The sequence below is a fragment of the Lissotriton vulgaris genome, chromosome 4_1 (assembly GCF_964263255.1).
Source record: "Lissotriton vulgaris chromosome 4_1, aLisVul1.2, whole genome shotgun sequence".
Taxonomy (NCBI): domain Eukaryota; kingdom Metazoa; phylum Chordata; class Amphibia; order Caudata; family Salamandridae; genus Lissotriton; species Lissotriton vulgaris.
The window spans coordinates 1,451,421,269-1,451,493,357 of NC_141691.1; positions in this window are offsets into that span (position 1 = coordinate 1,451,421,269).

Genomic DNA, 72,089 nt, shown 5'->3' on the forward strand with positions numbered 1-72,089 from the left:
ATAATACATGAAACAAAACCTGTCTAACAATCTATTGTGCATTTATCTAATGTAATACACAGAGAAGAGATACAGTAAACAAATTGCCATTATCTGCATGTGGATGAATATTTGAGTACAGGTTGGTGTTAGAGAAAGTTACAGAAGCATCTTGAGTCTCCCAGATGATTTCCAGGACAAGAGATTTTAGATCAGATTAAATCTAGCTCAACAAACATTGCCCTTCAGTACCCTTCTGGACCTGTGGAGACTGCCAGGATGAAGGAGTGCTGTGCTGCTGAAAAGTCTGCCACTCGGCTGGACTGCTGCTCTGAAGGACTGCTGCCCTGCTATGCTGACCTGCTGCCTGATACTCTCTTTCCTGGGAGAGGCGCAGTGTCCAGGGTGCCTGACTCTGGACCACGGGTTTCACCGTTTGATTCCTGGCGCCTGTGGCAGGTTAGCCCAGCACCATGTGACTCTGGGCAATGGCTCACTTAATCTTCCCGACCGCCCCCAGCACCGGGACACCTCCCCGGAGCTAGCTGTGCGCTTTACAAATGCTGGTATTTCATTTATTTTCAGTAGAACTGGACCTGCACCTGTTGAACCCAGGACTTCATAGGGACTCTAAAGGCTAGTTGGCCGACCTCCTGGGTAGAGCCTCAGGGGCAAAAGGCCCTACTGAGGAGGAACCTTGAACCAAGCACCTGGACTCTGCTATCTGTGAGTCCTACCCTCCCAAGTAGTGCCATCCCAGGCCTGGACCCATGGAAGTGGCCCTGAAAGTGCTCTGCCAGCCCATCTGTAGATCCAGAAGAACTGAAAGGTCACCTCTGCTAAGCTGTGCAATCCCTAGCACAACTGATGCATCGCCTCTGCTGCAAGGGTTCTCCCAGTGCAAGGACTCCACGTAGCCTTGAAGACCGCATCAGAACTGCCACTGTGCGAAGCTTCACTGACTCATGACCACATATTACAAATCTCTCATCAACAACAGCCTCGATGACGATGCAGATTCCCACATCACAGCCCTTCAGAACCAACACATCGCCTCGACTGCACAACGCATTCTCAATGCTAGACTTTGTATCACAATCCCTTGTCAATGGGATCTTCGACGATGATGCAGGACCTCACATCGTCGCTTTGCAGCTCCTCAGAACCGATGCATTGCCTCGGATGTGCGATGTATCCAGGATTGCCATCTTTTGTCATCATATAAGAACCACTTTTATGCTCCAACAAAAAAACTTTTAAGTAAAAGGCAATGGGCCAACATATCATTTCCAAAATGTGATGAATTTAATTGACAGTCCATTCAAGCAGTAGCAATGCAGTAAGTATACAGGAAAGAAAATGGGCAAGCTGGCTGGCCCAAAGCCCGCACTCTCTATACTTCTTTTTCTTACTTTATTTTTGTTTTGCTGTTTGAACAATTGATGCATGAACAACTGCAGCATACACCTGTTCGTTTCCAAGAGAGGGCAGCCAAAAACAAGGTTTGGAAACCCACAGTCCCGAATGTTTGTGAATCAGCACAGATTATCCACTATATACCCACCCTGAAATGCAATTCCTAGCCGATGGGAGCAGGTCAGAGATTGTATATGTGACTCCTCGCACAGCACCTGCTGCCCCTGGCATGACATAATGTCTGAAGAAATCAAGAAACCTTTCTAGGGGTCCCACTGATACTTGGTCCTTTTAAACGAACAAAGAAGAAATTGGCACAGAAGCTGAAATATAAAAGTTACATGTTTATTAACCTCAAATGAGTCAGACTATGTCAGAAACCTTAGCAACTGAATGAGGCAGTCTCAGGAGTACAGAAAACTGGGGCCTTATATATGCTTAGGGTTACATAGTCAGTATAAGAACAAGGGGCAGTCCTGGCTCATGCAAGCATGCAAAATGACTAATATGGACATGCAAGATCTGCTTGCTCAACAAAGTGGGAGGAGCTAACAGTGGCTGTTTTTGGCAAGCACATCCTGATATTTACATACTAGGAACAGTTGCAAGGACAGCTACAAGCTCAACTGAGCATAAGCGGAGGTGGAAGATGCTGAATATAGTTCGTTTCTAGGCAGCTTACAAGAGCAGTCAACACTGAGGGAGGACAGAGCCCATGGTGAGCACGTGGCAGCACATGTGAAACTAAAATGGCTGCCAGAAATACAAAATGGCTTTTAGCTTAAGCTAACAAATCCGTCCAATATTTAACAGATGATCCTTTTAGCATGAGCTAAAGACATTCCTATGATCCAGTAGGAACATAGAAAATATTTGCATAATACATTTCATAAATTTATCAATATCCTAATTCATTGCTAGGTGGGCATTTTCCATTCTAAACACTTATAAGCAGGAATAAAAAGGGAACGGAGAATCAGGTCATAATTAACATACAGATTGCAGGAGAGAATAATGACCACTATTACAAACTGAATTATCATCTTTGAAGTCCTAAGCAAAAGCAAATCCTAAAATCATGTAGTAAACATTTTCAGGGCTCCTAAGCATTGCAGTGACCATCCATTTTAAAATAGCTCACAGGACATCTCTAATAAAAACATTTTCCAATTTCCTTTTATGAGGGCTAGAATATCAATCATATCTGGGACCAGGAGGACCACACAGGGCCATAGGAATTAGAACGAAGAGCTGCAAAGGGCTGCTCCTCCTCAAACATGGGATGACTAAAGGGGTACATGATTGACAAGAAAAATAAGAAGTCCTTGGGGAAATTGAAGCTGCTATACAACCAACCACAGGGGAGTCTTCTTCCTGTGCCCGTTTGAGCCTCACAGGCAGGCTCTTGTTGTTTCCATGGTGGAGCTGCACAACTCACAACTCAAGAATCACAGCCCAGTTTCAAGGAAAAAGTCTCCTCTTTCAGGATTGGGCAGTCACCCACCAGGCAAATGCTCTTAGCGATCCTGTCCAGTGTCTCAGGCAGTGCACCAGTTTTCTTCACTTCTATCTAGCAGGCATCAGAGACACAGAACCTGTACCCTAATCTCAAGTCCTTCCCTAACTCCTGTATTGCTCTGCTGGCGCACTGCTCATTCGTTGGGGCAAAACATTGTATCCAGTGTGCTCAGGCACATCTTGACCAACAAACAAAGGAGAAAACTTCTATCCACTTTAGGACCAGGATTCAGAGGCCTGATGCTAGGATCTCTGAAGCAACCCTTGTTTCAAAAGGGGTCACCTCAAGCAAAGCCTCCTCGCCATTCTGGTCGATCTGTGACTATCAGCTGGGCATCAAATACAATTTCTCCTTTCTTATTTGTGACCCCGTCTTTCGCCCAAGACAGTGGCAGGGATACACATTTGATCACAGGGCTTCCACCTTCACTGAGGTCATATATGCCAGCAATGCCTGTGCTGGTTACCTTCACTTTGGTTCAAGCTGGACTGATGCTGACGCTGACTCCCCAGGCTGAATCTGATGTCCGGGCCCCTCTGGCAATGGTTGTAAGGCAGCAAATATCTATTGGTGGACAGAACAAAAGGTCTTTAGACAAGGCACAGAAACAGTCTATCAACAGAGAGGATAGTGTTAGAATACCTCCTGGTCTTGGGACACCCCATATATTAGCAAGGAACCCAAGAACCACTTTCATCTTATCTATGAGAGAGTAAAGAAAACAACAGCCTGGACCTATTGGCAAGTATAAAAGGCACTCTTTGGTGAACTAACAAGATTAATACATCACCCGATCCCAAGCAGCCAAGGAAGTCTGTATTCATTTTCTAAATTGTGAGGAAAAGAGAAAAACAACACAGACAAACTCTGAAACCATACATTGGTATATTACTGTGTGCTAATCTGAAATCCATCAAAAAAAGGAAATGTTCTACACTTTTGCTCATAAACTTTACATTACTTGTACAGGACTGCCGACACTTCTAAAATGATTCTTCTTAATAAAAGGCACCTACATTGTATGTTTTAGGACCATGCTCTCATGTTATAGGAGGTATACACCTGTTACAACGCAACTTTTACAACTACCTACCATTACAACGCCACTTTTACAACGCATACCATTACAACGCATTGCGCTGGGGGGCGCTCTAGGATAGGGAATAAGTATAATTTACTATCCAACACCTTCCCTAGTGTCCACGGGGACTGGAGTTGGAATAGTAAATTATACTTACCACTATCCAGCACCTCTAAGCGCTATGCGTTGTAATGGTATGCGTTGTAATGGTCGCGTTGTAATGGTAGGTAGTTGTAATGGTATGCGTTGTAACGTCATATATCCGTTATAGGAACAGCAGGAAAATCTAAAACTGCTAATTTAACAGGGTTTCTTATCTATAAAACAACATTTTCTTCAAAACATTTTTTTGCTAAGGATCACATGGGCATCTTCCCTATATTCTACTTTTCATGATCCAAACTATGTAACATCAGCTCTAATAAGGACTGTCAGTTTATTTCAACGGACTAGCTAATAAGAAACTAGCAATGCCCTTGCAAAACTATGTAGCATGGAATAATATTCAATAATGGTGTTATCACATAAGAATTTTAGAACAAAAACTACCCACATATAGCTCCCCTTAAAGGTCAAAAAAGGGAACAACAATCTAAACTACTGATCCTGTCATAAGTTCATCAAACAAGATGGGTAGTAACATAACATATATATTTTATTTACTTTATTAATGCTAACAATGTTTAAAACAGTATTACTGAATAGCCAATTAAGTGTATCATTGCTTTTTCACAGACAATTTAGACAGGCTAAAAAAAATTGAGAAAAGGAGAGAGCATTATACATATTACCTAGCCTTAATTTGTAGAGGAGTTAGCCTCCTTCCTCCATATTGACAGTAGGAAACCTGAAACAGGTTTCACTTCTGTCAACACCTATTTGTCGCAACTGGCCATAAACAAAGTTATAGGAGGTACATAGCACTTTTGATGAGGTAAAGAATATGAATACCCAAACCCCAATCCTTTTAGCAAATGTACAAATGTAACATGAGGGCAAATGAATTCAAACTAAATACCATTAGGTCAGCCCTAGTGAGCACCAAACTAATGGAAAGGGGAGACCACTCGGTCACCCCGAACGTATGGATGGGGGCCCCGATCCCCCGGGAAACCGTTGCGGGCGGGGGGCGTGTCCCAGCCAGTATGCCCATAGCGGCGTTGTCAGGGCACGCCCCCGCTGCATAAAAGGGTTGTCCTAAACACCCGCCCGGAAGTCCGTGCACCAATGGGCGGGATGGGGTCGCGGCCCCGCCTTCCCGCTGCTGGATAAAAGGCGCGGGAGTCCAGGAAAGCGTCCTCTTGTTCCTGCGCTCTGAAGGCTGCACCACTCGCCGCTCGTGAGCCCTCAAGGGAACAAGCTGCAGTTTTTGAACGAGTAATCGTTGTTTTTTCTGTTTCAGTGGTCAAGGCGTAGCTGGAGTCCAAGTCGCTGCTGGAAAACAGGCAGAGATAAAGCAGAACGCAGATATGCCTGGCAACAAGAGTGGAAAGAGCTCCGAGATGGAACGAATGCTGCGCACACTGGTGAACCAAGTGTCGGTGATGGACAGAAAATTCGGTAAAGTAGACCAGCTAGGTCGCGGCTTAGCGGCCCTCCGGAAACAGGTGGAGGCCCAAGCAGGGCCCTCAGGATCGTGGGGCCTGCTTTGCCAAACATTACCCCGGGTGGGAATGGGGGGAAAAAGAGGAAGGGGAAAGCGGGTCCTAGCGAGGCCCCAGTCCCGATGGAGGTCCCAGTAGCACCAGCGTCCAGCCCGGTACCCACACCGGATGGGGGATTGCCAATCCCTGTAGTTATTACACCGCTGGATAACGACCAAATGCCTCCCGAACTAGCGCTTCAGTTGGCGGCTGTTTTACCCTGGTTGAAAAAGGGAGCAGGGGGATCCGCGGCTGTGGAAGACCCGGCCGAGGAAGCTAGGCAGATTGTTGAGCAGCTCAGGCAGTCACGGGGTGCTGGGACAGCGAACGTGCCTTCTATTTCTCCACAGGTGGCGAATCAGGTCGCGGTTGAGAATCGGAATAAGTCGACGGACACGGCTGGTGGTGTGGCAGAAGCCGGTAAGAGATCGCTCCCAATGATGGGGGAGGGCGCGGTACCCTCAAGGCGGGAAAGCTTGGCGCAACATATTCCTTTAGCAACTAAGGAAATGGTGTGGGCGAATAAATATGTATACATGTTTTCATTGTTGACTGATAATCGAGAGTTGGAATATGCCAAGACTCAGAAAGATTTATGGCACCCCAATGTATGGCGGGCAAAAATGGCAGAATTCAGGGTGGAAGAGTCTATGATGAACTGGATCAGGGCTTTTTCTATTTTTTTAGCAATAATCGCTGAGCGAACACCAGAGCTGTTGAGTGACCTGGCTTGCTACCAGAGCAGGATCACGGGCTTCCATGAGAAGTATGGAGGAGAAGAATGGAAAGGGTATGACATGGCTTTTAGAAAAGCGAAAGAGTTTAATGAAACACTGACTTGGGATTGTTTGGATACTGTATCTTGGCATGCACAGTTCTTGATGGGATTGGCGGGTGGGTCAGGGTCGAGCACAAACGGCTCCAGGGCCTATCAACATAAACATCCTCAGCCCATTCGACCAACCTACGTGGGGGGAGTCTCAGCCTAGATCGGGCGGGAACGGAAATAAGCGAGGAGTCTGTTGGGGCTTCAATAAGGGAACGTGTAACAGGCCGCAAGGAACGTGTAGGTTCAGGCATGCGTGCTCTGGTTGTGGTAACACCTCCCACTCCGAAACTAGCTGCCGATCCAGAGCCAATGGTACCGGAGGAAAAGGGGGTACCAAACAGGATTGATACGGGGCCGGGGAGGTACAAACAATCGCCCCTTGGATATTCTGGCTTTAACCCCTTGGCTGAACAAATACCCTGATCATGTGTCCGCTGGGATCCTGCGAGATGGCTTCTCGTATGGCTTCAGGATCCCGGTGGGTGATTTTCAGGGGCCCCCCTCATGTAAGAACCAACTATCCGTTCAGCACAACCCGGCGGTGGCCGCCACAAAGATCGCCAAAGAGGTTGGCTTGGGCCGGGTGGCAGGACCTTTTAGTGACCCACCAACGGCCGACTTTGTGTGTTCCCCATTAGGGGTAGTGTCAAAAAAGGAGCCGGGGGAATACAGGCTCATCCATAATTTTTCGGCACCAAGAGGGGCTTCTGTTAATGAGGCGATCGATCCAGACATTTGCAGTGTAAGGTATGCATCTTTCGATGACGCAGTGGTAATGTTGAATCGCTTAGGCCCTGGTGCATGGTTAGCAAAATCAGATATTGAATCGGCATTTAGGTTACTTCCGGTGCATCCCCGAGATCAGCACTTGCTGGGTTTTACATTTCAGGGGAAATACTACATGGACATGTGTATGCCGATGGGTTGTTCAATTTCGTGTGCCTATTTTGAAATGTTTAGCTCATTTCTGGAGTGGGTATTTTCGAAGGCCACAGGGCACCAACATGTGTTGCATTATCTTGATGATTTTCTGTTTCTCGGCCCAGCGGGCTCTCGGGACTGTGCACGGGCATTGCAGGATTTCTGCGTGCTCATGCGGGGTTTCGGGGTACAGTTGGCGCCAGGTAAGACGGTGGGGCCACAGTGGCGGCTGGTGACATTTGAAAGAGGTAGGGCGTACAAGTCACAGGCAGCTCAATGTGGCGAGCGAGCTTGACCCTATGAAGGGTGGTTCACTCCCCCAGAAAATGTTGAAATGAGAGCGGGCAAATGGTGCATTTTCAAGCACATTTCAGAAAGCGGCCGGATTCGATAGAAGCCACCCGGAACTGACTGCTGAAGGGAGCTGCTGTGCAGGGGGTGCTCTGAGAACAGAAGCTGGTGTGCAGCAGTACCTTCCCTGCCACCCGTGTGCCAGAAAGGCCAGTTAAAGCCACTACAGCCACTACAGCGCTTAGAAATTGCCGAATTGCCAAACAAGGGAGTCCCGAAAAAGTTATCTTACACCACTAATGCTCACACATTGGATCTAAACTGCACTCCAAAAGGTCTCCCTTTTCACATAGTAAATATGAAAGAAGGGAAAGAATCTAATTTGAATAATTTAGCCGAGGCTCTTGTGCCCAAAAAAAAGAAAAAAACCAAGGACTCCGAAAGAAAAACGGGGGGAAAGGAGAGCTTTCGCAATTAAAAAATAGATCTTATTTTTGTCAGAGAAGCACCATTCTCGAGTGGAGTAAAGAACAAAACCTTATGCGAAATCTTGAAAGGACAACTGTGGTTCTTTGAAAGCCACGCGGATAGCTGGCTAGCCGATAATCTCACCAAAATATGTTGATAGAAATATTGCATCCTGCACACACGGATTCTCACAGTAAACAGTGTTGAGTCATGTGCACAGAAAAGCGCTGCAAGATTGTTGATTATTTCTATCTTTCCATCACTGGAATTAACTAATGCTCTGGTCTCCTCGGCCCAAATGAACATATTTCAGCAGTCAGTGTTTGCGCGCGCGCTGTACAGGAGCTTCCCACAAACAGACATGCATGCTTAGGAGGCAGGGGGTACACAAGTTGTTTCCTTGAAGTATAAGCATGGGACCGACCTGTAAGGTTGTCATGGTAATGCAGCAGTGAAAGCGCCGAAACCCTCCCCGGGCATGATTTGTAAAGAAGTATTGGCTGTTTGTCACCTCAAGTCTGCGCAGTGTCTCTTCAGGAATCCTGTGGACAAACTTCACAGATTCAATTTCTACCTTCCCGCCAGCCTGCAGCCTTTGCCCCACCCCTTGCCAACTCGTCACAGGGTGGGACCAACCCCCCCATGACGAGTTGGAAATGGGTGGGGTAGTCTGCTCTCCACAGCCTGATTGACGTGAAGCCCCAGGCACTACAGGGCTTTAGCCTGAAGCGCCCGGGGCTAACTTTACCCCCACGTCATCAGGGGGTGGAGACGGATCCTTTGGTCTATGTGTTTGCCGAGCTGATGACCTCACAGGCCTCAGGTCGGTGAGCTTGTCAGCCCGGCAAAGAGTTTTCCCAGTGTCACTCAGCAGCAGTGACTCAGGCTGGCATTGTGCACTGCTAATGGCCCCAACGCAGAAAACAAGGATGAATAGTATTTACCAAATTTAGGTGAGCGCAGCCTCAGCCTGCATTTTTAAAAACATAAATTAGCAACCTTTGTTTTTATTGTGGACATGGTGATCGGTGATGTGAACAAATGTAAAGGGGGCGGAGCCCCGACGCCCTGTACGAGAAACCGCCACTGTGGGGCCGACTACCTCCCTGGAGTTTCTGGGTATCGAACTAGACTCCGTGGAGGGTTGCTTCCGCTTGCCGGCCGACAAGATCGCCAAATTCAGGGCCTCCTTGTTGCAGTGTCTTCAGAACGAGAAAGTGACACTGCACCAATTACAGCAAACAGTAGGTCAGCTTAACTTTGCGTTAAGGGTTATGCCGATGGCTCACCCTTTCTCACGATCCATTGCCCAGGCCATGGTTGGCCTCAAGGAAGGGCACCATCGCACGAGACTGTCGGCAGAGGTTCGCCAGGACATGCTTATTTGGCTGGCATTCCTGGCGGATTTCAACGGCCGAGTAGTCTGGAGCAAAGCCCCGGCCTCGTCAGCAGAACTCGGCTTATGGACCGACTCTGCGGGCAGCGTGGGGTTTGGCGCGATACTTGGAAACCGTTGGTCGGCCCAAAGATGGCCAGCATGGTGGGAAACGAGTAGTTTGACGAGCAACATTGGCTTTCTAGAGCTATTCCCCATCTGGGTGGCCCTGTCGGCATGGCCGAAGGAGTTCAGAGACCGCTCTGTGGTATTTTGGTCCGATAACATGACAGTGGTTGAGTGCATTAATCAGCAGGCAGCACGCTGCAAATGGATATTGCGATTGTTGAAAGAAATTGTGTTGAAATGCTTGAGATTGAACGTACAATTCAGGGCAAAACATGTGCCGGGTGTACTGAATAATGCAGCTGATGCGCTCTCTCGTTTCAAAATGCAGGCTTTCAGGGATTGTTTACCCTCAGCGGATCTAGTAGCAGCGCCATTTCCCGAAGCATTATGGCAAATCGGCGCCCCGGACTACAAAACCTCGTGGCAGCCAGTTTAGCGCCCAGGACAAGGAAAGCTTATGAAGGGGCGTTCCGCTCGTACTGCCCCTTTTTGGGCCCGGCATGGGAGCATAGATGGGGTCTGGAGGGGTCCTTTACCCAATTTTTAGTGGCACTTCATGAGGAGGGCCGGTCGGCGGCAACCGCCAGTCGGTATAAGGCCGCCACATCATTTATGGCTCAGCTACATGGCATCAGGGACCCGACGGCCTCCTTCATAGTCAGGAAGGCGCTGCGTGGATGGCAGCGCTTAGAGGGGCGCAAAAAGGATACCAGGCACCCAATAGGATTTGACAGATTGACCTCCTTGTTGGCTAAACTGGAGGAGACATGCTCCTCACCTAGCGAGGTTGTATTATTCCGGGCAGCGTTCGCGTTGGCTTTCTATGGGGCCCTGCGGGTGAGCGAATTAGTGGCTGCCAACAAAAGAGATACGGGGGGGGTCTGCGCAGGGATCACACGCAAGTGAGGGGGGATTCTCTGCTGATCACGATAGCCAGGTCAAAGACGGATCAGGAGGCCCAGGGGAATAGCATTGTTCAAGTTCAAGTTCAAATGATCTTTATTCGGATTTTTAGTGCATCCATAAAAGTACATATAAAATGAAAAGACATTAAAAACAGAATAAAAACATGTATGAAAGATTAAAAACTGATTTTCCAGTTTGGTTTAAGCAGCATATATAACGTAAAGTGCAATGTACATAGTGTAAAGTGCAAAATACATAGTAGAGGGAAAAACATTAATCTGTTAATGTGCTTATATACAGAATTCAATTCATATACTCGTGAAGTGATTGTTTATATCAAAACACCTATACAATTAAATCTGTAATAAATTTGTAACAGAGTGATAAAGTGCACAGGATACATAAGATAACATAGAACTATTGTCCATTATCCATGTTCCATACTAGCCCTCGATCTCCCACAAACTTTTATGAAGCAGCTTACAGTGTATATAACTTCATCTATGTGCAACATTTGCAAAAATTTTAATGCAAGATTAAAGCCTCTGAGATTGTATTTGCGGAGAATCGGCCTTAAATATTGACAGGTATACAATTTGTAATGGCCACAGAAGAAGAGAAACTCTGTTTTCCGCCCTGAGAACAGGGACATTCCAACTCTTCTAGTTTTTTGTTATAGCCAAGGGGGAAGCTGAGCAAATTAACTATACTTCCATCCCGAAACCTGAATAAAAGGCTCCGATTCCATCTTCCTAAAGGGATTGTCAGATATCTTAAAAGATTATTCAAATTATCACTGCCTGGGACACTAATACGCATATATCTAGTAACAACAGGTTTGATAGATTCAGATCTCATCCGATCCTCTTTATATGAGTCAAGCAATGCCCGTTTAATGACATTCTTATGAGCGGGTACAATAGAATTGGGGGAACTAAATAAAGAGCCTTGGCCCACGCTCTGCAGACTATGCTTGACTGCATTTAACCAGGGTATGTGGTGGGATCTATCACTTAACAAACAGTCAGATATTATGCTGCGCGTTAAGGATGCTGCAGGATTTAACCATATTTTAACCCAGAAAAGCGCAGGCCTAGACCTGATAAAATCAACAATGTATGGCAGCCTGAGTTCATTGTGACAAATAAATGTAGGGGCACAAGGAACTCCCCCCAACACCCTCCTGCAAAATCTATTTTCCTCCAACTGGAGAGCCGTGCTGTTACAGTAACCCCACACTTCGGCTCCATATGTCCCAGTTGGCTGGCATTGAGTACGATAGATGTTGAGCAGGGGGGTAACCACATCAGCCACATCAGCCAGTTTGGGTTGTCGGAGAGATAAAATTGAATTGATTGACTTGCCAATTTTATTTCTCGCATAGGCGGCATGTGGCTGCCATGAGCCTGAGTTGGAGAATAACAACCCTAAGTAGGGGAAAGTGCTGGCGCATTTTAAAGTGTTGTTACCAGATTTAATTGATGTAATATTATACTTTTTTGGTCCACAGTTCATGATAAAAGATTTTTTTAAATTGGTATTTAAACCAAGGTCGGACATAAAAGTAACAAACCCAGAGATTAAAATACGTAAAGCATTTGGGGTACGCCCCATTAATACTGCGTCGTCCGCATATAGTAGGGTAGTAATGGGGGAACCATTTATAATTGGGACATCCTTAGTGATCTTGCTCAAAGTGCTACTTAACCCATTGATATATAAGATAAAAAGCAGTGGGGCGAGTACGCAGCCCTGTCTAACTCCTCTTCTAATATGAACATCATTAGATAAATCACCATCATTATTAATTCGTACTCTCGCTTTTAAATCCCTATGTAAATAGGAAAGAAAATACACCAATGAGTCATCCAAACCATAATCAAGCAAAAGTGACCACAACCTAGAACGATTAACAAAATCAAATGCGGAACTCAGATCCATAAAACCTAAGTAAAGAGTGGATTTTTTAACAGTGATGTATTTGGCCATGATCAAATTTAAATTCAAACATTGTTCGACAGTGCCTACTTGGCTTCTGAATCCCAGTTGGCTACAATGAAGAACATTGTTGTCCTCGGCCAAATTCCTTATCCGTTTAAAGATTACCCTTCCAAGAACCTTTAACGTATTATCGATCAGTGAGATCGGGCGGTAACAGGCGGGGTCCGACCTGTCACCTTTTTTGAATATCGGTACGATGACACTGTTCGACCAGGATTTGGGAATTGAGCTGTCACTCAGGTTGTTAAACAAGTTGCATAATAGAGGGGCCCAAAAATTAATTTCTGATTTAATCTGGTCAATTGAAAGACCGTACGGGCCAGGAGCTTTATTGCTAGCGCTCTCAGTTATAGCATCCTCGACCTCCAATAGTGAAAAGGTCAGGGGTTCAGCGCTATTAAATAAAGAAACAGTATCTGGGGGAGTTGTTGATATAGCATAAATTTGGGAGAAATGCTCTACCCACGCCTCACCCGTTATATTACTGTTAATTGGACTGAAACCTGTTGTGTCCTTTAGTGTGGTGGTGCGCGAGAGAGATTCCCAGTGATTAATCACTAAGGCTTCAGATCTAGTTCGTAGGGCAATTTTATATTTTGCTCTTAGTTCTCTCACTAGTGGAGCATCCCTTGGGTTGGTATTTAAGGCAGCCCTCAGGTCCCTATTTGCCTTAGAGCAAGAGGAGTCAAACCAACGGGGACCATGAGATATGTTCTGCCTAGCTGGTTTGGAGGATTCTATTTTAATGGCCCCACATAGATTGCCAAAGGCATCAACCACATCACTACCAGGACTTGTATATGACAGGCAAGTCTCTACTGTCTCAGGATGTTTTGTAATTACTCTGGCTAGGATGTCTTTATTGTCCACTCCTTTCCATACTAGTCTTAATCTATCAGTAGATAATGCCAGATTTTTTGGCCCAAGCTCTAACTTTGCTGCAGCCTTCATGGTCTGTGGATTGTGTAAATATATTCTAAGTGGATAGTGGTCACTGTAGGCGGAACAGATGACTTCTGCTTTTAAAATTATATCAATTAAAGTTGGGCATGTAAACATATAATCTATCGTAGAAGCACAGCCCTGACCTATGAAGGTAGGAGTTGTAATATTATTTGCACTAGTACCTGCAATTTCCATTACATTTACTAGATCTCGGGAGGCTAGATGGTTTTTCAACTCCTCACCATTTTTACATAGTGGGCTGTTGCGATACATGTGTGCGTTAAACTCCCCTCCAATGCAAATGCCATCAAAGGGCCCATACTTTTGCCCTTCCATAATTTCATCAATAAAAGTAAACAATAACATAAAATTACAATTAGGACGGGTAACAAAATCATTATTATAAAAATTAATAATGCATAATTTCATTCTGTTAGTGTACGTCATAGCCATAAAACATTTACCCAGTGTAGGGATCAATTTAGTTTGCACCCCGGATTTTATTTTGGTCCAAATAGATAGACCCCCACTGGGCCGTCCCATATGAGAGGGGGAAGCATTTAGATTATAACAACAAAAGCCCTCCATTGATGGTGACGTTATACACCAAGTTTCTTGTAGCATCAATATATCGCAGTTATTATCAACCCAATTTAGCCATTCTTTAATTTTCAATTTGGATTTTAATCCTGCTATATTCCAGCTAACAAGAGATAATCCGGAGTCCAGAGGCAATTGACTATGTGTCGGGGGTTTTTGAATCAAAACAGTCCGAGGCAAAGGTTGTGAAACGATCTGGGGATCGGAGATTGGTGTCAAAGATGATTCAACAGAGTTAGTCAGAGATGGTCAAATCTTGCATGTCCAGATCCGACAAGGGTGCAAATCTGTTGAACACCTTAAATGGGAATGGGGGAGGTTGGAATTGCATAGGCGGAGGCCGGAAATGCATAGATGGTGGTTGGAAATGCATTAATGATGGTTGGAATTGCATAAAGGGAGGACGAGGTTGTATTGCCATTTGTCTGTAGAAATAACTCAAAGGTAACATAGTTGCAACTGTGGAAATGGTAGAGCAGTTGCTGTTTCTGTTAAGGAGGTTTCTTACAGTCCCTGGGTTTTTGAAATTAAGAACTATGCAATCGCCTTCCTTATCTTTGAGTAAGGGCCCAACCCACGATACTCTACGGGCTGATAAAATCTCTCTTGAAATATCAAATCCAACACCTTTGTGCTTAGTCAGCCAGTCTATGCATTTGTTCCGCAATTGCACCCATGATTCCCCCTGATCCTCCCTCAACGGCGGTACACCCGCAAGGACCAGAACAAAAGGACAAGCATCTGGTGGTAAATGTAAGGCGGGCCCTTGATGTTTGAAAGGTTTACTTGTCCCTAGTAGGCCAGTACCCTCATTGTTGTTAGCAGCAGTTGGTCTTGATGCTGTTGTGGGCTGGGTTGAACCGTTGTTGCGTTTAGACGCAGGATTGTTGATAATAGGGGGATGGTAGTTTTTCTGGTGGGTGGTGTGGGGGTCGGTTTAGTAGGTAGATTAGTTTTTGTCACTTTTGACCCTCCATTGGTGGATCGTAGTTGAATTGTAGGTGGTGCAGTTGGCGGGGATAATGTTCCAGGCTTACTCAAAACCCCATCCAAGGAAGTAGTAGTTTCCTGTTTCTTTGATGACAGTGTGTTATTTACAGATTCCAATTCTTTTAGGAGGCGGTCAGCTCTGATTTGGTCCAGGATGACAGACCCCTTCCTTTTTATTTCTCCATTTTTGACCAGGTTATCTAATCTATCCAGTCTTTTAAAAACATTATTAAACTGATTGATCATTTGCTTTTCAAGACGGTTAAAAATAGTATCCACTATGGTTTCAATGAGGTTCCCATTCTGTCTTGAGAGATTATAATTGTCTCCCATTAAGGTTGTTTGGGTCCATATAGTATTAGAGTTCCCACTAGATTGAGTAGTAGTTGTGGCAGAAATACTGTCTAAGTCCCCTGAATCATTGTCTTCCGTAAGAACAATTTGTGCCCCCGAAGATTTATTTTTGTTCCACATACTTTGGGGAGTGGGCTGATTCTTGTGGATTAAAGGTTGTTTCCTTTTATTAGCACTTTGCTTAGTTGTGCCTCTTTTGCGTTTTTCCCCTCCCGGTTTATTGCTACTAGGATCAATACTATCCAGGGTAATGGCAACATCCTGGGAAGCTATTGTGATAGTAGAAACGCTTTCTGTCAGCAAGGATGCTGGGGGTGTTAATATCAGTACCGGCTTAGAGATGACAACAGCTGGTGCTGAAGAGGCGGGGTCAGGTGCTACATAAGTGACGGTATTTTCGTCATCCAAAATAATGGGCACATTAACAGGAGGATGTAATGGTTTAACCACGATGACTTCAGGGGTTATATGTGTATTTCCGTTTGTACAGCTTATACCACTTGTTACACTCGATTTGTTAGTGGTGGTAAGTGAACCCAAGGAGAACCTCCTCTCAGTCTCCACAATCTCATTAAAAGCAGTTTCTATCAGAGTCTCAAAGGATGTGATGAGGGAGACGGAGGTATCAAAACCCTGGGTTAATACTTCAATATTATTACTGGTAGCCGTACAATCACCCATTTTGTTATCTAAGTGCAGTGCTCACCTTTGAGAGAAATGTTAGAGGGGTGGCCCGCCCGTCCACTGCAGTCCACTGACGACCACAGACGGCCCGCCCTCTGCCCGGGCTCCGCCCGGCGCGTCCCGCGCGCGTCCTCGCGGGACGGGAGGCGTACTCGTGTTTAATAGCGCCCCGGGCGCTGCCTCTATCGTCACCGGTGCGCCGGTGATCCCCGGGGCACCTGGGAAATGTAGTTTTGGCCGTTGCCCTCACGGCGCTGCAAGGGGTGCAGTGATGTCCTCAGCCGTTTCCCTCACGGCGGCGGCGGCGGCGGGTAGGTGCGCTGCTGCTGGTCCCCACTGAGTGCTCGGCGCACTCGTGTTTAATAGCGCGCCAGGGCGCTGCCTCTATCGTCACCGGTGCGCCGGTGATCCCCGGGGCACCTGGGAAATGTAGTTTTGGCCGTTGCCCTCACGGCGCTGCAAGGGGTGCAGTGATGTCCTCAGCCGTTTCCCTCACGGCGGCGTCGGCGGCAGGTAGGTGCGCTGCTGCTGGTCCCCACTGAGTGCTCGGTGCACTCGTGTTTAATAGCGCCCCCGGGCGCTGCCTCTATCGTCACCGGTGCGCCGGTGATCCCCGGGGCACCTGGGAAATGTAGTTTTGGCCGTTGCCCTCACGGCGCTGCAAGGGGTGCAGTGATGTCCTCAGCCGTTTCCCTCACGGCGGCGTCGGCGGCAGGTAGGTGCGCTGCTGCTGGTCCCCACTGAGTGCTCGGCACACTCGTGTTTAATAGCGCCCCCGGGCGCTGCCTCTATCGTCACCGGTGCACCGGTGATCCCCGGGGCACCTGGGAAATGTAGTTTTGGCCGTTGCCCTCACGGCGCTGCAAGGGGTGCAGTGATGTCCTCAGCCGTTTCCCTCACGGCGGCGTCGGCGGCAGGTAGGTGCGCTGCTGCTGGTCCCCACTGAGTGCTCGGCGCACTCGTGTTTAATAGCGCCCCCGGGCGCTGCCTCTATCGTCACCGGTGCGCCGGTGATCCCCGGGGCACCTGGGAAATGTAGTGTTGGCCGTTGCCCTCACGGTGCTGCAAGGGGTGCAGTGATGTCCTCAGCCGTTTCCCTCACGGCGGCGTCGGCGGCAGGTAGGTGCGCTGCTGCTGGTCCCCACTGAGTGCTCGGCGCACTCGTGTTTAATATAGGCGTGGGCGGAAAATCCGTTCCGCTCGCGGATTTTGCGGATTTTCGGGAAATCCGCAATCCGCGAGATTTGCGAATTTCCCGCAAAATCCGCAAATCCGCGAGCAGCGGATTTTGCTCGCACTGCTCGCACTGTTCGCGTGAGTTCGCGCCCCGCGAATAAGTGCAAAATTGCAGAAATACGATCTTAGCAAAACTGAAAGTAACTACTTACCAGGTTCAAAAGTTCAGGCTCATCATTAGTAGCCATTTCCTGGAGTGCTTCCTGAGGGGCCCCTCCAGAGTTCAGTTGCCAGTTGAAACTAGTATGTGACCCTGCTCTGAACCTCAGAATAGTTACACATATGCCACAAAGGTCCTGAATTACAGCTAAGGGAGACAAGCAGGAGCCAGGCTGGAAGTTAAAATCCATTAATCAGCCCCTAATTCATTATTGTCAGTTGGGGCAGGGCAGGTGTTGTAACTAATTTTGCAACAATGAAAGCACTTAGCAAGTGCAAAAGATCACTAATCAGGGCGCACTAGGGAAGCAGGTGCCAGCTAAAAAAATATTCTGTGACACATGAATCAGCCCCAAATTAATTCAGGTCACTTGAGGCAGGGAAGGTGTGCTTTGCTTTGCCGAAAATAATGTACACTGGACAACCAGAGGGTGTGGTGATGAAACAGAGGGTGGCATGGGTGGGCCAGAGGGTGGCATGAGTAGTCAGAGAGTGGCAGTGGTGTCAGAGAGTGGCAGTGATGAAGAAGAGTGTCCCAAACAGGCTGGACACGTAGAAACAACAAGTTCGCGAAACTTGCGACCCGACAGGTAAGTTCGCAATTTGCGAAAGTGTACAAAACCCTCGCGAACTGGCAGAAACACGGGCGAACACAAAAAAAAAAAAATCCGCAAATTCGCGGGAATTCGCGGATTTTGCGGATTGCGAATCCGCAAATCCGCAAAATTCGCGAACGCGAGATCCGCAAAATTCGCTCATGCTTAGTTTAATAGCGCCCCCGGGCGCTGCCTCTATCGTCACCGGTGCGCCGGTGATCCCCGGGGCACCTGGGAAATGTAGTTTTGGCCGTTGCCCTCACGGCGCTGCAAGGGGTGCAGTGATGTCCTCAGCCGTTTCCCTCACGGCGGCAGGTAGGTGCGCTGCTGCTGGTCCCCACTGAGTGCTCGGCGCACTCGTGTTTAATAGCGCCCCCGGGCGCTGCCTCTATCGTCACCGGTGCGCCGGTGATCCCCGGGGCACCTGGGAAATGTAGTTTTGGCCGTTGCCCTCACGGCGCTGCAAGGGGTGCAGTGATGTCCTCAGCCGTTTCCCTCACGGCGGCGGCGGCGGCAGGTAGGTGCGCTGCTGCTGGTCCCCACTGAGTGCTCGGTGCACTCATGTTTATTAGCGCCCCCGGGTGCTGCCTCTATCGTCACCGGTGCGCCGGTGATCCCCGGGGCACCTGGGAAATGTAGTTTTGGCCGTTGCCCTCACGGCGCTGCAAGGGGTGCAGTGATGTCCTCAGCCGTTTCCCTCACGGCGGCGTCGGCGGCAGGTAGGTGCGCTGCTGCTGGCATTGTGTTGCAGCGTGCGCCAGGTAGTCCCTGTTGTCCAGTGAGGAATGTTGAGGCCTACCTTGAACAGAGGTTGACAACGTGGGGGGGGCCTTGCTGCGACATGCGGACGGCGCCCAGTTAACAAAGTTTCAGTTTCAGAGGGTGCTGGCAATCACGATTGCGGCAGTGGGCTTGAACCCGATTGATTTTGGGACCCATTCATTCAGGATAGGGGCCGCTACAGAAGCAATGTCTCAAGGTCTGCAGGCAGACAATGTTAAACAGTTAGGCCGCTGGTCTTCGACTTGTTTCAAACGGTACGTGCAGCTGCACATGTTGTAATTTACTGATGAAGTGCACTCACGCTTGTTGTCTTTTGTTTGGATTACAGTTTCACGAGCCTGTGACGCAGGGCGGAAATTGGGACTGGCCCAGTGTCAGCTAGCCACCACTTCAGGAACAAGGAATGGAAGACGAGTGGTCTGGGTCGTGGGCCACTCATACGTGAGGCGTGCCGGGGACATATTCAGGACAGGTGATGCGATCCACACATCTGAGGAATATGGTTTCAGAGTGTCCTTGAATGGGAAGGGCGGCCTGTGTATTGACCAACTGCAAAGTTTTGTGGAAGAATTATTAGGGCGGCACAGGTCACCGCCATCTGTAGTCATAATGCACATTGGGGGCAATGACTTGGTGAAGTTGGGAAGACGAGCTTTAATTGAGCACATACTTTCGGCAGTTAGTTGGTTAGCAAAGACACTCCCGGGATGTACATTAGCTTGGTCTCACATGATTCCGCGGAGGGTATGGCGGGTTGGTTTGTCCACAACAGCGTTGAACCATTCGGTAAAGAGGGTCAACAATAAAAGGGAGAAATTGTTTCGCTCTGCTCATCTTCAAAGCATATCTCATGGGTGCATCTGGGGCGATCACTGTTATTCTGATGATGGGGTACACCTGTCCAGGGTGGGGAATGACTTACTGATAGGAGACATGATAGCTTGGCTAGTGGGATTGAGGAGACATGACCTATCGGAGGTGTGGGTGGCCAGATAGTCAGTCAACTATCTGGCCTGTGGCAGTAAGGTCATGATCAGTGAGCAGTGATTTCCATAGGCCCCTCCCAGGGGGAGATGGCTATATGCCCCTCCCCAGAATTTCCCGGGGGCCGGATATCCGCTCCGGCGGAAGAGAGTGCGGGGAAAGGGGGGGAGTCCACGCTGTCCTTCTTACGGATATCCCGCACGGGAACTCGGAGGACCTTTAAGATGGCGTCGAGTGAAAGGGGGCCCCCACGACAAGGGAAGTTACAGTCGGCTACGAGGGTAAAGTCCTCTGCGCATGCGCCACTCACATGTGAGGGCGGGAATTTGGTGATAAGGACCTGACACCGGTTAAGACCTTGCAATTGGCCCCTACTGTTAGGACGTACAAATTCATATGCAATGCATTATGTCATGATGTTAGACTCGGTTAGGAAATCTTTGTATTAGAGATTTGTTAAGGTTAGCCTGAATACCTGTCTTCATCAAATTTAATGAAAGTTGAATTTGTACATGATACATGAAACGTTTAATTTAAAGTTTTAGATTTTGTTTCATATTTTTAATAAATACGGCCGGGGGGGTCGTGAGGCCCCCCTGCCTTCCAAAAGTTCAAACTGTGTCTGTCTCCTCCAATTGGGATTGTGGTGGGAAGGGGTGGCGGGCATCTCAGCCCATATGGAAAGGGGAGACCACTCGGTCACCCCGAACGTATGGATGGGTGCCCCGATCCCCCGGGAAACCGTTGCGGGTGGGGGGCGTGTCCTGGCTGGTATGCTCATAGCGGCGTGGTCAGGGCACGCCCCCGCCGCCTAAAAAGGTTGTCCTAAACACCCGCCCGGAAGTCCGTGCACCGATGGGCGGGATGGGGTCGCAGCCCCGCCTTCCCGCTGCTGTATAAAAGGCGCAGGAGTCCAGGAAAGCGTCCTCTTGTTCCTGCGCTCTGAAGGCTGCACCACTTGTCGCTCGTGAGCCCTCAAGGGAACAAGCTGCAGTTTTTGACCCACCCACCAGCCCCTGTTGCAAAGATTTGGGAATAAACAAAGTTCTAAGTTGCAATTTGTTGGTAATAAAACATGTCTTGTGGGAATCATTGCATTCATTGAAAGTCGATACCAAGAGTATGCATGTAACTGAATACTTGCTTATAGGCCTTTTTTCCTTTGTAGAAATGTTAAAGAATGTATACAATAAAGAACGCTCAGTGCTATAGGACCTTTCTTCCTTTGTAGCAATGTTAAAGTTATTGGATATATCGAGCTGTACTTTAAGAGTAAGCATAGGTTTTTTCTCCCTAGTAGGTAACTAACTGTCGTATTTATTTAGTCTTCGGTCGGGCGCTAAGGTCATGACCAGTGAGCAATGATTTCAAGGTCCCTAGGGGGGCGCCACCCATTATGGATGGGAGCGCCCGGGGGGAGGTGGCCATTGGCCCCTCCCACAGGGGGGCGGCACCAATTACGGATGGGTCGCCCAGGGGGAGACGGCCATAGGCCCCTCCCAGGGGGAGACGGCTATATGCCCCTCCCCAGAATTTCCCGGAGGCCGGATATCCGCTCTGGCGGAAGAGAGTGCGGGGAAAGCGGGGGAGTCCACGCTGTCCTTCTTTCGGATACCCCGCATGGGAACTCGGACGACCTTTAAGATGGCGTCGAGTGAAATGGGGCCCCCATGACAAGGAAAGTTACAGTCGGCTACGAGGGTTAAGTCCTCTGCGCATGCGCCACTCACACGTGAAGACGGGAATTTGGTGATAAGGACCTGACACCGGTTAAGACCTTGCTGTTGGCCCCTAACGTTAGGATGTACAAATTCATATGCAATGCATTATGTCATGATGTTAGACTCAGTTAGGAAATCTTTGTATTAGAGATTTGTTAAGGTTAGCCTGAATACCTGTCTTCATCAAATGTAATGAAAGTTGAATTTGTACATGATACATGAAACGTTTAATTTAAAGTTTGAAATTTTGTTTCATATTTTTAATAAATACGGCCGGGGGGGTCGTGAGGCCCCCCGCCTTCCAAAAGTTCAAACTGTGTCTGTCTCCTCCCATTGGGATTGGTGGTGGAAGGGGTGGCGGGCATCCCAGCCCATAAAGCATTAGTGCTGTATATATGGCCAACCTCACATATACAATTGTATTGTGGTATATTCATATGAGTGCATAAAACTTGCTTTTGCCAACAAAAAAATAAGCACAACTCCTCCTTCTTTCCCTGTGCTGCCATCTTGTCTTTCAAAAAGTTTCAGATCTCAAAATGTCAAAGCAAACTTTAATCTGGTACCCATGCTATGCTTCTAAATATAGAACTGACATTTAACTCTTCCCAGCTGTCAAAGTCACCCTGAAAACAGAAAGCTGACCCATTACCATGTTTGTCAGTTTAATAACTTCTGCTGTTTTTTATACATATTTTCAATTGTAAGCAGTGTGTAATATACTTGTCTAACAATATAGTATTCAGCTATTTGTATTATACCTAAATGTATGCATTTACTGAAGCCTAAAGCACTTTAAAAGCTGCTTTAAATGGAAAAAACGCTGTTTAAATAGTTAATTTTGCCCAATTTCGACTTTGATATTTGGGGCACTTAAAAATGAATATCCTATAATTTTTTGATATAATAGTCATCCTCAAAATGTTCTCTAGATAGCCCAGGAGTGAGAAATCAAAAATAATCATATATACCGTTATAAAAATGAGTTTTTTTACGTCTGCGCAGAGTGAAATTTCATATGCAAACATCCTCATTATGCGGTACAACACAACTTAAATTTAATTTTAATGCTAGGAGGTCACAGTATGAGTATTAAGCTTTATAAATATTAAAAAGCTAATTTAAAAGCACTTATTTTTTAAATACTTTTTCATAATAACTTTTTTTTTTTATAAAACCAATCATTTTTTATAATTCCACATGAAAAGCAATCTGCATCTCTTGCCTATCATATTTAGATGAATTCATTCACAAGCCTAAGCACAGAAGCCTAACTTGAAACATGAAAAGTTTTGCGCCACTTTTTTAAAAGGACAGTCATTATTTAACATCAGAACCACAAATATGCTTATAAAAAAAAGGCTTTAAGAAAGAAAATCCTTACGTTAAACATTTTCCTGTTATCCAAAATAATGCACCTGATTTTTGTAACTTTTTAAAACATCAGTCTGAAATGCAGGATTTTAGCCCGTGTTCAACTGACAAAATCCTGGCTGAATCAACATTCCTGTCTCTCCGTGGTCTACAATCAAAACAACAGGTCCTGCTAAGCGGCAGTTAAAACTCAGCTGGTGGAAAGCTTTTTTCAGTGTTGAAATGTAAGCACGGTGACTGTCTATTTAAAACTGAGGCATTTCAATGCATGTTCTATAATATGTGTTTAGTTCAGCAAACATTTACTCAGATGAAGTGTTTGCCTGTTAATATCTAATACAATGTATCTAAGATAAATGCTGTAAGTTTATTGATTGCAAAACACACAATTTCGTTTTTGAGGCCTATTTTATTTCTATTGAAGTGAATTCTATTTTTATCTTTTAAGCATTGGCAGTTTGCACATGTGCATCATTGCTTACTCTTGTCAATTTAATAATAACCTACAGTTATTTAGCATATCATATGGTTAATTTCTGGATTTTTATTTAATATTAATTAAATGGCATTTTGCATAACAGACTGTTAACAGCAAAAAAAACACACACGTTGAGCTCATTCCAGATATATACAGAAGGGGTCATACACTCAGAATCACATAATACAGCGCGCTTAAGGCTAGCTATCCTTACACAAAGAGCGCAATTGCTATTTACTCACAGAAGTTGGAATGTAAAACCACGAGCCACATAGACATTTAAAACACATTTAACCCACAGATCAACACTTAAGACAGAAACAAAGGACAGCCCACACACTGTACTTAAATCAAACCATTTGTAAATACTAGTTGTAAGTCATATTTACAAGAAGCGCTTCTCAATAGTGTTCCAAAGACTGCAAAAACAGTCTAACAGACTGTTTTATTTCCAAGAAGCCAAAATACACTCAATTCACTAGCTTTGGCTGGCAGAACACCAAAAAATTGCTCTGCATATCTCCGTTCATAAAATTGCGCAAAAAAAGGATCCTTGTTTGTATGCTGTCCACATTTGAATTCCATGGGGATACTGAATCACCAAGGAAGAAATATGTTTTTATACCTAAACCTGTCTAGCTAATCCCTCAAGGGAGCTGACTAATTTCATTCACATCTCACTATGGTACCTTCAAAAAGCAACACATTCTTTGATGTGTGCTTGAAACAGGCATGCCAAAAATATTGCAAAATATGCAAATATTATAATCAAAGTAGTGCTTAAGGTACTCTTCGTACGTTGCGCCGTTCAAACAAAGTCAAACAGAGAAGAATCTCCTCATTACCTGCCTACATAAATTACAATTTACATATTACATACATACTAATCAAAAGTTGGCCAACGCACATCTAAGCCACAGTAAATGTTACTAAACTACCTTACCAATTAAAGGCATCAAAACCAACAGCAAGTGCCGCAGAACGACTCTTACCAAACAAATGGTTGTCCAAATTCTAACTGCCAAGTTCTGAATGACCTAACGGTCTTTTTTAGAATACTCTCGCCAAAAAGGTTCTCAGTCTGGGGTGACATCATGTGGAGGATCAAAATCAGTAAGATCAGAAATATACTGGGCTTCAGAGACAGAGAATCCCCAGAATCTCCATGCACAGAGTACCTCCTTAGTAGAATCTTGTCCTGTCCTCCTCAGTAGATTTCTGTCTCCTGACAAGATCACTCCCTCAGATAGCCACTTCTCTGATGAGGTCCACGTTGGAGCGCCATTTGAAGAAATCAAGAAACCTTCCTAGGGGTCCCACTGATACTTGGTCCTTTTAAACCAACAATGAAGAAATTGGCACAGAAGCTGAAATATAAAAGTTACATCTTTATTAACCTCAAATGAGTCAGACTACGTCACACAGAAGCCTTAGCAACTGAATGAGGCAGTCTCAGGAGTACAGAAAACTGGGCCTTATATATGCTTAGGGTTACATAGTCAGTATTAGACCAAGGGGCAGTCCTGGCTCATGTTAGCATGCAAAATGACTAATATGGACATGTAAGATCTGCTTGCTCAACAACGTGGGAGGAGCTAACAGTGGCTGTTTTTGGCAAACACATCCTGACATTTACATACTAGGAACAGTTGCAAGGACAGCTACAAGCTCAACTGAGTAGGTGCGAAGGTGGAAGATGCTGAATATAGTTAATTTCTAGGCAGATTACAAGAGCAGTCCACACTGAGGGAGGACAGCACATGGCAAACTAAAATGGCTACCAGAAATACAAAATGGCTTTCAGCTCATGCTAACAAATCTGTCCAATATTTAACATGTCTGCATGCATTACTTGCTTTAAGCCTCTGTAATTTAGTGGCTTTGGCAAGCAAGCAGCCACACACTACCAACAGCACTTCCATACTCTCACTGACTAGCAGATATACACTACTGACTACAATCTCACAGCCCTGACAGAGTGTTAGGCTGACTCTACTGACTTCTTTCTTACGTTTCACACTGACTAGCAGTCCCTCACTACCAAAAGACCTCTTACACACCTCAGAAACTAGCAGTCACAGACTACAGTTAGAACACTCATACTCCTCACAGACTAGAAATGACAAACTGCCAGAAGCACTCTGACCCCTCTCACTGGCTTGCAGTCCTCTTAATTGAAGGTGCCTCTTAATTGATTGGTGAGTGTGTGAGTGTGGTATTATGCATGGGATTTTAGGTAAATGCAACAATAAGTCAATGGGTTGGTGAATGGATAGGTGAAAGCAAGAATAAGTGTCTGAGTGCATGGATGATGATTGATTTTACAAAAATACACATGGATGAGTGACTTGTTGGATGGAAACATCCAGGCACTTTCAGTAAGGAGCCAGACCTATGACTTTTTCCAATTTTTGTGTTTAAAAAGATTTAAGACCTATTGACTTTGTCAGTGCTTCTTATAATATGCATTGACTGTTGATTGAATGAATCATTCCACACACCAGCGAAACAGAAAATATCTTGTAGGATAGGTATTATTAATGTGGGAGGTAAAGATAACCTCAATACAGAAAAAGGCAAGTGCTTGTTGTGTCCTAATAAACAAATACAGTCTGTTCACAAATTAAGTTGGAGTTCACATAAATGGAAGGAAAATGCCAAACTTGCCATTTAACAAAGCCTCTCTCTCAAAGCAGCTGCTATATAAGTGTAGAGTGTTTCATTTGAAATGCCACAATATTTGTGGTGTATGTTTGGGGGAGGGGGTAGTGCCAATATTTGTGGTGTGTGTTTGGGGGAGGGGGTCATGCCCGGCCCAATAAATACTCGTTCCCAAAAGTGTTGTATATTTCAGTTCGGGCTGGACGGTTCCCATGAGGCACAGGGTCAGACTGATTTGCATATGGCCATGTCTGAACTGGGGTGGTGTGGAGTGCAAAAAAACGATGGATTTAGGCCCAGATCTCTGTACTGGGGTGAATGTATGACATTGTTCTGCATTCTGTCCATCACCTGTGGTTTTTGCATTTGTCACCCCGAGTGGGATGGGTATGCTCAGACGTGAGTCCCATGCACTCCACACCACTGGATTCAAGCAAGCCGGGCTGAAGACGGCTGGAATGCCAGAAACTGGTCCTCGGAAGCTTGTTTCCGGTCCAGGGAAGGCATGGCTTGGCAGTTCGGGCTGAACTGTTCCCATGAGGCACAGGGTCAGACTGATTTGCATATGGCCATGTCTGAACTGGGGTGGTGTGGAGTGCAAAAAAACGATGGATTTAGGCCCAGATCTGTGGTGAATGTATGACATTTTTCTGCATTCTGTCCATCACCTGTGGTTTTTGTATATTTCAGGTGTAGCGTAATCTCTCGATTATGAATTCTGTAAGTCAGAATTGGGTAAGGCAGTGTTACTGATGGCTTTCCCTTATTATAGGTAGCACAATTCATTCAAACTCCTGCGTTTTTACATTGCGCCAACTGTGACTGGGATTCCCTGGCCAAATTTGTGCAGAGAAAACCTGCTGTGTGAGACATGTGGCCACACCTTGTAATCCCGATTCGGACGCAGCAAATAGGAGTCTGTATTTTAAAAGCTTTCCCCAATTTATGCTAATCATGTTCCTTGAGTATGAATCAATAGGCATGATGGGCCCCTAATCCTGTCATAGTTTTTTGCCAGTTGTTCTTCTATTAACCTATACAATGTGAAAAAGATCTCTCTTAATTTACTTTTTATCTGTAAAGCGTGGTAACTCCATATGGTGCATTATTTAAAATGAAAAACTAAATAATAATAAATAAATAATGTAGAGTCCCAGCACCGTTGTAAAGTCAACACAGGTTTTTAAAAAAGAAATATGGCAGCATAATATGGTTTCTTTGTAAAGGAACAGGACAAGTATGGTGGAAAGTATGTATGAGAAGTATGGTGACAGCCAAACTACATTTTATGAAACTATTGGGTATAGTACCACATTAACCACCAGTGGAAATCTTGGCATCGTATTCAGTGGTAAACTATTGTGCTGATGGATTAGTGGGAATGTAATAATTACCCCCTATATGAAATTGGAATTCCTTTGTTTAGGTCTGGATTGACAAAGCAGTTAAATGCATGACTTATTATTACTAATTCCTTACAATATATAGAGATTGGGGTTTATCTCAACCAAGAGAAGCATTACTTTCTCAAAGCATGCTAGTTGTTTGTTTGGTATATCATTCCCCTTTCGTGAAGTGCTTTCACTGGACTGTATGAGGGACTATTTTACATCTAAATAGTACTCTGTGCTATCACGTTGTTTATCACAATCAATTATTTATCAGCTACATGCACTCTTCACAGAAAACAATTGTTTTTGCAATTGTTTCCAAAATTAGCAACGACAATAGGGAATGCTTTATTGTGATAGTAGCATTTCCCCATACAACAAATTTAAACAGCTTTTGTGAATCCCTGTGTAAACATAGATTGGTGGAATAAAGGTGTGTCAGTTGGCTTTGCCAGTTCTAGTTTAATTTTCGAGGCAACCATCTGAATGGCCTACCTCAAATGTGATATTTTGTACATCAAGTTTACCTTTTGACCTACCATGCTTTATTACAGTTTATGTTCAATTTGCTTTGCAGAGGTTATGCTTTACTACCAATCTGCTTAGGTTTGTTCACCGAACATAAACGTTCATTTGAAAAAAACGTTCATCCATAGGTCTCTACTTTTATACCTGTTATTGGATTTATATTATCTGGCATATTGAGAAAATATGTATGTATGTAGCATATCACTTAAAATAAACCAATTTCATGAAATAATTCCAGTGAATATATAGATTTCAATACCATTGCTTTTAGTCCTAGAAATTTTAGAAAAAATACTTTGAGAAAATATAGATCTAAATTCCAGTACATTGTATATTTCAATATCTAGCTATTGGTGCAAGAAATCCTGTAACAGTTATTTGAGCTCTGCACACATCAGTGTATTCACTCCCTGAATTAGAGGGGGGAATTATAAGGAATGTTGAATGTTAGAGAAAGCGAATGTGAAAATAGTTAAGATCTCACATCGTCCTTGTTATTGCACAACTGTACTTGATAGAAAAATCCAAATGTATGCCCTGCACCAACTATTTACTTACTTTGATAATTCCAATATTTCTGATTGTTATTGACTTCTTATTGTTCTTGTTAAGTAAAGTAAATAAGAGTTCTAAAAATCCTGGAGAAAACTTTGACATATCTGAACATAAATGCTGCTCAAGTAGCAGTTGTTTAAGTGACCATTTTATCATTTAGATGGGAACCAACTTAGTGCTTCACTAAGGTGATGCAAAGATTTATGTCACACAGAGAACCATTACCTAAACAGAAAGGTAAATGAGCTGATTTGTTCCAACCATTTTAAAAATAATGTGTACACTTCCACTTATCATGTAGTTAAGCATATGCCCAAAATTCTTAGTGTACTCCAATACGCTGTGTTCTCTTTGGCCTGCAGCATCGGAAGCAAGCTGTAACATATAATCGGGGCTTCCATTTCCTGTAAATTCTTTGTTAAGAAGCAAAGTAGCAGCATGTAAGGGCAAAACTTACACTGATGAAACATGACTCATGCCAAGATAGGTTGCAGGGGCTGCAGGGCTGGTAGGTCTGAATTTGGGGTCAGAAGCATAACATCAGAACAGTTCAGATTAATTACTGATTTATGGAGGATTTGGTTTCAAAACAAAACGCCCCCTTCTTTTCCTTCAAAGACTATTCCATGTGATGTGTTCAATTGTATTTCTCCCAGCTTCCTCGCTAGATTTGTCTTGACCCAAGTCAGCTGGTCACTCCTGGGGCGCAGAGACGTTTTAAGGCATGGGCAAAGTGTATTGTGGCCCAGGGCTCCAGTCTTTCAGGGGGGCCCCTGATAGAGCCAACTATGTTCTGCAGAGAGTCTTGCCTTAATGACCTTGAATAATTCTTCAACAGATTGTTTTAACAACAGTTTTTCCTTAATTTATATTTAATGTGGGTGATGTGTGAGAATCTTTCACAAGCATTTTGCATGGAAATGTGTTTATGTTTTAAGCAACATCGATGAAAAGTTTCTTTTAGATCAAAACAGGACCTCAAATATGAGAAATGGAATGATGTTGCAGAGATTATTTGCAATAATAGAAGTGAGCTGCTGATGTATTACAATATTGTCACTATCCCTGAATATTAGATATAAACACGGTTAGAATTTGGACGAATTGATCTGTGCACTGACAATGACCTGGCCAAAAAAGGTATGAAAGCTGAAACTGGATCACCAATTCAAAGCTGTTCCGAACAGGGCCCCCCAAAATACGTTTGGCCCAGAGCCCCCAAACCCATTAGAATGTCCCTGCTGGGGAGATAATACAATTTCTTAAAACAGAAAATAAACATATGGGTATCAGAAAAAAGGGTCCGACAAGCAAATTAAGTGATGAGGAGGTTGATATAGATAAGGTGCTGGAGATGGGTAAAATGTTTTATGTCATCTAACAAAGGCTCAACAATATAAAACGGTGTATAGCTTATACTATACACCATCAAAACTCTTCTAATGGGGAAAAAGAGAGTCGGATTGTTGCCCTATATGTCAAGACGGACCAGCCGACATGATCTATTCCTGTGCAAAATTAGACAACTTAAAAACGGGGATTGAGTCATTTATGGCACAAACATTGGGGAGAAATATCAAGATTTCCTCTACGTTAATGCTGTTGGATTATGATGCAAGGTTGCAATTCGATGCACTACAAAGGGATTTTGTGTTTTTAAGTTTATCAGTAGCACGTCTTCTGATTGCTACTGTATGGAAGGACTCTGAACCTCCAACATACTTTCAGTGGCTAAACCGGTTAATATTCATTGGGAGGCAGGAAATTGCTTTATGCAAATGTAAAGGTTTAAAAGCTATGAAGAAAGGTATGAAAATCTGTAAACCCCTCAGGGTTTGGATGGAGGAACAAAATAGACAAGGGGATGGATAAAAGAAAAGATTGTATTATGCCCATAATGAATGTCAATGAAATGACAATGTTACAACTTTATGTTTTCTTGAAGCTTTCCGACCGCGGTCGGAGGCTTTCTGACTGACACATTCGGTTTGTGATCCGGCCGCTGAATTATGATGTCAGCAGTTGGATTGTACACCGGACGCACATTCTGATGCGGTTCCGAAAGGCTCTCAGAGGCCTCTGACTGGTCGGACCCGCACCCAAATTCCCTATGAACGGCGTTTCCGCCGTCGGGATTATGAGGTCGGTTTTCGACAGCCTTTCTGTGCTGGCCCTTCTGACTAAGGGTGGCCGTAAAATCTGTTTCGCGGGCGAATTTGCGGATTTTCCACGATTTCGCAATCCGCGAATCTCGCGAAATCGCGGTAAAATCCGCGAATCAGCGGGCACGAATTTTCAGCCAAGCAACGGTTACAGCAGCAGGTGCAAAAGTTGAACCTAATTTCTTTGTAACCTTTTACGAAAGGGTTACAAACAAATTAACTTCAACTTGGACACCTGCTGCTAATTGCTTCCTGGCGCCTCGTTATCTACTTGCAACTATTCTCTGACCCTGCTCTGACCCTTGAAGCAGGGTCAGAGAATAGTTACAAGTAGGCAACGAGGCACCTGCCAAGGAATTAAACCTCATCAGGAAGCACTTACAGATATAAAAAACAGGAAGTAGGTAGAGGATGGCAAATACACCCATCATTTTGAGTTGTCAGGAGGGGTTAAACTAAAAGAGACCTTTACAGCACAATTTTCATATGCATTTTGCTAAAAATAAAAAGCTGTATGTTCTGTAGGGGCAACTCAGGAATCTGGCCCTTCAGAGATCCGGCCTCTCTTTCTTTCTCTCGTTCTCTCTCTCCCTCTCTCTTTCCCTCTCTTTCTCTCTCTATCTATCTATCTATCTATCTCTCTCTCCCTCTCCCATAAACGACTGCATGGGTAACTTCGCTATGCAAGCGGCTCGCGAAGACGCAAAAAACCCCGCGAACACGCAAAAAACCCCGCGAACACGCAAAAAAACAAAAATCCGCAAATTCGCACAAATTCACAAATTTTGCGGATCGCAAATTCGCAAATCCGCAAATTCGCGGATCGCAAATTCGGAAAATTCGCCCATGCTTACTTCTGACACGGAAAGGCTGTCGGAAAGTAACTTTGGGGGTCCCTAGCAGGGGCCCCTTGCCTTCGCAGCCAACGATTGGTGGCCAAGGGGGTACCTATGGCCAATGTTCCCTCTAATTTTTTGGGGCTCGCAAAGCGAAGAGCACTTTAGTAGGGGGTTCAAAAATGGACCTTGAAATTCCACACAGCTCGTGCGTGTGCATTCTTAGAAGCATTTTGATTGAGCTTTGCGTGCGTGCTGTTTTTTAGCAGAACACACAATAGGCCACAGGTGGTCGCCTAGCTCCGCCTATGGCCTATTGGTGTGTGTTACGTGCACCAAAGCCCATATGTCTTCAATTATCGCGGCCAGACACGGGCACGATAATTGAAAACATATGCCTCGCAGTGGCGTGCGCGCACCGCTTGTTTTTTTTTATCCATTTCACGGCGAAGCAACTAAATAAAACAACTGCTGATGTCTTGTTCTGCAGCGTGAGTCCGTGGTGTTTGAACGTTTGCAGCCGGTCACAAAAGGTGAAAGGAGACAGGACTTTGCCATATAGTTGCAGAGCTTCGGTTTGTGCGTGGATGACGCCGTATTCAGCAGGACTTCGGCGCAGTGCAAGAGAAAGGCAGCCACATGTTACTTACACAACTCACGAAAAGAGAAATCCAAGAGACAGATTTAGTTTTCTTCTTTTCCAAAGTGAAACGTCACAGCAGGCCTGCTCCTCCGTTGTTACTGATGCAACATAAATATCGGAAACCTGTTTTGCATTATGCGCCGTGATTGGTGAATGGTCCTGCATCAGACCAGATTTTACTGATCCCCAAGTGTATTATAAATGTGAACAGCTCCATTACTTTATTTGAGTTCCAGACACGTGCTATAGTCAAAAGTTTGGAAACAAAGAGCACCAGGCAGGGGTTATTGGCTGCTTTTTATTAGGTTTACTGGCCTCCACCTCGCGTACTGCCTTACGCCTTGTGCACTGCCTTATGCCTCGTGCACTGCCTTCCACCTCGTGCACTGCCCTCCACCTCGTTCACACCCCTCCACCTCCTTCACACCCCTCCACCTCGTGCCCACCCCTCACCTTGTACAGTGCCCTCCACCTCGTGCAGTGCCCTCCACCTCAGGCAGTGCCCTCCACCTCGTGCAATGCCCTCCTCCTCGTGCACACCCCTCCACCTTGTGCACACCCCTCCACCTCGTGCAAACCCCTCCACCTCGTGCACACCCCTCCACCTTGTACACACCCCCACCTCGTGCACACCCCCACCTCGTGCACACCCCTCCACCTCGTACACACCCCCACCTCGTGCACACCCCCACCTCATGCACACCCCACCTCATACACATCCCCACCTCGTGCACACCCCTCTACCTCATGCACACCCCTCCACCCCGTGCACACTCCTCCACCTTGTGCACACTCCTCCACCTCATGCACACTCCTCCACCCTGTGCACACCGCTCCACCCCGTGCACACCTCTCCACTGGGTGCACACCACTCCACCTGGTGCACACTCCTCCCCCTCGTGCAAAGCCCTCCACACTGCCCTCTGCCTCATGCACTGCCCTCTGCCTCCTGCACTGCCCTCTGCCTCGTGCACTGCCCTCTGCTTCGTGCGCTGCCCTCCGCCTCGTGCACTGCCCTCCGCCTTGTGCACTACCCTCTGCCTTGTGCACTGTCCTTCCCCTCGTGCACTGCCCTCCGCCTCGTGCACTGCCCTCCACCTCGGTCTCTCCCCTCCACCTCGGTCTCTATCCTCCGCCTCAGTCTCTCCCCTCCACCTCGTGCACTGCCCTCCACCTAGTGCATTGCCCTCCACCTCGTACACTGCCGTCCACACTGTGCCCACCCCTCACCTTGTGCACTGCCCTCCACCTCGTGCACTCCACCTTGTGCACACCCCTCCACCTCGTGCACACCCATCCAACCCATGAGGTTTGTTACTGTCCCTCACAGTGTTGGAAGAAGGGCACCGGTTCTCATGGATCTTGTCAGACGTAAGTACAGACGGTGACGTCACTGTGACAAATCCAGATTGTAATGCCTGAGAGTGATCTATTGCAGCATAAATCACGGCCACGTGGGTGTGCAGTGAATGAGTGCCGGAGACATCAGAGTGTGCAGTGAATGAGTGCCGGTGACGTCAGAGTGTGCAGTGAATAAGTACCGATGACGTCAGTGTGCAGTGAATGAGTGCCAGTGACTCCAGTGTGTGCAGTGACTGAGTACCGGTGAGGTCAGAGTGTGCAGTGAATGAGTGGCGGTGACGTCAGAGTGTGCAGTGAATGAGTGCCGGTGACCCCAGGGTGAGGAAAGAAGCACAAATGGAAGCAGTCAGAGGCAACAAGCGAGTAAACCCGGGGGCTGACATCTCTTCGAACCCGGGCCATTGCTGGCTGCTTCTTTGGATGTGTTGAGTTGTTTGTTAGTGAACACACAGGCGTTTATTGAGTGATTGTCCCTGACTCTGGTCCCCCAGGGGGGGGGGGGGGTCCTGCCCCCTACCTCTGGTGGTGCCCAGCTGAGCCTGTTGGTGCATGGGCACGTGTGCAAACTGCACTGCCAGCATCATAGCAACGGTGTCACGACCTCTGACCCTTACAGGGAACAATGACATTACATTTTAGGAACAGACCTACCAGGGGGGGGGCATCACAGGAAGGGATACGATGAACTAGATTAAACTCAGTAAATAGGAGTCGCAGCGTTTAATCTGGGATTCAGCAAAGCATTCTTCCGTCATTGAACCATTCATCCATCACTGGTGTGATGTGCGCTGTGGGGTCGTCATTCTGTGCCTGACATTTCTATCTGGCTCTAATTTAACCTAAATTGTGACTGTATCACCCAGAAACTAACCCTGGGCGAAGCACTACGCTACGCTCGCGTAGTTTGCGAAGTTTGCGCAACTTCGCACTACGCGAGCTGCACGTAGCACAGTGCGAACACGCGTAGTGCAGCGTGAGATTCTCAAAGCGGGGATGTCAGGTTTCTCATTACGAGTGGTTGCGCATGCTCGTGACCGCTCACAATGAGAAACTACCAGTTTGCGTTGAGAAAGCTGCCGCTCGAGTAAAAATCTACTCGAGCATCAGAAAACTACAGCTTGCACTGTGCAAGATGCTGTTTTCAATGATTGCACAGTGCCGGATGCTTGTCCACACTGTGCAATCATTGAAAAGGCATCTTGCACAGTGCGAACATGCTACTACGCAGTTCGCGTAGTGCTACGTAAAGTTCGCGTAGTGCAAAGTGCACTTCGCGTAGCGCTACTTCGCGAACTACGTCCACCCTTACTAGAAACCAGTCAGGATTGTGAGCTGTAGAAAAGAATGTAGTCAGCAAAGTGTGATGAAATGCGGCGCCGCTGGGTTTTTCTCCATTTCCGTAGCGTGAGTCCGTGGTGTTTGCACGTTTGCAGCTAGACACGAAGGGTGCAAGGAGACAGGACTTCGCCATATAGTCGCAGAGCTTCGGTTTGTGCGCGGATGACGCCGTATTCAGCAGGACTTCGGCGAAGTGCAAGTGAAAGGCAGTCACATGTTACTTACGCAACCCATGAAAAGAGAAATCCAAGAGACAGATTTTGTTTTCTTCTTTTCCAAAGTGAAGCGTCACAGCAGGCCTGCTCCTCCGTTGTTACTGATGAAACAAAAATATCGGAAACCTGTTTTGCGTTATTCGCCGTGAATGGTCCTGCATTAGACCAGATTTTAACGATTCCCCAAGTGTATTATATGTGTGAATAGCTCCATAACTTTATTTGAGTTCCAGACACGTGCTATTAGTCAAAAGTTTGGAAACAAAGTGCGCCAGGCAGGGGTTATTGGCTGCTTTTTATTAGGTTTTAGGGTGCTATGGGCCTGTCTGCAAAGCACCTGTAAACAGATCCAGCCAATGGGGGCCTCTCTGGGACCTGGGGCTGGGGCAGGGCAGTGGCACTGAGAGAGTTTGGGTTGTGGGTACGCGAAAGACTGGTGAGTGTGTGTGATAGACATTTATGTGTGCATGTATTGTTTCTGGAATGTTTATATGAGAAGCTGTATGCAAGAGAGAGTTTGGTGTATGTCATGTATGTGTCAGCGAGAACGCGTTATGTGTATATGCGACTGAGAGTGGGGTGTATAAGATAAGTGTGAGATAGACTGATATGTTTGTGTATGTGAGGGAGCATGGTGTTTGTGGAGGTTTGTGGCTTTGTGTGTGAGAAAGTTTGATGTTTGTAGAGGAGTGTGTGTCTGTATGTGAGGGATGATGTTTGTGAAGTGTGGGGTTATTTGTGAGGGAATGTAATCTTTGTGGAGTTCATGTGTGAGGGAGTGTGATGTTAGGGGGTTTGTATGTGAGGGAGTGAGATGCTTGTGCAGTGTGGGGTTCGTATGTGAGGGAGTAAGGTCTGTGGAGTGTGGGGTTATTTGTGAGGGAATGTGATCTTTGTGGAGTGTGGTGTTCATGTGTGAGGGAGTGTGATATTTGTGGGTTTTTATGAGAGGGAGTGAAATGTTTGAGGTGCGTAGGGTCAGTATGTGAGGGAGTGATGTTTGTGGAGGTGTGAGGTTGTATGTGAGGGAGTGTGATATTTGTGGAGTGTGGGGTTTGCATGTGAGGAAGTGAGATGCTTGTGTAGTGTGGGGTTTGTATGCGAGGGAGTGATGTTTGTGGAGTGTGGGGTTATTTGTGAGGGATTGTGATCTTTGTGGAATATGGGGTTCGCATGTGAGGGACTTGTGTTTTTGAGGTATGAGGTTAGTATATGAGGGAGTGATGTATGTGTGATTGTATGTGAGGCAGCGTGATGTTCTTGGAAGTGTGGGTTTGTATGAGAGGGCACGAACACCACCAGCCATCGGTGCACGCTTTCACCGGGCACAAACAATACCAGCCGTCAGTGCACGCTTCCACCACACGCACACACCACCAGACGTCAGTGCATGCTTTCACCAGGCACCCACACACCACCAGCCGTCAGTGCACGCTTTCACCAGGCACACACCACCAGCCGACAGTGCACACTTCCACCAGGCACACACACCACCAGCCATCAGTGCACAATTTCTACAGGCACACACACCACCAGTCATCAGTGCACGCATCAATTGTTAACGCATCCACAATTAACTATTGTAGCGATCGCAGAATGACACACTTTACTTTTAAACATGTCAGTGCACGCTTTTCCACCAGGCACACACACCACCAGCCTTCAGTGCACGCTTCCAGACACACACACCACCAGCCATCAGTGCACGCATTGCCACCAGGTGCGTAAACAAGCACTTTGTACTTATAGTCCATGCTTATGAGAAACAAGGCTGGCAGTCTCTTTTACTGCCAGCCTTGCTCATCGTAAGCAAGAAGTATACATTCAAAGTGCGAGTTTATGCACCAATTGCATGTTTTGAAAACAAATTAATAAAAGGCATTGTCATTTACAATGCCAATAGCTCAAACTTTAATAATGCGAGACCTATTGCATTGTAAATGCTTGTCTTTCTTATGTGCGGCAATATAATGTTGGTGTGTACACTTTTCATGCTTGTGTGCACAACTGAGTGATAAGATGTGCAGCAAGGCAAGTCAATCAGCTACCACTTACAGGTAAGCAACAATCATTGGCACTGTCAATAAGCCTTGCTTTTAATTTAAAGTTACCTCTCATTAGCTGATTAGTGTAAGCACTGAATAAGTCATCACACATGCACCTTGTCAATCCTCCTTGCACTTGGGCATCCATAAATCACTTATTCATTCTTGCATTCACCAACTTACACAACCACAATACAGCACATACACAAGTTGAGCACCATTTGCAAGATAAATTGAAAGAATAAAAGTAGAAAAAATACAGCATACTATCGGCTAAAAATGGCATACATATGTATGCAATAATAAAGTTAAACAAAGCAGCTAGTTTCTTGCCCTCTGTGCCTTCTCTTCTCATTTCTTGCCCTCTGTTTCTGCCTTCTTTGCTAATTTATTGTCCTCTTTTTACCTTCTCTGCCCATTTCTTGCCCTCTGTTTCTGACTTCACAGCTCGTTTCTTGCCCTCTTTTTGCCTTTTGCCAATTTCTTGCCCTCTGTTTCTGACTTCACTGCTCGTTTCTTGCCCTCTTTTTGCCTTTTCTGCTCGTTTCCTGCCCTCTGTTTGTGCCTTCTCTGCTCATTTATTGCCCTTCTATTGTGCCTGCTATGCTCGTTTCTTGCCCTTTGTTATGCCTTTTGTGCTTAATTGTTGCCCCCTGTGCCTTCTTTGCTTGTTTCTTGCCCTCTTTTTTGTCTTTTCTGCTTATTTCTTGCCCTCTTTTTGCCTTTTCCTGTTCGCTTCTTGCCCTCTGTTTCTGGCATCTCGGCTCATTTCTTACCCTCTTTTGCCTTTTCTGCTTTCTTCTTGCTCTCTGTTTTGCTTTTTTCTGCTCGTCTCTTGCCCTCTTCCTGCCGTTTCCCTCCGCCCGGCACCCAGCGCCCCTCCCTCCCCCCAGTACACCTTCCCTGGCGGAGTTCAGAAACAAACTCTAGGTCTGAATTTTTGACTGAGGCATTGCATTCCAGCACCCAGATATCCTTAGGGGTGACAGCGCTGCACACTACAAATGCTGATTGACTCAAATAAAGATACTTTAAAAAAGGTTAAGATTGTTTAAAAAATGTTAATTCGCAAGGTTTCTAATGGAATGGATGAATATTATGTATTTATCTTTTGCTCTTAAATTTCATTGTCGACTGGCCTGAGGATATTGTGAAGGGGTGGGTGGGGGTGCAGTCGCCCAGCTGCATGCACTGTGGTACATCTCCTTTTTAGAAAGGACCATCTGATTCCTCAGTGACCTAGCTGAAAGGCAGTAGAGGGTGACAATGTCACTTCTCTAGAATGTACTGGCAGACACCAAGAAAGGGGATGGCTTGTCTGGAATGGCCTTCAGGTTTCCATTTGGGGCATTCTGGAACTCTCTCTGAGGTGAGTGGGAGAACTTGGTGAACTGGCTTGTGGTCAAAGGCCTTTTGTTTGGGAAGTCCGCTGCAAGTCCTTGCTTTCTGGCTCACGTTCCAAAGTACTTGATGTTTTGTTTTTATAATCAAGTAAGTAATATTACAAAATCATTCCCCAAATGCCCCTAAATGCCCGATGACATTTCAAGTACTTCGTACTTGGGCAAGTATTTTCAGTGGCCACTTAGAGTGTACTCTCTGCTAAGCCTAAAATGAATGCCCTATTTGTTCATTGTTAGAAACTGGATTTCTGGTTGGCTAGGACATGTCCTAAGCCAGGCAGAAATCACCACTCCAGTCAGGTCAAGGGAGTTACACTCTTAATATAACCTCTGCTCACCCCCTTGATAGCTTGGAAGAGCAGTCAGGCTTATCCCAGAGGCAATGCGTAAAGCGTTTGCGCAACACACTCACAGCAGCGATGCACTAGGCACACCACAGAAGAAACTCCACACATGGTTATATGAAAATAGCCTTTGTATTACTCATAAAATAAATTAGAGCATAATCACATATGTACACTGTGCCACCTGGCACTAGGTATCACTTTACAAGGGATTATATACATTACAGGGCCAATCGGGCCACTGTCATAACCATCATATCATAGTTCATGAAAACAACCAGTAACTACTGGCCATAGGGCACCTAGCATAAACCTATTATGCATACACGTCATAGCATATTATGTAACAAATAATTAACAGTAGTGCAGTACATAACCACAACACATCCTGCCCACCATCATCAGCAGTGCACACTAATCACTTACTAGGTGCACACCCTAGAAGGCAGAGTCACAGCCCCAACCTCCTCATCGCTCTTAGGGCACCTCACAGGCCACGTGTACTTGCATCCGGGCACAGCATACGCTCATTCAGAAGTGGGAGCCCCGGCCTGGGCTCACCCCGTAATACTTCCCCAGAAAGGCTGCGCAAGCCCCTTAGAGCGGGAGGACCTCACTTGGTCCCCTGTGAGGAAAACAAAGATATGGCCAAAAAGCAGCCACCCGCTACTCCATGGTGCAGCAACCTCAGTGTAGACAAGGGAAGTGGTTGATTCCCCCTCTGCTAAGCCCCTCCGTACAAACCCTCACTCCGGGGGCCTGGAAAGCTTCTCCCCGCTGTGTTGGCTGCCTCTCGCCGGGCCTCTCACCGGTCCTCTCACCGGTCCTGCTGCTTCAAACCGACTGCCCTGCTCTCCGGGGACAGTCGGACTCGCCGAGACTCCTGCAGGGACCACCAGCTGGGCTGCTGTGCTCCTCGCGGCTTGGCTGCAGAGTCGGCCCAGATTATGGAGCTCCCAGTGAGAAACCAAAATGGCTGTTTGTCACTACCAGGATATGCCACACAGTTAAGGCGCATGTCCTTCCTTTTATCTGCAGCGCAGCCTGCCCATAGGGCTAGCTAGGGCCTACCTTAGGGGTGACTGGTATGTAGTAAAAGGGGAGTCCCAGACGTGGCAACAACTTTATGTGCCATGTCACAGTGGCAGCAGACTACACGCGCAGGCCCTGCAATGGCAGAGGTGTGAGACAGTTTTGAAAGGCTGCTTTGGTGGGTGGCGCAAGCAGTGCTGCAAGCCCACCAGTAGCATTTAATTTACTGGCCCTGGGTATCGGAGATACCAATTTACAAGGGACTGATAGGTACATTTAATACCCAAATAGGTGTAGACCAATCTTACCATAGAGAGCTCATGCACTTTTGTCTGGATAGTAGTGATAAAGTGCTCACAGCCCTAAAACCACCAACACCAGGTCAGAAAAAATACTAGGCGGAAGGTAAAAAATTCAGGGATGACCCTACAAAAAGGGCCAAGTCTACAATTCATCTTTTGCTTTGTCATGTGTATACTGTTGGCAATAACCTGTTGCACTAATAAAAGATATGAAAAGGGCACTCACTTGTTCCTAATGAGTCCGGGGCCCCACAAACCCTAGAATTGGCCCTTCTGCTGTGTCTGTAATCGCTGCCTAAGTGTCACCGGCACATACTGCAGAGCTCCTGGTAGTATAGAGAAGTGCTGGTTGGAATGAAAAACTAACATATTGAGCAGTTTGAGGCGGGAGACACGAATGTGAATGACAACATGCAGTAGGTAGCATTTTAGGAGTCACTGCAGATGTAACTGACTAACAATAACAGCTGAAGGTGCTGTACTGGATGGAAGCATCTTACAAACAGTAAAAGCACATGTGAAGCCACAGCCAAAGCCAGTGACGCCAGACAGTGCAAAACAAAAAAAAAGAAGAGGAGAAATCAAGAGGTGGCCTGGTGGGAGGGAGGGATTTAAAATGCATCACGCTGGTGAAGAGCGTTTAACAAGTCACTTCAGAGGTGAATGGGCAGCAAAAATAGCAGAGGCTGCTAAACTGGGACCAACCAGCATACGGACTGATAAGACCTCAGACAAGCATTTGTGAACAGCCAGGCAGAGAAGGAGAAAACAGAAGGTTGTGGAGCGAGAGGTCTGTGGACTTGGCAAACGGGACTCGGGTTGCAGAAAAAGCTCTGGGAATTCTCCCTTGCTGTTTAATGACTTGAAGGTATTTAAACGTCCCCATTAGCATTTCTAAAGATGAAAAACACGTCTTTAGATATCAGCCGCACTTAGGAGGCTCCACTGAAGTATTTACTGTCAGTGAATTAGTCTTTATTCGATTTAAACAATCATAAAAGACACATGAAATAAACAATATTAAAAGTCAGAAAAAACTTTAAAACAATCAGATAATAAAATTCATGATAAGATCCCATATAACATGTCGGATAATAAAATTCATAATAAGATCCCATATAAAAACGTGTCAGGTTAAAAGGCTAAAAATATACAGGGTTGTTTGGAAACCACAATCTTATATACAGATTAATAAACGCAAACTAATACGCCATATCCGATAACATCAGTTACATAATGCCTGCAACCTATTCCTTCTAAGGACCCACGCCCAGCTCCAAAATTTAGCCATAGAGATAACTATGACATCACTTGTGTCAGTTCTCAAGATACGCAAGGCCATTTGGCACGATCTAGTTCCTATTTTAGCACAAAGTGGCTTGAGCCATTTATGGCGGGGACCCTTATATGCAGGTTATACAAACAGAACATGCGATGAAGTCTCTTCCATACTGGGGCAACAATAGCATTTTGAGTCTTGTACCATCCCCCACTTGCTTGAAAAAGATTTTAGGGGGAGGGTGCCAACTTTAAATTGATGATAGAGCTTCCTATCGCCAGGGCTCATTATGGTGTCCCAATAGGCTTCCAGCCTATTATCATTTTTGTGTTCCAGAAAGAGACCTGTTAGGGAAGTGGCATTCACCTGGGAAATAGACTTCAAATTGGCCATGTCCCTATATAAGGCTTTAAAATCTATTTTTGAAGGGAAAGTATTCCCGTCTGGGTCCAGCCACAAATGGATTAGACCCATGTCTGATAATATAGCCTTAGTCCTTTGCAACCAAGATATTTTATTAGTTTAGTCTGCATTTCTAATATGCTTAGAGCTTGCGTATCGGGTGCTAACTCCAGGGTAGTCCAAAGCCTGTGCCAATAGGCAAAAGGTCTTAAACCCACGGCCTCCTCAAACGAAATACACCCCAGATCTTGATATAGTGGCCTAAGAGGGGTAGACTGAGGAAGGCCGGTCAATGCCCTCAGAAATGTATTCTGCGCTTGGACTAAAGGAACTACATTCTCAAATCCCCAAAGTTCAGCTCCATAAATAATTGAGGCTCCAACCTTCCCATGATATATCGTTAATAGGGGAGCACCTGGTTTGGTTTTGGATAGATGATGTTCTTTTAAAAGGGCCCCTGCGAGTTGGTTGTGCCTTAGGACTAACACATCCATCTGTGGCTTCCAATTCATCCTTTTGCCCATTGTAACACCTAAACATGTAAATGAGTCGGTTTGTTCAAGAGTCTCAGAGTTCATTTCTACTCTAGCTTTAACTGATTTATACTTATGCAACACCATGAACTTTGTTTTGTCAACATTGTCTACAAGGTCATGGTCCTTGCAAAAAAGACTAAATCTATCAAGGGCTCTTTGCAGACCGGCTTCAGTTTTAGACAAAATTAAAGTGTCGTCTGCAAACATTAAAAGAGGTACCCTCGATCCAGCGAGAGTAGGGGCGTCCATAGGATATTTAGTATAGTATGAGATGATGTTCTTAATGAACAAGGAGAAGAGGGTAGGGGCTAGAACACACCCCTGCCGTACTCCCTTATTCACAGGAAAACGTTCAGTTACCTCACCCTGTTTACCCCACCGGACTTGGACATAAGTAGATTCATGCAGTTTTATGATGAATGATAAAATCTCAGCAGGCAACCCTGCATCCTTAGGTGTGCTCCATAGCTTACTACGGGTCACTAAATCAAATGCAGATTTAAGATCTATAAATGCTGCATAGAGGGTGCCCCAGCTAACACCACAGTCAATAGTGCTAACGTGGGAACGAAATCCTGCTTGGTAGGTGGATAAAATGTCATTGTCATCAATCCACCTGTTTACCCTGCTTAGCACTAATCAATGTATAAAACAACAATATCTCAATAGGATTCACTTAACCAACAGATACATTTGTATGTATAAAACATTACACAGTATCTGGACATAAAGAAAGAGAGACTCAGAATTTTTGTCTTTCAAAAGTGCATATAGGATCATATATTAAAGCGTAATTTTGTCAAAACAGTCAAAAACAGTTTGGAGAAACAGCACTTGCAGCATGTAATGCAGTGGCAACCCAAGGGGGCTTTGTGCACTACGTGATAGTGAGACAAAGGGTGACGGCGCAAGTGACATAAGGGTGAAAAAACAGCGGTAGGCGCAAAATGGAACATATTTACAACAAGGGGTGGTGAGGGACAGAGTCTCTGAATTAAACAGAATACTCTCACCCAGTCAAGAGATCAGGGCTAGATCCAACACCGTTTTTTAGCTCACTGCACCATCCCAGTTTCAGAACCTGGCTGTATGCAAATTAATCTGTTCCTGTCCCAGTGCATGATGGGAACAGGGCAAACCAAACTACAAAAGCCAATTCTTACACTGGGAAGGAAACAAGCTACCGGGGACCGGTTTCTGGCATTTCAGCCGTCTACGGCCCGGCTTGCTTGAATCCTGATGGTGCAATGAGCAAGGGACTCACATCTGAGTATACCCTTCCACGCTTAGGGTGGACAAAAATATTTACAACAAGGGGTGGTGAGGGACAGAGTCTCTGAATTAAACAGAATACTCTCACCCAGTCAAGAGATCAGGGCTAGATCCAACACCGTTTTTTAGCTCACTGCACCATCCCAGTTTCAGAACCTGGCTGTATGCAAATTAGTCTGTTCCTGTCCCAGTGCATGATGGGAACAGGGCAAACCAAACTACAAAAGCCAATTCTTACACTGGGAAGGAAACAAGCTACCGGGGACCGGTTTCTGGCATTTCAGCCGTCTTCGGCCCGGCTTGCTTGAATCCTGATGGTGCAATGAGCAAGGGACTCACATCTGAGTATACCCTTCCACGCTTAGGGTGGACAAAAATATTTACAACAAGGGGTGGTGAGGGACAGAGTCTCTGAATTAAACAGAATACTCTCACCCAGTCAAGAGATCAGGGCTAGATCCAACACCGTTTTTTAGCTCACTGCACCATCCCAGTTTCAGAACCTGGCTGTATGCAAAGTAGTCTGTTCCTGTCCCAGTGCATGATGGGAACAGGGCAAACCAAACTACAAAAGCCAATTCTTACACTGGGAAGGAAACAAGCTACCGGGGACCGGTTTCTGGCATTTCAGCCGTCTTCGGCCCGGCTTGCTTGAATCCTGATGGTGCAATGAGCAAGGGACTCACATCTGAGTATACCCTTCCACGCTTAGGGTGGACAAAAATATTTACAACAAGGGGTGGTGAGGGACAGAGTCTCTGAATTAAACAGAATACTCTCACCCAGTCAAGAGATCAGGGCTAGATCCAACACCGTTTTTTAGCTCACTGCACCATCCCAGTTTCAGAACCTGGCTGTATGCAAATTAGTCTGTTCCTGTCCCAGTGCATGATGGGAACAGGGCAAACCAAACTAAAAAAGCCAATTCTTACACTGGGAAGGAAACAAGCTACCGGGGACCGGTTTCTGGCATTTCAGCCGTCTTCGGCCCGGCTTGCTTGAATCCTGATGGTGCAATGAGCAAGGGACTCACATCTGAGTATACCCTTCCACGCTTAGGGTGGACAAAAATATTTACAACAAGGGGTGGTGAGGGACAGAGTCTCTGAATTAAACAGAATACTCTCACCCAGTCAAGAGATCAGGGCTAGATCCAACACCGTTTTTTAGCTCACTGCACCATCCCAGTTTCAGAACCTGGCTGTATGCAAAATGGAACATAAGCATTCCTACATGCCCCATCATACCATTCTGCTGATTTAAACACAGAAGGCCTATTCGCTCTTGGTTTCGGTTTCATAAAAAATTATCTCAACTTGGCAAACTAGGTTTCATGAACTGCTGTAAATGCTATAAAGGTGTCCTCACAAGGCTCGAGAAACTAGAGGGCAATAAGGGAGTCTGCAAGCGTCACCTTAATTTGCCTCACAGTTCCCTCATCCTTGGACACCTGCGACCACTTTAACCTTCGGCAGTCATGGGACATAATGAGATCTGCTGTTACCATGTCCATGCTGCCGCTCGTAGCCGAGCGACAATTCACGTCTAATGTCTGTGACAACGGATCATGGTCACTCTCTGGCCTTTTCACAACCTCCATGTCCCTCACCCTTTGCCAATATTCTAAACTAACAAGAAAGTAGTCAATCCTACTACCTCTTGGCCCACTTGTACAGGTAGGGTTGCCTTTACTATCCGAGTTAGTACGTCCATTAACTGCACAGAGCCCCCTCTACAATGTTAGACTTTTTAACTGAAGAACAGCTTCAGTCCATTTCTTGATTGGTGCCAGTGTTAGAGACGGGACACCCCAAATAGCATCCTCATCGCTTGTTAGGTTCCCGTCTTCCATACCAAGTGGCTCAAACGTGCAGTTAAAATCCCCCGCAATAATTCGATTGCGAGTCCCTTCCAATGTTTTCATAAATGTATCCACACCAGAGATGGTCGCAGATTCCTTTCCACCTATTAACCCCATGGCATAGACATTAATCAATATAAACTCTGAATTGCACGCTGTGATTATTTTAATGGCCTGAATATCCGGGTTGTCAATCGCAAGGTCTTCTACCAGGAAACCCGCATGTTGTTTAACCCAAATGGTCAGGCCGCCTAAAGGACGTCCTTTGGGACTAGCAGTTGCAAGCTTACCAAATGCCAAAAAACCTGGCTGAAAAATCGTTTCTCCTGGAAAACAACAATATCATAAGGATCTAAAAAATTAGACCAGTCGGAGGATCTACTCTTCGAAAGCAACGCAGCAATGTTCCAAGATAGAATACTTAGTAGCCTGGGGGCAGAATCTACACCATCTTTTTGCTGTGCCAGATCCTGAGAACCCTGTAACCCACTACCTATTGCTGGCCTCGAATGTGAGTCAGTCCCGTGGGCAGTGTCGGGAGAATGGGGGAATTTACTGAATGCAGTGGAATCCTTTATAGTGCATGCTAATTGTAGGTGTCTGCGCAGAAGGAAGCCTAGGTGTGCACACCCGCACAGGCACGCAGTTTAGTGGGAACCATGCCTATGGCGCCCCCCAGAAAATCCCTGCACAGTGTTATGCCTGCCACAGGGTACAGGGTTTTACACACACACCCATTTCTTTATGGGAGCCTGTATTATGGATGAATTACGGCTGATGCACAAGCTCCCATAGAGAAAAGGGAGTGTGTGACCGAACAGTGTTTGCATCATAATCAAGTGGTCGGAACTGCCGACCGGAGTTCAGTCGGTCCTGAGACTGCCCCAGTGTCAGTTGGAGGAAACTCCGACCGACATCGTAATAGATCCCTGAGTCCTATATGTGTTCACTTTTCTAGAGCTACCAATTAAAAAGGTGTAAAACAAAAGTTTGTGCTACTTGCCTCAGGCCATTGCCTTGTCTCAAAACAGTGGGGTTATGGCACCCAGCCCCTTTCTCCCATATGCACCACATGGGACTTACGGATGGCGTCCGTCTGCTTCAGTCCTAGGTCATTGTCTTTCACATTCCCAGCCATTTCTACTTTCCTCCCTCTTTGTATTCACTCTGGGAGTTCTCTCTCCAGGTAGCCTCAGTCTGTGATCCTCCATGTGCTCCTCCGTACTGTCTTCCTACCACAGTTTTCTTCTGCTGCATCGCGTTCTCATCTTCCTTTTGACCATGTTGTCCCCTTTTTTCTAATCCCTCTTAATCTTTGGTGCTTGAAGTGAATTCCTCATTCCTTCCAGTTTTCCCCATGTACACTGCCTCTGTTTCTCTGCATCCTCTATTGATTACTGATATCTCAGCAGCCATCTTGGAGAGGTTTCATGTTGTTCTACTCTAAATAAAAAAAAATAATAGTAATAATAATAATATTCATCAATAAATAAAAATCATCTTTGGTCTACATGTACATACTTCCATTGTGCATCTATGTACTTTGCATGTACTTGGATCTGTGTGTCTGTTACTTTTCTCCTGAAAAAGCATATCCAATGCACTACCCTATTTCTCATCCTGTGCCTCTATCAATATATTTAATCTAAATATACTTACTTCCTTTATGTATCTATATACTTTCAATGTACTTATGGATCTATATATTTATCACTTTCTTCCGATTTAGCATTTCCAATGCACTAGCCTATTTCTCAGCCTATACTTCGCTCTATATATCTTCTAGCCCAACCTTCTGACTCATCTCAAACTTCTTTCTACTTCTCCTTCTAATGCACTACCCTATCTCTCATCCTATACATCTATCAATATATCCTCTACATCCATTTATCCCAAACCCCATACCACTACTATGATCGCCAAAATAACCCTTTCCAGACTCTCTCCTGCTCTACCCCTCCTTGCATCATCTGACACCTCTTTTTACTACACCTCACTTCTCAAATTCCATATTCCATATTCAACTATACTAATATACTGCTCAAATAACTGAATAACATATCTACTACTCAAATTACTTCATATTTATACTATACTAATTTTCAACACTAATCCTTTATGGGTTCCGGAGTGACATGCTACTCGCCAGAAATGCGCTTCAACACCCATCAGGGGTAACAAGTGCTATATGAATGCAAATCTTTCTTCCCCTTTTATCCATCTGCTATCCTTCTCACTCCAAGTAACAGACTAATATCCACCACTGAAATTACCTCGTATTTCACCATATTAATTCACCACTAATCCTTTATAGGCTTCCTGAATAGCATGCGTCAACAAGGGAGCGATAAATAAATGCAAACCTTTGTCCTCCTCTATCCTTCTGCTATCATTCCAAATCCAAATAACTGACTAACCTATCCACCACTTAAAATGTACTTGCATGTTTCACTATACTAATTCAACACTAATCCTCTATGGGTCCCGGAGTAGCATGCTACCCGCCGAAAAAGCGCTTTGACGCCTCGTCAGGGGTAGCAAGCGCAATATAAATGCAATTACAATACAATACAATACATCTCCTCATCACAAGGCCATTCTTGAATAACAGTATTGTAAACATTGCAGACAGCACTCATACCACCATTCAGTCCCATTGTGCCAATAGGACACAACAGACCAGGGTTGATGAGGCCACAAAGGTATGCTATGTATATTTGTAGAGTGCACTGTCGCCTATGAGGGTATCCTGGCACTGAGCAGGTGTGTGTGTCTAGCCATGCCAATTGTAGTTGGTGAATAGAAAAGCCAGGTCTTCAACTTCTTGCAGAACTCAAGAAGAGAGAAATTGGACAGTGGAAATCGACATGGGAGTAGAAAGAACGAGAATGGTGTTTTAGTCAGGTATGGCTCTTGAATCCTCAAGGTCACTTATTGAACGTCAGCCAAGCAGCTCTAACCGGATTACCAGTATGTGAGTTTTATGACTCAAGAACAAGGAAGGGTCATAAGTACAACATGAGCAAACATTCAGGTCTCTATTCACCTTCTTATTGCAATATCATACAGTAAGTTCTATGCCTACCTATATTCACTCTTGACAGATGTGTAGTTGTTTTTGACATCGGTGTTCACCTGGGCCGAGAGTTCGCTGGAGACCTACTGCACCGGTGTTGAACAATTAAGACATACATATATATAAGATGGACTTGTCAATTCACAAGTAGCCTTTTCGACCTCTACATAAGTTTAGGGACAAAACTGCCTTTATTTACAATAGTCTCAAAAGTCTCAAAAGAAATCCACACAGGTCTCATTGGGATTCATATGGTGTATTTCTTTGCAGTAGTGTGCAAAGCTACGAAGTAATAATTGATGCTCAATGGTGGGAAGTGGACAGAACAAGACATGATTAGTTCTGGAAGTTTGTGAATGCCCACAAACGTTTAACCAACTCTTTCCCACCCTGGAAAGGTCAGTGATCCAGAAAAGGGCGGGAGTAACTCCCCTTCCACGATGGCAAGGGGATGAGATCACCTGAAAATGTTGAGGTGATGTATGAGAGGGGCTCTGCCATGAAAAACAAAAAGAACAGGAAAAAAGTCTGCTTTTCACATTGAGTACAATGTCCCCATTCTCTAAGGCTATGCTATGAAATCTATTTATTTGTGGACATAGTGGCCATATCAAATGACCTTTGCAGTATATTAGAAAACCTGTCCCTTTCCAAGTGTCCTATTGTGTATTAAAGTACTGTAACAGGTGCAGATTTACTACTTTATTTTGTGAATTTCCCCATAGAGTATAACTTTTGAATAACTTTTTGCTAAAGCACCTGAATATCTATTCAAACATATAGTCCACATCTATTTAGCATTTATAGTAGGAACTTCACTGTGTTGTAGCACCATTAGTTGCCCAGCGTGTTCCTTGTGTGTTAGCTTCACAAATTAGTGCAAGACATTTTGTTAGTCATAGTTAGGTTAGTGCTAAGTATAAAATCCACTGAGTTAATTGTACTTTGTTGGAATCTCTATTCCAAAATAGGCCTTTGATTGCCTTGAATTCATAATTGATACATGGGTTTTAATGGTTTTTTTTATCTATGAGCTGTATTTTTAGGATTTGCTTTACAGGATCTAGTGCATCCAAATGTGTAGCAGTTAACAATGATTACTGTAGCAAGCAAGTTTTGTGGATATTTTATAGGACACTTTTTGTAACAATTTTTGTTAATTGATACAATAAAATATATTCATTCATTCATTCATTCATTCATTCACTGAGTTAATTGTTTTAAATGCTGACTACTTTATTATGCGCCGAGGTTATGTTTTCCGCTGCAAAGTTTTAAGAGGAGCACCACATAGATAGGTGGTAACTGCTGTAGCTAGATTTAATGACACCATATTTGCAGTACTAGTAGAGGTACAATTCAGAAAGGTAAGTCCATGTGTGGAGAGCTCCATACATTTGATTTCCACTTATATAAGGGAGTAAATGTCCAGATAGATTCAATTCACTCACAGGGAGAGGAGATTAACACCTGCACCCATTGCTTTAACTGCAATTCCCTTCAGTAACTGTAAGTGACCATATGTGGTATATGGCTTTCTGCAAACCTTGGCTTGAATACATTTAAACCTGTTTGGGCTGTTGTACTAGTGGAGTACATGTGGGTGTGACCTTAAAGAAATGCAACTGATTTACTCTGTTGCAGGTGTATTTTGTGTTAGGTTGAGCGACTCTCTGTGGCTCTCCAGAATTATGCCTTTCCTCCTCCCTCTTTGTAATAAATATTCCAATGTTCCTGCCACTCCCACGCGCCACTCTCCCATTTACACCTAAAACATAATATTGCTTGTGCACAGACACTTACCTACTCTTAGAATCAATGAAAAGCTATACAAACTGAATGCAGTCTTCAACTGCGTATCTGTCAAACAAAAAAACATTGGATGCATTGAAAGTATTAAAATATAGTGAGCCATCGCTCAAAATGGACATTCATTAAAGTTACAATGCAACATATTTAGAATTGTAGAAAATGTAACTGATAAATGTTAATTAAGATTTCACAACAGTGAACAATGCAACTAGTAAGCATAAGAGGTTATATGCAGCTGGCGATGGACTCGGAGTGGCAAACCTTTAATTTAAGAACTCTCCAGAACTTCTTTGTGCCAAGCAGATTCATTTCAGTGAGACATTCGTTCGACAAAACCCCAATAGGGCTTTTCATAGATACACCTTGTTGATCTATCAGAGGTGTGGACTCGAAACTTGCATAGGTAAATGATGGCTCACACCCACAACACAACACACAGCATTGTTAACATCTGTGTATACCGAGCTCAGGTTTCTTTTGACACTGGATTCTTCTTGGTGGTATAATTTGATGTAGGGAAGGCAGGGCCTGGTGTTGTTCCTTCACACGCCCGTGTGTACTACATACATTTTCATAATATCCAATTCACAAATAATAAATCTCTGGATGTGTTTTGATATGTCACCTCACTGATGAGGGTTACAACAGTTTACACGAGTCACAAAAGTCTCAGGTGTACACCTGCGTAGCCTCTACATTTTGTAGTGTGTCCATGCACATTAAGCATACAGGGTTGTTCACTGCCCTTTGTATGTTAACATAACCCCCTGTGAAGATTCCACATTCACGAGGCCAGTAAATGGGTGACATCATAGCAAAGCCCTTTTTGAGCCTTTTTCTCCATGGTTGAAAACATTCGTCATATGAAGACGTCCCTTCCTTGGTGCATCCATTGGAAGTGGCGGATTTTCATAGTCCTGCAACCATTTGCTTTATTGAGTGCATTTCGGTCATAGATGCGCGATTTTGAAAGTACAGACAGAAGTGATAAAGAAAATGCAAACTCGGCAAAGAATGCAGGGCATGTTTAAGAAAACATAAATTGGCAAAGAAAGAAAGAAAGAGAAGAGCTGGAACTTTCACACACCAGAAAAGGTGGTAACCGCAGACATTCCCTGCACACACAAATACGAATGTCAAAGTCTAGACGGGAAAAAGCACCGTGAACACCCGCCCAATAAAGTTATATACAAAAGGGTGTGGTTATTAACCGCAAAATAAAACACGAATGTAGAACTCGACCGTAGAACAGAATACACAGCTCAAAAGATCAAGAACATTTTAATATCTTCTGCCTGATTTGAGGAAGGTGTAATGAGACGGGAGCTAAGCAAATGCACTGGTATGACAAATTGACAAGTCCATGGTGTGCAGAAGAAAATCACCGATTACAAACGTGGACCTTTCAAAAACCCGTGCATGGATTCATACCGCATTTGAAGTTTAGTGACAGCATGTCCTCAGACTTGAGAGCATCGAATTCCCTTACTGTGTGGAGCTACTTCAGACAATATACTTCAATATGCAGATTTAACACCCACTCAAAATACATATCAGGAGGACGTATCAGAAGGTATTTTTTCATACAATCGGTGGTCCTCAGCAGCCGGATGATGGTGGTAGTCTTTCGAGATAAATGAGGAATTAGTTGTTCACAATGTATTCTGGGACATGTAGTCCCATAGCCGTTGGTCAGTTGATATTGTTTCTTTTGGCTTTTCGTGATCATTTTTGTGGAGCAAAGATGTTTCTCTTTCTTCGCCTCTTGATATTACATGTTTTAAGACACTCCAGGAAAATACTGTTTCCTTTTGGTTATCATCAATAAAATATTGTAACAACAGTAGGGTCATTATTCTCTTTTGATACATGATTTGTGTTTTATAATATTTTTCATTTCTTGTGAGGTCTTTCCGATATATGCCATGTCGCATGGACACTTGAATATGTAAATTGCATTCCTTGTATTACAATTTGTAAATTCCCCATGTTTATTTCTAATTCGGCCAGAAATAGTTTCTATGCCTCAATTGTCAAAGAGCAAATTGAACAAATGCCAAATTTGTGATGATCTGTGATTCATGGCAACCCCATCATGGATCTCATGGCCACTGCTTCTTTCCAAATGTCATTGTTTGATCTCATCGCAGTATCCTTGATGTTCCTGTTACAAAGCAAATAAAGGTGTTCTCACAGATGGCTCATAGTTGTGAACTATATTCCAGTTTTTCCAATGATCCCTTTAATTTGGTTGGTATGAATATTGAATGTAGTTAAACACACCATCTGGTCACAAGGTTGCTTATCTCTGGGTGTGTTCCACACCTTTCTCAGGGACCTTTGCAGTCGTTTTCTTAGATAGTTCCTCTGACAGAGCTTCTCAAGTAGGGCTTTTGCATTTGTGAAATAATTCTCCTTTTAACTACAATTTAATTGCATTCTCAAATATTTACTGTACAGCATATTATACTTCAGGATTCTCTGATAAACTTTTTCTAATTTAAGAGAGTTCTTATCTGTTGCTTTGCTATAAAGAGTTGTATATATCATCCCTCCTCATGTACAACTGCAAACCACCTTTTCACAAAGAGAAAATGTACTGTTTGTACAACCTGCATTTTGGAAACAGTAATATCCATATCACATGACCAAAATGTCATTTTGCATTACCAGTAGTATGCCTGGAAACCTGAACGTGGCACAGCTTTCCAAGCCAACTACTGCCAGCTTTTGTGAATTACAAAAAGCAGTTTCTCACCTATTCAAGAAGCTCTTCTATGGGTGTAGTTTTACTACTATTTTGTAAACAAGGCAGTATGTATAAGTTTCAATCCCCAAAATGAATACGTTGAAATCTTCTCTTAGTCAAATGAGGATGATGAGTAAAACCAGCAAAGACATAGCAGACCTGAGTCTGGGCTTCCAGAATCAACTACCAAGCCAAGAATACATTTATCCGGGGGGTGTCACACCCCTCTTAAGTTATGCTCTTGCCTAGGAGTCAATCTCTGACCTTTTTCAGGAAAAATCCACAATCCAACTTGTGCTGGGATTTACTCGTCATCATATTTATCTGAATAAAACAAGACCAAACCAACAAAAATACAACAGACACAGGTCAATATACACATTTTTAAAGAATAAATCAAGTTATAGCACTTAGAAACACAATAACTCCAGCTGGGGCTATTTCAACGTGCTTCACAAGGACAAATCTACAAGTTCAGGCTTACCTTGAGTAAGCGCAGGCCGACTACAGAGTCATACATACCCCAGAACAGTACCTTGGAAAGACTGAGAAACAAAAACATTACACAGTGCCAGGAGGGGTGAGGTGTCACTTAGGCGGGGACGGTGTTAGTTGCTTACTGCTATGCAGGTCGTTGGAGCATTAGCGTTCTGGAACGTTGCATTGAAAACAGAGCTGAGGCTTCACTTATGTCAGTGAGGCACCCTTTCCTGGAGGTGGTGCAGAGTAGTTGCGCTGCTGATGTCCGGGGATGATGGGAGGTGCAGAGGAGGTGAAGCGGCGGGTGTGGCAAGATGTCAGTTTCACTGGTGGTGCAGTGTTGATGAGGCATCAAGGGTTAACCGCAAGTTGTCGATTTGGCAGCGTCAATATAACACCACAGGGCCACTACTGTGGTGGCGGAGTCAGGCGCCACAGACTTTGGCGACGCGGTACTCGGGACTCCTTTTGTGGTGGTTCTTCGGAGATACTGAGGTGATGGTGGGACCTGCGCTGTAAGTCACGGTCATTGCGTTCAGCGGAAACCATGGCTTCGGTGCAGGCAGTGGCGCGGAGTCAAAGTGCTGCACCGATTCCTAAGAGGCGCTCGAAGTTGAGGTGTTGATTTCGTCTGTTTCAGCACGGAACACGCTTCCAAGGAACCAGAGACACGATTTGGCGCCACTTGGCAGAGTAGGACTCTCAGTATAGGAGCCCAAGGGCTGTAGATGAGGTCTTTGATGGCCCTGAGACTTCCAACAGGAGGCAATATCAACTCAAGCCCTTGAAGAAACTTTAGAAAGCAGGATGCAGAGAGCAAAGTAAAGTCCTCTCACTCCCAGGACAGAATCAGCAGGCAGCAGGCCAACATAGCACAACAATCAGCAAAGTGGCAGTCACTCCTGGCAGCACAAAAGCTCTTCTTCCTGGCAGAATGTCCTCAGTCTAGAAATGTTCTAAGTATATGGTGTCAGAGGTGCAAAACTTATACCCATTTGCTCTTTGAAGTAGGAAGACTTTAAAGAAAGGTCTTTGTAGTGAACAGAACCCTGACCTGCCGGGAAACAGCCAATACAATGCAACTAAAACAACGCACTACCATTACAACAAAACTTTTACAACGCAGGATCCATTACAACGCATGCCATTACAACGCATGCCATTACAACATAGCTGCTATTTCAACACATGCCATTACAATGTAAGTATGGGTAAGTATTTAATTACATTTTAACCCCTACACCATTCAACACTTACCCTACTATTACGCCCTGCTGGAGTTAGAATAGTAATTTTAACCCTTACACTATCCAACACTTACCCTACTATTACACCCCCCTGGAGTTAGAATAGTAATTTTAACCCCTATACTATCCAACACTTACACTACTATTATATCCCCATTAATTAAAAAAAAATACTTACCCATACTTACGTTGTAATGGCATGCGTTGTAATAGCAGCTGCGTTGTAATGGCATGCGTTGTAATGGCATGCGTTGTAATGGATCCTGCGTTGTAAATGTTTCGTTGTAATGGTATACGTTGTGAATGTATGCGTTGTAACGTCATACATCCGACCTGCCTAGCTCTGGCTCCAGACAAACCACAGTGGGGTATCTAGCTCTTTGTATGGGGCCAGACACAGTCCTATTCAGGTGCAAGTGTTAACTACTCCCACCACTCTCACACAGGTAGGCTCATCCGCCTCGTGATGGGCCATCAGGATATGCAGGGCACACCTCTGCTCCCTTTGAGGGTGACTGTCTAGAGTGAATTCACAAAGCCCAAATGTGATCCAACCCTGATACATATTCTAGGGACAGGCATAGGCACAGAATGGTTAATTAAGAAAATGTCAACTTTCTAAAAGTGGCATTTTCAAACCTGCAATTAAAAAAAAACTTCACTAAAAGATGTTTTTTTAAAATGTGAGTCCAGGGACACCAAACTCCAAATTTCTATCTGCTCCCAATTGGAAGATACTCTTGTAAAGCGTTACAAGGCATCTCCAATGCTAACCTATGGGAGAGATAGGACTTGCTGTAGTGAACAACACATTTTGCATTTTTCCACTGCTAGTACATGTCCTACATTTTAAGTACTTTGCACCTTGTCCAGGGAGCTACCTAGGGCCTACCTGTAGTAAAAGGGAAGGTTTGGGCCCGGCAAGTAGGTGAGCTTGCCAGGTCAACATGGCAGTTTAAAACTACACACACAGGCTCTGCAATGGCCGGCCTGAGACAGGTTTGAAGGGCTACTCATATGGGTGGCACAATCAGTGCTGCAGGTCCGCTAGAAGCACTTGATTAACAGGACCTGGTCACGTGTATTGCACTGTACTAGGGACGTATCAGAAACTCAAATATTCCAATCATGGAGAAACCAAATGCCATTGCGTTTTAGACACAGGGCACATGCACTTTAGCAATGGTCAGCATTGGTAAAATGCCCAGTCCTTACACCAGCCATAATTAAGTTCAGCCCAAAGTTAAAAACAGGAGGTCAGAAGCAAAAAGACTGGGGAAACGCAGCCAAAAGATGCCAGGTCCAACAATTTAGTGTGAGTAAAGTCATACACATGTTGAAAAGTTGAATTTGCATTCGTAAATGCTGGTACTTGCCCTCACAAGTTTCACTCAGAAATAGAAAAAGATTTGTGAATTAGGCTCATAGTGAACATTTTAGGTGAGGAAAAAGCTTTGCGAATCTTTCCTATGGTGAACATCTCCATTTCTTTTGTTTGACCATCTCATTATACACATAGGGACAAAAACGGATGTGATAATTCAGTAGATCAATGATTCGGTAAATCAGTGACTCAGTAAGTGAATGATTCAGTAGATCTTTCCTATATTGTCTTGCCTCTCACCAGTTGCCAAGGAAATCGATGCATGCTCTAATACTCATCACTGAAACAACTGATCTTTCTGGTAGCTACTGCGACATGTGATCTGTCTGCCAGTTTCGGCTCGCTGACAGGTTTGTGCTGCTCAGGGTGTGTCACAAATTTTATTTTGGCAACTCTGACATGCTGCACAAAGCATGACTACATCACAATTTACAGCCTCCTCTATTTCACCTTTAGTTAGTCAGGCACACAACAGAATATTTTTATGAGCTCGCTTTACTGCATTGCTACACGCATGCCCCTGTTTTTCTCATGCGCAAAAAAACCCAAACCAACCAGAAACTGTGAAATGCCATTACACCACATCAGTGCTTATTATCATCTGAAGTTCATACTTTTAGTCTGAATAAATGAAACTGATGATTCGTCACCAACACTTTGTTAGATCAATCTTAGTAATGCACCAAAAAGATAGGACATTTAGAACACATCAGCTGGTTGTAAGTCCAAGGGTACAATAATGATTCAAGATCATTACCTATCAGGTGGGTAATATTAGGCTCCTGTTTTGCCAGAGGGTAATTCTCTTTGAAGGGATGTGCCTTGAATTTCTCTCTGAGTTGCAGGAGGTCAGAGCTACTATGATGTCGGTGGAGATGGTGTTCAAGATTTTGGGTGAGTGGATGCATTAGGGATGTCTTCTGGTTATTTCCTTTTTGCATCTCCTAGTTTCCAGTTTAGCTGTACATTCTGGCTCCTTTTGCATATTCAGGGTGGAAAGATGCAGAAGGCCGGCCTGATGATCTTTTTGTTTTTGCATTTCTTAGTCTCCAGTACGATAATATCCTGATTTCTGGTGTTAGGCTGACCACCTAGTGTTGTTAGCTTTTTGGCCAGGTCTGTATGGGAGTTGTTTTTCATGTGACTGATCTTGAAGATGATACATTCCTGTGGGGGTGAGCCAGTGTAGTTCCTTCAGGGTGGAGGTGATGCAAATGAGTTTCTTCAGTCAATGATGAAACAAGCGTCATTGTGAGAGATGTGTTTCAGCTGTGCCAATGTACTGTCGAGGAGGACATTGAGCTGAGCGTTGTATCATCCAGGTGGAGTTTGCAATTGCATCTTGTATCATTTCATTGCTGACCAAAAAGTGTAGCTCAGCAGAGTCATAGATTGTTATAATGCTGAACACACCTGCCATATCATGGCACTTTTAGGGCCAGATGTATGAACACCTGGTCGAAAAATACTGTGACCAGTATTTTTGCGACTAATAAGGATTCTTTGTACTAATAGGTCAGTTCTCAAAAATCCAATTCATAGTGCGTCAGAATCCAACCTACCTCATGAATATTAATGGAGTTTGAAAAATGCAACTCACCGCAATCGTATGCCATCGGAGTGATGGCTGACCTGCTGGGGTCGGCAGCCCACTATGTCTGTGATTGCATTTCAATAAAGTAAACTTTTTTAAGATGCAGACCATTTTCCTTATAGGAAAGCAGGCTACAATTAAAAATAAAAGTTTACATTTTTTGTTTTGATGGCGTGAGAGTTTGCAGTGGTCCATCGGACCTCCCAAACAATTTTTTTTCTAACATTCACGAAGGAGTGGAGGTTGCCAAGGGACGATTTCGCTTTTGTGAAAGGGTTACCATCCGAAATTAGGAGTCGGTAACTTTTTAATGGTTACGACTGTATTTTGGTCGAAAGCCATTGATAAATATAGATAGGTATCGCTATTTGGAAGGGACGCCTACGATTCATTCCTTCCAAATAGCAATTTCTTATTCATTTTTTAACCCATTTTAGGAGTCAGTAAAAGTTACAGACTGCTAAAATGGGTTGAGTACACTGTTATAAGTAGTTTTTCAGTTGTAATCTTCGAATCGGAACGTTTGCGGCCGAAAAACTGCTTTGTACATCTGAAGCTCTGTGTCTTTACTTTAGTTCAGTGCCATGTGGCTGCGTCAATCAGCTGTATTTGACCGTAGGAAGTCTTATGCTGATCTATTGGATGCTGCAGGTGAGAGTCAAAAGTGGAAAGAATAGCTCACAAGTGAGCCCACTTAACGTCAAATGTGGTAAGCTGACTAAATATTTGTAACAAATATTTTGCAGACATTGCAAGTAGAAGAGTGCACCTGTTCTCTCTTGGCAGAGGTTCAGGCGTTCTTTGTGCAGCATTTTCCCAAGGCTATCTAAATGAAAGTTTATGAGGTGGCAACCAAGCCCATTTATTCTCGATTTTTTGTTAGTTTCCATGTCTGCCATTGTTTAAAGGTATGTTCCATCCTTCTTCATTGTGGCTGCGTGGATTTCTGTGAATGATTGGAATGAACAGTGTAGGGCAGGGTAACCTCCCAATTAAAAGATTGATTAAGACTTAAATAAGGGTATCCATAGTTATTAAGGCAATAAATGCTTCTGAAGACAAAGAGCTGCATAAAGTAATAGACAGATTAGGGGCTACTGCCCTAGAAGAGTAATGGGCATTTGTACCTCGGTTCGTCCACTCCAGGGATCACAAATAGAGCACAAATATCTGTGTACCCCCATATGAAACACCTATGGCATGACAACACATTTTGCACCGGCTGCATGGAAAGGAACTTCTTTAAATTCATGTAACAGCGGTAGGTGGCAGGGCTCAGACTTCCAGCCTTTTTTCCATGGTCACTTCATGTTGACCTCTGATACGCCATAGCGCTCCGCCGTGTAAATTAGTCTAGCATAGGTTTTGTACAGGAAGGGTACGCTTCCTGTACAAAATACGATACCTAGACACAATGCAAAGTTTTCCCCCTTCGTATGTGTGCTGCACAGAACAGTACGCATACAAAGTCGGAAAAGGAAGGAGAAATTAAAGCATTTCTCCTTCCGTGAACCTACCTGAACAGGGCGCTGTTTTCTCACGCTAAACCCAATCTACTGTTTTTAGTAAATTGGGTTTAGTGTGAGAAACCTTGCGTGGTTGCATGGGAACGCCCATGCTCTACTCTTGCCACGCCCCCATAGCTCAAAGTAATGCGAAGCAGCAACAAGCAGAAACAAGTTTAGCGCTGGAAAGTAAATAGGGAAAAAAATGCGTCGATTTGCGTCACTTTTGTGACTCAAACACGGGGCAAAATCTTAGTAAATCTCCCCTGAAGTGCTTTCTATCAAACATAAAGGCATTGAACATGTTATATGAAAAACGCAGGGGTTAGAGACATGTCACACTACCCAAGCGAGAAGGATTTTGAATTTAGAGACCCTAAGACCAGTGATGGGGACGATTGCTCTAAAGAGCCATTGCTGTTTGAGAATCTGGACATTCTGACTCATCTTTTGCTGTGTTTCTTATAAAACTGTTTGTTGTCTACCTTAGATGATGATCTGTCATATTTATCTCACACACCGATTGGACAGTGAAAACCAATCTGTGCTACACTGCATCAAGAAAGAGTTTCTGGGTGCAGATCACCACAAACACGAATAGATTTTAACGCAAAACCCAATCTCTTAAGGTATCTTTCCTTGGCTTTGCATAAAAAAATAACACCAGGTGGAAGCAGGCACAAACAGGGGACAATAAATGGATTTCCGCCAGAAACCAATACATTGCATATGTGCTGCAATGCACAGTACTCATCTAATATGTCTGACCTTTCTGCGGTTGTCTGTGCAAAGGAATTTGTATTGAAATGGTTTGCTTCTACTATATAGCCTATGCTGGACATCACATCTGTGCTTTTGCACCATAGTGTAAGGCTGTGCATGGCACAGGGCAGTCTGCTTGTGAGCCAGTGAGGGGATGACACCAGCAGCAGGACAATTTTGGTAGATATGACTCTATGATCTGTTTCCCCCTTCACACAAAATAGCTAAACAAATTTAGACCCCGCATTGAGTGAAAACACCATAAATTTGGGCATAAGCGTCTAATTTGCTGTACCTGTTTGCAAAGGAAAGGTGTGCAAATTGCACACCGACAGGTTTATGAATGGGGACATAACTTGCAATGTCCTTTTTACTCAGGGATTGCATTGTAAATTGCCCATTCACACAGTCACAATACGATCAACCTAATGAATGTTTATGAGGCATCTTGCACATTGTGGCCTCCTATGAAAGGCTGGAATTTCAGAGACTTTGGCCTTCAAGGGCCAATAATCCATCTTCGCTCCATTTGCATTCCCAGAAGGGATTCTTTTAAAGCAACCAATTGCCGTAAAAGTGAGAGGTGATATTTTTTAAAATAAATGTTTCCCATTTCATATGGAGCATAAGGATACCTTTTTGAAATACGGTACTACAGTACAGAGTGTTTTAATTATGAGATTGTGATGGTTCTTGTGAGAGTGACATTTTTGCCATGATACGCTGTCCCACTAGTAGGCTTTACTGCAGCCTTGAACATTAGGGAGGTCAACTCCAGTAGCTACTTCTCATTGACAGTTAAATGCTCTTATTGTTATGATGAGCTTTGGTCAGCTGACTGTTGCATTAGAGGAGGTTGATATGGCTCAACAGAAACCTGGCTACCAGGAATGAGTTCTTGGCAGCAGGTGATCAGTTATCAGAATCCAGCTTACGATGGAAATGTTTAAGAGTTCCAAAGGTGGGTCAGGATGTTGTAAATCTGTGCTATGCTTGTAACTTAAAATTAGCCTTTAGCGTCAAATAGTTTAGATCTAGTTGAGTAAGTCTAAGAAGCCTATAAATGGAGTGACTACAGGACTAACCCAGAATATGCTACCCCGGAAAATGCAATAGACACTGCAATATTAGGTGTAAGAGAGGCTGCCTTGAAGCACCCAAGGCAACTCTGCACAGAAAGTGTTATACCCTTAGGTATGTGTGGTCTAATCAGCAGTGGAATAAGATTATCCCAGGATATACCTAAGATTCCCAGTGGTGGGTTTGTTGGGGCCTTCTCAGATGTGGAATGGTAGCAATGCAGGATAAAACCTGGTAACCAAAGTTGAATTCAGAAGTGGAATAGGAGAAATACTGAATAAGATCTACACACCACAATAGGGGCGTATCTTTGAAATTTGGCCAGAAGTAGCATAGGAGCAATGCAGGGTGAAGCTAGAACATCACAGCAGTGTGTCTGGAAGGTCTACCCAGGGAGCCAGGAACACCTCTGAGCATAACAGAGTGATACTCACCTGATTGATGACTGGTCGAGGAGTCTCTGGCAGTGATAGCGATAGTGGATGCAGTGGAACAGTTTGACTGAGTTTGTGCTGGTGACTCCGGGGAATCCTACCCTCTAATCCCTGAAAGAACCACCTCTCACGGCCCCCGCTTCGCGGGAGCCGCTCGCGTTGGAGCTCTTTGGTGTTGCTCTTGTGGGGAAGAGCACCGGACTTTGAGGAGGCGCTTACCATCCACGGGCTGATTGCGGGACTGCGAGGACCAGCCTGCAGTGCGGCGTGTCATCAGCCACAGCTGGTCCTCTTCCCGCCACCGTCCACCGATATTTAGGCTCCTCCCAATCCGCGCATGCAGAACGCGTGCGAACAGGCGCCGGGCCAAGCCCGGGCCAAGGGCGGGCCCTGACCGGGCCATCTCTCTTGGCCCCTAGTTGTTTGTCCTTGGACAACGCTCAAGATCATCATAGCCCTAGTTGGAGATTCTACAAGGACCAGGGATCATGGCAACAAGGGCAACCAGAAGCAAAGCCACGGCATCTTCTTCTATGGTGGCAGGTACTTTGGACAACTTTCTTATTAGAGCAAACTCTTTGGCGGCAAATGAATTAACGATAATTGAAAGAAGTCTTTCGCAGGGGTTTGAAAGTGTAAGAAGGTCCTCTCTGGGTCTAATAGCGAATACCAGAACCCCTGATAAGGATGAGGACACACATAATGCCCTTCTGGACAGTATTGATCAAACAATATCATCTGTACTGCAAGAGTTAAGGTCTAGTCCACTTTTGCCTAGTGACTCTTTACCGCCAATCCCCGAGGTAATTTCTGCCCCATTGTTTGATAATGGTATACTATCTGGAGGAGTGAATGACTTTAGCTCCCCTCAATCACGAGGGGGGAGGGAAGGGGCTGTCCCAAAGAGGAAACGAGGGACGCAGACAAAGGGGGGAAAAAGGCTTAAATTAGATCGCCCCACCATTACTGAGACTACGGGTCCAACAGTGGACCAGGTCTCCCCTCCACTATCTAACGATACCTGCGGCTTGCCCCCACAAACTCTGACGGTAGTACAGCCTGCTGCCTTCAGGTTTGGGGAGGGCTCTAATGGGGGAGAGGATAACCTTATTTGCACCCTCGGTGAAATTATGAAATCCGTCCTGGACCCCATGGTGATTAGTCTACATGATATTGAGTAGAGGCTACAAGCATTAGACATGGACACTGGGAGCATTGGGGAATTTGTGAAAAGTCTAGGGACTACCCAGAGAATTCCCAGGGCTAATGGTGGGGCCCCGGTCCAATCATAACCCCCTAGCCCAGCAATCCCCCGCCCACGCAACCCTCCTACAGCTCTTTCATCTAACCCCCCTGGTATAGCAACTACTCATCCCCCTAATCCCCCTCCTGTAGTCAATTCCCACTTGCCTAGTGCCCCGACTCTAGTAATACCCCCGAGCTTAGAGCAGCGACCTGCGCTTACTATTCCTGCGTCCTGTAATAGGCTGACCAGGAATATGTTGGATACGGGTGAACGGCCTGTGCAAGACTCAAGTAGACCAAACTTGAAAAATATAGTCAACTTACCACCTGAGGCTGCTCCACTCATTGTGGTGTTAACTAGTGTTCCTGAGCTTAGAGACCCTGCTCTAGAAAACTTTACTTCTCTGAATATTAAAGTGGCGAGCTGATTGAATATTTACAGACCCCTCCCCCCTAACATTGAAACTGAATTGTTGATGGTTCGCAGAGTTTCGTGGGTGGGACTCACTCCAAAGAAAATCAAAGGGGGTTGCATCCTGGTAAATTTTAGGAACCCAATGATTGTCTCACACATGTGCAACTGGTTAGGTAGCACGGGGGATACAGCAGTTCAGCCACTCCCGTTGTCCTTTTTCTATCCACCCCTATATCCCCCTTGGGATCAAGAGCTTGATGATGGGTGGAAGAGGGTGGGCTCTTATGGGTCATACAAGAGGGTTTAGGCCAAATTCCTATGAAACTCCGAGGCCTATCGAATATTTTAATATTAATAGGTACAGTTGCCTCGATCAGGCAGACTGACTCCACTGGGAAAAGGTTCCCTGGGCAGAACTGGGGGGTCAGTCCTAACAACCCCGACTAAAATCCGGGAAACAGTTTCTGAGAGCAGAGTTCAGCTAGGAGCAGGGGTAGATGCCACAGATATCCGAGTCACGCAGCAAGAAACCACAAATCTTGCCCAATATATCTTAAAATTAAGAAACCCTCAATGCAAACTCAGGCCCACTCCCCTGGCCCAACTGTAACAAAAATACTGTCCTGGAATGTGGCAGGCCTTAGTAACAAACTGGCCTGTCCTGACTGGGGCTCTTTCATAGATACGACTGAAGTTTGTCTTTTCCAGGACCGTGGCCACGGGAAGATCAATTCCGAATAGGGTTTGCATCATACTCAGTCCCCGCAAGGTGGGGGGGGAAAGGGCAGACCATCGGGAGGACTAACGATATGGATAAAAGCTGACCTAGGTTGCACCGTCAGGGTCATGGACACAGCATCAGAGGATGTGCAATGTGTGATCCTGGAGTGGCGGTATGGTGCCAGATTTGCCCTGGTTAATATGTACTCCAGACCTATGACTGTTACTTCCGAGTCCAGAAGTATCGAGGAGCTTGCCTCCTTTTTAGGGGAGATACCGGACGGAGTGACATTTGTGATAGGGGGAGACCTAAACTCTCACTTCGAGCCGCTTGTGGGTCCGATAGATGGTGTAAATCAGGAGGAGGATGATGTGTGGAAAATCTCTCAAGTGGCGGGGCAGCCGGTAAAGTCATGGGCGCCCCTGGCAATACAAATAACTACCCTGACGTTGAAGTACTCAATCAGGGCTTGTAATGGCAGGGTGAAATCAGACATCCCTCCAATGAATACTTTCAATAATTCAGGGAGGGAGGCGGGCCTAGATTATATCTTAGTCGAATGTAGTGCCTGGCACAGGGTTCTAGATTTTAAAGTAGTCTACAGGGCAGAGAGTGACCACAATGCACTGATTCTTGACTTTGCCCTTCCCACTGTGTCGAACCACAGTTCTACATCTGAGGCTGGTCCTTCCAACAGGGCCTTACTCTCAAACAACAGACACAGGGTTAGATGGGACAAGCTGGTCACTCACCCAGATCAAGTGGCGGAGCTATATGCTCGGCTTGTCCCTGCACTCGAGGTTGCCGCAGCCCTAAAGGCGCAACACCCTTCGCATGAAACTTACCCAAGGCTGTCATAACTAAATAGGGAACTACTTGCTAGCCTGGCCGAAATTTTAAATCCACCTGATCACAGAGGGAGCAGGGCAGGTAGCAAGCCCAGCTGGTATAACAGGACCTGTAGACTGGCGAAGAGAGAGTCGTTGAGGCACTGAACGATGATAGGGCACGTATTAAACTCAAGAGGACAACATATCGGCAATTTATCCACCATGCCAAGATCGAGTGGGGGAATGATAACTGGGCAAACTTAACATCTGCCCTAGCAGTGAAGGATGCTCAAACGTTTTGGCAAATTATAAGTACGGGTTCACCCGAACCCGAGTTGGCAGTAGCACCTAATATCGCTCCTGAGGTGTGGGAAGATCACTTTCATACCCTGTATATAGTTGAGAATTCATCTGGGAATTTGCCCTTATGCGGCAAAGAACCTACTTCTGCCACCGATACACCTGAGTATGAATTTACAGAGGGGGAGGTCATGAATGCTATTGCTAGTCTCCCTGCTGGCAAAGCCCCGGGGCTGGATAAGGTCCCTGGTGACCTTTTTAAACATGAACCTGGGATATGGGCACCTTATCTGACGCTGGTTTTTAATGCTATTCTAGGGGGTATGGCGTTACCAAGTACTTGGCTGGGAGCAGAGATAGTCCCTATCTACAAGAAGGGATCACCTCTGCTTCCAGTCAACAACAGGCCGATCAGCCTAATAGTTGTCTCACAGAAACCTTGCGCGAGGCTGATCCTAGACCGCCTTGAGGGCTGGATTGAGGAGTTTGACATTTTAAGCCCATACCAGGCTGGTTTTAGAAAGAACGTCTCGCCCACGGACCAGATTTTCCGACTAACTTTGCTTTTTTGGAAAACTGTTAAAATCAAGGGCGGATCACTTTATACTGTCTTCGTGCGGCCTTCGATTTGGTCCCATGCAGGAAACTGTGGAGTGTGCTCTCAGACATGGGCATCCCCGCCCCTCTTTTGCAAAATATAATCCGACTCCATACAGACAATTTTGCGCAGGTCAGGTGTGGGAGAGAAGGTAAATTCTTTGTAATGTACCGAGGAGATCTTCGGCCTCACAGGCTCTTCGTGATCTACACTGGCTTAGGGTCCCGAGCCGTATCAAATTCAAAGCCCTGTGTTACCTTTTTAAAATTAAACAGGGCTCGGCCCCTAAATATCTACAGAGTCTTGTCCAAACCTACAAACCCAGTCGCACATTGAGATCTTCAGCAAATGGTGATTTTGCTGTTCCAAGATTTAAACTTGTAAAGATGGGGGGTCGGTCCTTCTCCCATCTAGGCCCCAAATCCTGGAACGCATTACCTATCACCCTGAAATTTGAGACTGATCAATTTCGCTTTCGGAAAAGACTTAAAACTCTGCTCTTTCAGTAGATCTGTCCTTTCGCATTAGCTGGTTCATTGTACTGTATTGTGTTTTCTTTTTCTTCTTGTGTCTATCCCTGGCGCCGGGAAACCCACTGCGGGTAGCTGTTGCCCATTACAAGTTCAAATAAATAAATAATAAATAAATAAATAAATAAATTGTCATCTAGCTTTCCCGTTGGCCGAGGGGTGAGGCAGGTGTGCGCCATGGCGCCTACCCTGTTTTGCCTCTACGCCAACGGGGTAATTGCCCACCTGAATGCGGTCCCCAACAGGGATGCTCCAGGGCTTGCTGGGGTTGGGGTCTCCGCGATCATGTTCGCTGATGATACCCTGTTGCTCTCGAAGACTCCCATGGGTATTCAGCGAGTCCTGGACGGTTTTGTCAACTTCTGTTACGATCGGGGGCTGGAAATAAACACTTCCAAAACTAAATGTATGATTTTTAATCCCCCGAAAATAATGCGCCCAAGTCCTGTGATTGGAGGTGTTAGGCTCGAAAGAGTGCAGACCTTTGAGTACTTGGGTCTTACTCTCAATGAAAGCATGACCTGGGCTCAACATCAAATAAAATCTCAGTTAAAGCTCACTCAAAAGGCAAGGGGCATCCTGAAACTCTTAAGTAAAGCTACAGTTAAGCCAATTGGTCCACCGCTAGAGATCTATAAACTGCAGGCACGAGGGGCGGTAATTTATGGTGGCGAATTGTGGGGTCAAAACTGTGCACCTGCAATGGTTATCGCAGAAAATAAGTTCCTTAGGCAGTTGGTCTCACTGCCACCAAGTTCCCCACTGCTGCCCCTAAGGCTTGATTTGGGCCTTAGACCTCTAAATGAGGACGTGGGCCTCAAGCCTCCAACCTTCTGGAGGCGACTTTGGGTCACTCCAGAACTCAATAACTACAGACACGAGCTAATGGAGGTTCTAAATCTGCCCAATGTGTGGAAACTCTCGTGGTTAAAATACATAAGACAGAAATTTGAGAGGCTGGGCCTCCCTCTTATGTGGAGTAACCCAGAGCAAGCATGCACAAGTATATCACGCAAGCAGCTGGCTAATCTGTATTTTGAATATAACTTATCTGTCAGCTTAACGAATGCCCAAACAGGAACTTTATCTAACTCATTCCTAATCACGAAAGACTACTATAAACTGGAGACTGTTCTGAATGACATCAGCCCTCCAGGCTATAGGAAGCTCTATCTTCAGTGGAGACATGGCTCCCTGCCAATCAGATCCCTAACAAGTAAATGGTGCCCACCTACTACAAAGAATTGCCCGGGCTGCACTGCGGATGCAGAAAATGAATTGCATATAGTCTTTTTCTGTCCTGAATATAAGATCGCAAGGAAAAGATGGATACTTCCAATCTGTAAAAATCTGGGGATCAGACAGTGCTCCGAATCATTCCGGATATTAAAAACTGATCTCTCTCCAATAATCGTTTTTGCTGTAACAAAATTCCTAGCAGCAATGTGGAATAAGAGACAGAACTATCTGAAGGTCTAGTCCAGTGGGAGAAAGCAGATACTTCTATATAGCCTTAGAGAGTCAATGAGTATCCAAAGTAATGGTGGGCTGCTGTGATGATCACGTTTTTAAATGTTTCTTTTATGGATTTTGGATTTTAGAGTCTTGATACAGCACAATGGTTATGCCCCAATTGATGTTTTAACTCCAATGAATTGAATTGAATTGTGCAATTTTATATTATGAATGTAATGTGACTTCTTTTATGACAAATGTTGTCGAAATAAAGATGAGAAAGAAAGGATAGCAAGGAATGAGTAGAAAGTAAAGGGGGAAACCAAAGAGTATTGGGAGGTGGACAATTAATGGAGAAGCAAGTTAAAAGAATGTTTAGCGACCAGGGGACTATAGAGGAGTAAAGCTTTTGGCCTAAGGCTATGTCCCTATCTAGGGCTAACAAGTCAAAGAATTCTCCCCTTGAATACTTAGTCTAAAGCGCATAGGGTCATTCGATCCTCACCCCTATTGTCTTCATACAGTACTCAATTGCACCCTCAATACACGCAAAGTTAAATAACACAAAAGTATCAGATTGTTAAGGGCTTTAATTTCACATATTCCAAAATCACGTCTGTTTCTTTACATAAATAGGAATTTGCATACAATAATACTTTTACTTATCACATTTGTGCATCTGACATTTTTTTGAATAAAACACAATACAAATATATTTAAAACCAGGGAAATAATTAAAAAGAAATCATACAAAGGGGGAAAACATAAGACAACTATCTGCTAGATGCATCAACGTTCGATTTTGCGAGTCCTTAATTGCGAAGTTTAAGGATTCACATTTAGGGACTCGCAAAATCCGATGCATGTAGGATTTGCTAAAATATTAGCAATTCCTAAATATTCCTTGTCTGCGACTCGCAGAGTGCGATTCGCAAATAAGGAGTGACATTTCATTGATTCCTATGGGCCAAGAGGTCCATAGGAATGAATGGGGAGGAATTCTCAATTTGCGATTAGCAATTAGCTAATCGCAATTTGAGAATGCAATCTCAAGGGTGACGGTGTCCAAAGGACACCCTGTTGCACCCTTTAAATTGACCTGGACTCTGGTATTGCGCACACAAATGTCCCAAGGACATGGGTTTGTGTAACATACAACTTTGAAAGATACACTTTAGTGCATTTTTCACAGTTTTCGCTATTTACCATGAAGTTTGAATTCACGGTAAATAGCGATCCCTATCAGCGAAATCACTAGCTATTTTACATTCATGCATTGCATTTAAGGAATCTCAATTTGAGATTCCTTAAATGCAATCGCAAATAGCGATTTATGCATTTGGGATGATGCATCCCAAATGCATATATACCGGTCGAGAGAGGGGCAGATTCTGAGAATCTGCCCCTTTGCGAACTGTATTTCGCTTGATGCATCTAGCTGTATGTTTTTATCCATTACTAATATGTTTGAAAGATTATTCAGGGCATATGATTTTCACAAATGACTCTCATCTATTGCATCCAGATGTTCATAAGATTTAGTTCAAACTGTAGGTCGACGCGTTTCGGTGAGTAAGAGGAAATATGGCCACCTTCTTCAGGACAAATAGATATCTCCCACATGCATGTAGATAAAAGCAAATTACTCCTATATAAAGAATAAAGCCACAATTACCACAACAGTCCCAAAACAATTTTTAATACCAATTATATATGTATTTATATTGATCAATAACTTCCTTCCTCATTAAAGATCTGCACAACCACACAAAAAAGTGGTACCATGAATAAAATATTGGGGTCACTAATCTTTTCAATTACAAATAGCATTCAAACCCCACTGTACACTATCCTGTCCCTTAGGGTTCATTCATGGTCAGGCAATACAGTTACCCCTTTTACCAATCATCATCACTCATTCATTATATGTCTATTATATGGTGACCCAACCCCAACCAGTTAGACTCACTAAACGTATACTTCTCTATTTCGGGTTTGTTAAACTTTTTTTTTAAATTCCAGCAACACCAAATGGGTCCAAGTCTCTTACAGTTTCGACATCTCTAAAGTACAGGTGGAAAAAAATGCTAAGACAAAGATAGAGAATTTGTTTTTTGGTATAGCATCCTATCCTCCTCTACCTTCTTGTTGTTGTTCCACAGTATAAAGATGCTATAGGTCTCCTCATATCCTACCTTCTCAATATAATCAGTCATCCACAATTTCCACTAGATTCGGAAGCCCCCTCTTCACTAGAGTTTCCACCTGTTTAATCAATGTACAGGCTTATAGAGTCCTGTGCCTAAAAAATTGTTTTAATAGAAAAGGATACCTATTTTATCTCAATGTCCCTTAAAGTATACCAGCAGGTTATACAAACAAGACTCTTAGCTTATTAATTAAAATATAGACACAGTAAATTTTTGGTAATGTATACTGGCTATAATCCTCCCTGATTGCAATCAAGATGCTACGGATATACGTACGCTACACACCATTGGTTAGCCACTATTTAAATAGTACTGGGCCGAATAAAAAGTTTTAATTCACCACTTAATCACTAAACATGACATAAAGCTAATTGGTATGTGTATATGCAGCAATGCATATATCAAGCACCATGCAACCTCAACCTCTCTATGATCATTCTGCCTATGGTTGCCCGCCTCACATCCCAGGCTCAATATTCTGGGGGGAAAACGTGACTTCTCCAACTACGCCCTCACTTTCAACTGGTATTTCTGATGGCGTTTAAATACTATCAATCCATGTGTCATGGTCGTGCATTGCAATTACATTTTTTGACTTGTACTTTGTGGGCGTAATCATCTTGGACTATGTCCATACTGCCAGCATTGAAATGAGGCACCCAAATTAATTTATAGCTACTTATACCATTCGCATTCAATTCCTTCTAGAATGTACAAATCCTTATCAATGCTCCTAACCACACTCTTATATAATTTCCTATATTTACACTTTGACATTTCGACATAGGGGAACTTACCCCCTATCAAGGGCTATATCATACATAGGAGACATCAAATCCTCACTGCCATATTGGATAGGTGCAAAAACTCTAGTAATATCGGTACAACCACTCGGTATAATGTTGTGGACAAACAGATATAAAATAAACTTACCTTCCACTTGATTAATTTATCCTTGTCCTCTCTATAGTTTAAACCCTTTCTTACTGTGTTTAGCTTGGAGATAAACTAATATTCTCTGACTTTTCTCTTATCATCTACATTACCATCTCTCTTATTACCAGCAAAAATCTATACTGCCAAGTTGTTTTTGTGTGAAATTTTCCACAAGTGGGGCATTAATTTGAGATGTTTTAATGGCTGATTTATGTTACTCCAGATGCAACCTCAGCTCTCTGCTACTCTCGCCTATGTATCCCAAACCACATGTGCATACTAGAAGATATATGACATTGCTACTACGGCAGTTGTTAAGAGTACTGTCTACAGGTCTAGTCCTATTGCATTCGATAATTTTATTGACTAGACTTTGATTACAAATGATGCAATTGCTGCATTTATAATTGCCAGTTGCCTTTGGCATATTCAAGGCTGTTTGTTGGTTTGGCTTCCCCTCTCTATATGTTTGTACCAAATCATTTAATAAATTCTTATTAGGTCTAAAAGCAAAGAAAGGTGTCTCCAATTGTACCTCCTCATTGTCATTTAGGATTTTCCAATACCTATTTATGATATTTTATATGCAGTTACTGATTTCTTTTTATCTTTTTCTGGTTTATTGAACATACTTTCCTTATTATAAAATGGGCCCTTTTAAATGACTAGTTAATGAAATTTTAGTGATAACTTCTGTCTTTTAATATTATTTTCAGTTTGTACGAGTTTTTGTGGAAGTCATCTAGAGGGGAACAATTTCTACACAACCGGAGAAATTGACCAAATGGGATGTTGTCTTTCTGGGACCTCAGTGAAAACTCAAATAATGGAGAAGAGTTACTTTGTCCATGGATTGCAGTTCGACCTCTAGGTGACCTGATATATGTTTAATGGATATGTCTAATAAATCAACCCTATCCTTTCCATTTGGGCCATGAACCTAAGATTTGGATCACTCAGGTTGAGCCACATCAGGAATCCAACTACTCAGTGGGATCCACCCATATGAAAAAGATGTCATCTATAAAACTATGCCAACAGACAAAGTTTTCAAAAGACGGGACCAGTTCATCTTATATATGTTTATTCTAGAACTC